Here is a 72,089-nt window from a genome sequence, read left to right on the forward strand (position 1 = left end):
ATTCTTTTCCTTTTTCTGACAAGTTGCAGATTGAAGAGATAAAACAGCTCTGCCCTTAGTCTCTTACATGTGAAAAGAGAGAATTTATTCCAACACTCTTGTTAACATCAGGGGCTGGATTGTATCTCACCTGCTGATGGGTCTGAGGAGTGAGGAGCTTTGTTAAAATCTTTCACACTGCATTTACCAAGTTTGGGCAGCACCCACCTCTCATTAACTGAGAACCTTAAATAGTAAATTAATTCCTTCTTAAGGGCCTGATCCCACAGCTACCAGAATTTACCAAGAGGTTGGAGAGGCCTAACACAGTCTACCTGGGCTGGTAATGGACACGGTTATCCATTCCTGGGCTCACCGGAGGAGCTTCACAAGGTTTTACCTCAGATTGACATTCGGCAAACGGCAAACTCTAGCGCCCCCACCTCCCTTCCTGGGCACTGTCTCTCAGCGGCCAGTGAGGCCTCCAAATCTTGATTTAACACTGCATATCTGTCCTGAAGTACAGGTGTATTATTGACATTTGGTTGGTAGCTCTCTGAGTTTGGACATACTATCCTGATGGGTGGAAACCCTGCCTCCAGTTCATCAGTAATGGCTGTGAGCTTTTAGGTGCTCCCCTTAATTTTCCTTCCCGTCTTTTTAGCTGGGGCATAGCAATTTTGGTGCCTCATATAGTTCAGCCCCATTATATTTCAGGGAACTACATTTATTCATCTATGACAACTGTAGAGATATCAGCTATGAACACTAATAATGGATTAACTGGGGGTGCCTCCTTGAAGCCAGCTCTCACAGAAGAATTTACAGAGATATTAAAAGATATGTAACCGGATAGAGATATGTTAGGCCATGGAGGAGATGAGGGCACATGTTCAACGCTGGGAATGGCAGTTTTTGAACTAATATTTTTCTTCATATAAAGAGTGATTTTCAGGCTCAATGGGCTGAATAGGCTACCACTGCTCGTATATTCTTCTGTCTTTCTCTATGTTCCTAGTAACAATTGTAACTGGTTGGCAGGCCTGGTTTTAGGCTGTTTGAGAAACGGTTGCTTTTATGGAAGAATTTCTTTACCTGCAGTTTTGCACATTCTCTCGGATAGGCCTCAATTACATGAAGGTCCAACTCAATGCAGACAATGTTGTCAGTCCTTCTATTGACCAGCTTCCAATCTACATAACACTCTCCGCAGTAGAACTGCACTAACACACTGCAGTGAATTTACTTTGCTGTCTTCCTTTGTTCCTATAATTATTAGGCAATGACTAGTCACAGCTACATCCCTCGTTATGGGTTTCTCAACTAAAATACAAAGAATTGTTTTATGACATTCTGTTGACAGCCTCCTTAGCAACAATTGTGGGTAAGACTCAGTCTAGGTTACAGTGCTAAAACCATTACTTGGCATATGGTAACCTCTCTCCTTTACCAAGTGGCATCTATAGTGCCATTCAACATTCATGCAAATTCCCAGTTTTTTCCTATTCTGGTTCAAGTACAAATCCAAGCAGAACTGTGGTCTATTCTGAGGGCTGTTTGGATAATTACATTCTTTAATTTTATGGATTTTATCCACAGGTACAATAAATCTGAATTCTGGTTCTAGTGCCTGGTATGAAGCTTTGAAAGCAACAATTAAGGAGCAGCAGACTCAGGCTGTGTGGTTTCCTGAAGAAAAGGTAATTTTTTTTTCTCTTTGAATATTCCAGTCAAGTTATTCCATGCAACAAACTCAAATGTCATCAGCTTACAGTATGTTCCACCTCATGTGGAGGGTATCATTGAAAATGGCTTATCTTTAGCTTCTCAATGAGTCACGTAATAAGTACACTACCCCCGAAGCCGTACTGAGCCAAAAAGATTAGAACGGTCTGAGATTTTGTTCTGAGTAAGTTAACCTGGTGTCCTGGTGAAAATTCCTCTCTCAAACAACATTGTCATATTGGAAATAGTTTGTAGGGATTCTTTTTCAAACAATTTTGTCATAAATCTGTCAAATAAATTTTGTTGTATCATTTTTAATCCATCCCATTTTATGACATAAAGCCTCCAATGCAGTTAGCCTTAGAATGGTTGGGGTTGGTGATTAAATATTGCTTGCAGGAGCAGCATGTAATAAAGGATAATGGAGCTATGGTGAAGAAATGTTGCCGCATTGCTAAAGCAAATCTGAAGATTTATTTAGATTTTAGTATTAAATTAATCATCTCATAGCAATTTATAGCCAATGAAGTATTGTTGTAATGTAAGATACACGGCAACCAATCTGTGCACTGCAAACTCCCACAAACAGCAGTGGAATAAAGATTACATAATCTGTTTTATTTTGTCATGTTAATTGAGGGGTAAATATTGGCTAGGTGAGTGGAAATAAACATCCATCCTGTTCTTTCTCACAGTAATGCCACAGGGTATTTTACATCCATCGGAACAGATAGGTGGGGCCCTAGTTTAATGTTTCATACAAAAGAGAGCTCCTCTGACAATGCAGCAGACCTCCAGTACAGGTACAGCTGTGGAGCATAAACCTAGATTTGTTTCTGAGACTCTGGAGTATAATTTGAACCCAGATACACATGTGAGAGTACTACCAACTGAGCCTTAGCTGACACCATAAGGAGTATAATCAGGATTAAAGAACCAAGCAGCCTTTCCTTATTCTGTACTTTCTTTCAGTCTGAAGAAACAGGGGCTGAGAACCTGGAACTGCTGAACCGATCGACCAGCATGAGCATGGATTACCTGAGCTGTGATGAGAGCAGAGCAAACAGTGATTACGAGGACACAGACGCAGAAGGCGGAGCTTACACAGATAATGAACTGGATGACACACTAGATGAGCCTGCAATCATTAGATCTTCTGAACCAGTTAGGACTGAAGCATCCCACATCTCCATGGAAGCAGCCCATGAAGCACCAATGGCCCACTCACAGGTAAATGAATTGAGGGATGCAGTCTCAAATCATGCTTAAAAAATGCTTGAATCAGAAAAGGGAAATTGTGGGTCCGATGGAACTTCTCACAAATTCTAGATCTGATGGCCTGCATCCAAGGGTTGTAAAAGAAGTGATTGCAGAGATAATGGATGCATTGGTTATAATCTTCCAAAATTCCTTAGGCTCTGTGAAGTTCCCAGTGGATTGAAAAATCGCAATTGTAACTTCTCTATTCAGGAAAGGAGAGAGACGGGAAGCAGGAAACTGTAGGCCAGTCAACCTAACATCTGTTGTGGGAAAATACTGGAATCTATTTATAGAAAATTGTAGCAGAACATTTAGAAGATCATAATACCATCAATTGGAGTCAACATAATTTTGTGAAAGGGAAATCATGTTTCATAAATTTGTTAAAGCAACAAGGAGGGTGGATAAAGGGGAATCAGTAGAAGCTGTGGACTACACAGGTACGACATTGTCATGTCGGGAGTGACATATTAACATGCAGAGAAGACTGGATAATTAACAAGAAACAGACTCAGGATAAATAAAAAATTAACAGCATTGGCAAACTGTAATGAGTGGAGTATCACAGCGATCAGTGCTAAAGATTCAACTATTTACAATTTAATAATAACTTAGACAAAGGGCAGACTGTTGTAATCAAAGGAAGGAAAACAAATTATGAGGAGGAACAATTGCCTGCAGGAATACATGGAAAGGTTATGCAATTGAGGAAAACTTTGGCAGGTGGAGTACAATGTTAGGAAACATAAATTTTTAATCAGTAAGGAAATGAAGGGTTATGGGGAAAAGACAGGAAAGTGGAATTGAGAGTTACTAGATCAGCCACATTCTCATTGAATGGTGGAGAAGACTTGATGGGTTGAGTGGCCTACTTCTGCTCCTAGGTCTTATTGCTTTAAACATGAGGTTATACACTTTGCCAGGAAGAATAGAAAAGCAGAATATTTAAACAGAGAGAGACTACTCAATGCAACAGTACAGAGGGATCTGGAAAGTTGGCAAGCAGGTACAGAGAGAATTACAAAGGCAAATGGAATGTTGGCTTCTTACACAAGGGAGTTAGAGTTGCTACAGCTGCACAGGGCATTGGTGAGACACACTTAGCGTACTGTATACAATTTTCATCTCCTCACTTACAAAAAGATTGCCAATTTAAGACCAAGGTGAGGAGGAATTTTATCTCTGAGAGGGTTGCTAGCCTTCGAAGTTTTCTTCCAAAGGGAGCAGTGAAGGCTGGGTCATTAAATTTTTCAAGGCTGACTTAGACAAACTTTTGATGTACAAGTGAGGCGAGATTTATGGAGGCAGGCAGGAAAGCGGAGTTGAGGCCACTCACTCGATCTTATTGAATGGTGGAGCAGGCTTGATGGGCTGAATGATGGATCCCTGCTACTTTTTGTCTTACGATGGGGTCTGATAGCTTAGTCTGCTGAATGGCTGGTTTGCAATGCAGAGTGATACCAACAGCATGGGTTCAATTCCCACATCAGCTCCTTCTCAACTTTACCCCTCACCTGAGACATGGTGACCCTCAGGGTAAACCATCACCATTTGTCTCTCTTTAATGAGACAGCAGTCCTATGGTCTGATAAGTCTGTGGTGAGTTTACCTTTTTATTTCTTATGACCTTACAACTTAGAACAATAACTGGCTTGATCACCATATGATTCCAATCATTTTTTTTCATTTGAGAAGTCAAATAGAAAATCTTCAACTTACTGTTTTGCTCAACAGATAGGGAATAAAAGCGCAGGATTATAACAACCCTCCCTGGATCTATTAATAGAAGTATTACAGTCTGCAAGTAGCCTCAGTGGGAACAACTTCCTGAATTGTGACATAAAAGTAGTGCCAGAGTAATATTATCCATTAACAGTATTTAGAAAAATCAGACGTGAGTGCAAAGAGACTGGAAGCTATTATAGTGTATCATTGAATTTACAACATTATGACAGTGCACAACCCTGTATTCTAACTGCCATCATTATTGGGCAACTGGTCTTGAGTTTTCATTTTAAAAAAAGTGAAGTACTTATAGCCACAAGCTTAGTTTTAACATTAGACGTGCGAATTTGACTTCAGAATTTCACTTTTCCACTACTCAAACAATAGAAATACTCATTACAAACCTATGTGAAAGTTGCTGTATTGATGCACTTGAATTTATTTGTTTGTTCCACAGATCCAGCCTCAGGGTCAGTACAGGGATCCTCATTTCGCAAGGTGAGTGTTGATTGGGTGTCTCTCCCACAGCCACTTCCTTACAGGAATTTTCCATGCACACATTCCAACAGACTGCACCATTTTTGCATCATGAAACTGAAATTCTCCATTAGGCTAGTATGAAAGCACAACTCTCACCAGATTTCTGAAATGAGAAACATCTGGAATTCAAATCATAACAAATGAGGGAGGAATATTGGAATTTTGATGGAGATGACAGCTCATAAAATTCTTGGAATGTGAAACTTTGAAATGTGGGATTTACTGTTCATTCTGAGTCTACATCTTTGACAATTTGTTAGTGCATGGTTCATGTTAGAGAAATACGATGCCATATCAGGAGTTGAACATTACAGCTGAACTCCTGACTACCCATGAACAAAGCTGCTGAAGATTTCCCAGTTCACATGTTTAAACACAGTTACAGCTTTTAATAACCCGAGTACAACACTTCAGACAAGCCTCTTATTGATTTCTTCAGCCTAACCAACCTGCTTGTTACCCATTGGTCAGTGTTAATGTTTGTGGTGTGTAAGTCCCCAGTTTACAAATGAAGAATTGGCAAGGGACTGGAGAGCAACCCCCTCCCAACTCCAAATCCAGCCATGGTAGGTTTATCGCCTTTGATGAGAAGGAAGTTGGAGGTAGTCATTTGGAGACGGCCTTGAAGATCTGTTCTACAGTTCCAAGTCTGTCAGATTGGAGCTCCATTCATTTGAGGTCAAAAGACTGCATTCAAGTCTCTTACATGCCCACATAATCTCGGCTAACGTCAGGACAACACCGAATGAGTACTGTATCAGCAGAGATGCCATCTCCTTCAGCTAAGGTGCTAAAGTGAGCTCGTCCATCTAGACTCCCATGGTGCCATTTGAAACACAGCAGAGGGTGCGTTTGCTCTCAACCAAGCACTAAAAAGTTCATTAACTAGTTTGGTGATTGTTATGCATTCATGTTTGGCATTAATAGTTTCTTGGTTTCAGGGCCTTCTTCCTAATTGTAACAGTTAGACAACAGGAATATCTTTGGCAGGATCCACTTGTGATCTAGATCAGATTATCTTTGTCTCGAAGTAGACTGGATGAGATGAAGCTTGATAAAACATAAAGAGCAACAGATAGAAACAATAGTTTAGTTCAATTGTTACTACTCAATTCACAGAGTAATGTAAAATATGAAACAGGCAAGTCTACAACAATCTCATTGGGTTGTCCTACTAACTGTAAACTGAATAATCCCTATGCATCCTGTTTTACAGCCTAGATAAGAACTATCTTCCCGCTGTATCCTTCTTTACCTGTCTATAGAGCCTCTTCTCCTTAAAGGGTGTCTCCCTTTGTTCTAGTCTCAAAATTCAAAGAACATGTCCCCTTCATGTGTCAACTGAGCTTTCCACTACAAAGAACTGTTGAATAGCCAAACTAATAAATTGCTAATTTCAGTCTCTGGAAGCAGCAGCTTCAATTTAGCATTAACCGTATTTTATCTGGGTGCTTATTTTTTTAAAAGTGTGCGTGGCTTTTAAAATGCAACATAGAAAGCAATATGTTTTCCAGTTCACTTCTTTGGGTAACTTGCCAAAATCTCCAGAGTGTGGCTGATGGGAAAGAGCAAAAACATTGTCTAATTTTGTTTGTTGGATTTTGCTACTTACAAATTGGCTGCTTGAAGTCACCCATATTTCAAAGTAATTCAGTGGATCTTGTACTATTGTATGTGAATGCAGGTTATTAATTTAGATAAGTAGTGAATATCTCTTTATTAATCTCTTTCAAAGGCTACATAAACAGGATCTCAATGCAATCACATCCAGACGAGATCTAATCTACAGTTCGGATGAAGATGATGATGACGAATGGAATGGACCGGCCACTGAGTTATAAACCAAGGCCCATCAAACAACTCTTCTTGCACTGGAACAATGTTTAAACAATCAAAGGACAGTTCTACTGCTCTAAGCAGTAACTAAATTTGTTTTTAACTCCTTCATAAATGATTTATTTTAAACAAACATGACATTGTTACGATAATTCCCACTTCTCAGTAATTAGAAAAGAGGCAAGTGCTTTGACATATATCATATCTCAGTTTCTGAAACACTAGGTGGATTAATGTATCATTCAGTATGGTACGTGACAGGATGTTTCCATTCAATCCTTGGTCTGTGTATAGTTAACCGAGTACTGTGAAGTGATTTTAGGGTTACACTTGGATTCATGCGCTACCTTTCCCTAAGTCCAGAAGGACAAAGCTGTCAAGGCTTCTGTTCTGGTAGTTATTCAGCAGCTCCTGATGGAAGGTACTTGTGTCAATGTCACTTGCACTCTTTGTTGATTTCACAGACCAAGAATTAAACCTGAGACTCTCTGAATCTTGTGCTTCTTAATAGAATCATCTTCATAAGACTTTCCATCCACATTTTTATTGAAAACAATCAAACTGTGCGATCACAAATAAGAACAAAAACATGGGAAATATCAGCAGTTCAGGAGGCATGGAGTAAAATAGAAGTAGGAAAGTTGACGTTTCAGGTCGGGACCCAACATGTTCTGAAGAAGAGTCCTGACCCGAAACGTTGACTTTCCTGCTCCTCTAATGGTGCCTGACCTGCTGTATTCCTCCAGCTTCACACTGTGTTGACTCTGACTCCAGCATCTGCAGTTCTTACTATCTTGGAGTAAAATAGAATACTCCTTTCAGTTTGATGTCTTTTCATCAAAGGAACTGCTGCCCAAAGTTTTCTTACAGAGGGTTTATGATTGTACTTTCACTGAACGGGAAGTTTCTGGTTTGTTTCGGTGATATGTTTAGAGTAATGCACTGAGTTATTTGCTAGATGATGCAAATAAAAATTATTTTAGGATTTTTTTTATTATGAAACACCCCACCATACCAACAATTGTGAATACCCCACCAGCATAATTGATGGCAGAGACTGATGAATATTTCAGATTCAATCATGGTGCAATGTTTCTTTTGATTCACTCGCAGCCTCAGTGCTGCTGGCAAGGCTAACAATCATCAGCCTTCCCTGACTGTCCTTGGGAAAAGCGATAGTGAGCTACCTTCACCTCAGTCCATCTGGCACAGATACACCTGGGGAAGAAATTCCAAGATATTTTCCCAGTGACAATGAAGAATGGTGATATATTTCCAAGTCAGGATAGTGCATGGCTTGGAGGTGAATTTGCAGGTGTTGGTGTTCCAAAGAAGGATACTCAAATAGTACTCAATTTCTCTATTCTACATAGCCTCTCACTATTCAACAATCTCAGCAGGAAAGGGCACATTAAGCGGCTGCAGTGAAATATAAACAGAAAAATGCTGGAAATAATCAGTGGTTAGGCAGCATTATGTTTGAAAAGCAACAAAGTTAACATGTCAAGTTGATGGTACAGGCTTTAAGCAAGTACAGAAAAGGGAGGTCGCAGGCAGGATGCCTAAAAAGACCAAACAACAAAAGGGATGCTGAAGCAAGACAAGGGCAGGATGATGGAACAGGAAACTAAAATGGATCTAAAGGAGGTTTAAATTTAGCTACTGTGTGAAAATATGAAAAGAGGTTATAAGTTGAAATTGTTGAACTCAATGTTGAGTCCAGAAGGCTGGAAAATGCCTAATCGAAAGATGAAATGCTGTTCCTCATTCATAATCTGAGTGTCATTGAAATATAGAAGGTCAAGGATGTAGGTCTGAGTGAGAATTAGTTGGCAACTGAAGTGACTGCATTCAATAATCATACCTTCACATCAAATATTCACAGAAACCTGAAGGAAAAGAAATCATGAATAAAGATCGAAAGAACTGCAGATGCTGTAAATCAGAGACAAAAACAGAAATGGAAGAGTCACTGGACCTGAAATATTAACTCTAATTTCTCTCCACAGATACTGCCAGATCTGCTGAGCTTTTCTAGCAACTTCTATTTTTGTCTCTGGAAATAAATCATGAGTTAATCCAATGTGAAGAAATGACAAATATATTTCGAAGTCAGGATGGTGTGTGGCTTGGAAGATGACTTGTAGGTGTTGGTTTTCCAATACATCTGCTGTCCTTTTCCTTCTAGATGGTAGAGTTTGGAAGTTTGGAAGGTGATGCTAAAGGAGCTTGAACATGTGCTACAGTGTATAGTACACATAGCTACCACTCTCCTTGATGTAGTGGATAGTGTGTCCTTGATAATTTCAACCTTCTTGCATGTTGTTGGAACTGCACACATCCAGGCAAGTAAACAATATTCCATCACACTCCTGACTTATGTCTTATGGATGGCAGATAGGCTTTCGGAAGACAGAAAGTGAGTTAATCACCACAAAATTCTCAGTTGAGTACACGAGTTGGAACATCTTACTGCTTCCAAGTTTAACATTTTTTTTGTCCAAACTTTCACCTAGTCAATTTAATTTGAATTTTGACATGATAAACAATGCTTGAATAAAGGAATAACAGGTATGCTGAGGCTGTACGCAGCCTGAAACAGTGAACTCGGTTTGTGCTCAGTTCGGCCAATAACAAACAATGCCAACTGCATTGCAACCCTTTATCCTATGGTAAAGAGGGAGAGTGATCCTAAACCGTATGAATATTCAGTCTGTTGGGTTATCTTATTCAGCCATCAGAGTATTCATAGAATCGGAATCATAGCACAGGAGATCTTACAGCCAATCAAGTCTACATCAAGCTACTTCAAGGCCAATCCACTTGGTCTCACAGTTGCCTTTCATTTTGTTAAAAACAGCACTTTGCCAACAGCTTTACAGCTTCAGGGTAACACCAACATTCCTCAACCAGCACTGAAGTATGTTTAGAACAATTGTTCAGCATTTCCCTTCTCTTGCTCCACTTCCAGTTCTTTTTACATTTAGGTAGTGCTGCTCAGACAATTATTTTTGTCAACTATTCCTGCCAGTTCTCTTAACATATTTGACTGTACAAGAGGCATTAATGCCTTTCTGTTAGCAGAAGCATTTTACAGGATTCTCTGATTTAAAATACTGACCCATCCATGAACACTATCCCGGACCACACTAGTGTCCATGGAACTGAATATGAACAGGAGAAAGTTGATTCAGGTAAGGAGCGGTGTGAGTTGGAAGTAATCTAAGTGTCAATTTAATCGAGCATCCAAATAATAAAGCCACTGAACTCCCACTAGGTGGGTAACTAGATTCAACATCTCTGTTCCCAACAATTTTTCTGTTGGGAGGGTTATGTTGGATTAGATTCACTGAAGTTATTTCACAAATGCCACTGTATTGAGAATAAAAGTGGGCAATCTTTAAAAGGTACTCATAGTTCTTCCCGTGATGTTTAGTTTTGCTTATTTGGAATAAGTTTGGCCAGCCTCACTTCCTGATGAGCAAAGGTCCCTAGCACGAAACTGTCCCTAATTTGGCATTCAACGACTATTTTCAGTCTTTCATGATGTGGGAAACAATGAAAAGTGCATGGATATCAAAATGTCACTTCTATTCTCCATCAGCTTCACAGACAAGGGATTGAAGTTGGGACTTTACGGCCTTGCTGCATTTAGTAATATTGACAATTCTTTTAAAGCATAATTTAAAAAAAGAATTCTACAGTCATAAATGAATTATGTCAACTGTAACTGCCACAATATGGACAGGTGATACAATGAGCCTGGGAAATTCCCAGCATTGATCTGGGTTCAGCAGTTGGGAAGTCACAATTGGCCTTCAGTATCTCTGAGGCAATATGGAAAACATTCCTGAGGTTGGACCTTTCTGATCCAGAAGAACCTGGCATTCACACATTTTGGGACTGAACTGGGCGTGTGTTCAGTTACCCTGTATCTTCAGGGTGCAAAAATTACCACTGCGTGTATAGTCTGCTGAGGAGAGTAAGGTATTTTGTCTCAGCAATATCTTGTATGCAATAAATGGACGGCAAGGAACGTAGAGCTCCATTGCAGCTTTGGTTGTGCCATATTGCGTTGGAAGAGGTTTGTATTGGAACACAGGCACGTGCTGCCCCTTTCTGTTGCCTTTGTATAATCAGGAGCTTTTTGTTTTGACAGGTTCTCTTGTAAGCAACTGTTTTTGTAAGATTACATATATATATGTCAATAAAATGTATGTTTTTACTATATATTAACTCGTTTCTTACTGGTATATACCAGTGCTGTGTAACCTTACCAGTGTTCAGAGGCTCTACAGTCTTGTTTATCTTCTGTTCAATATTGTGTTCAAGCACTTCATAAATTGCTCTGGGAGGAATGCAAACAACAAATTAACCTTTTCTCCTCCTCTCCATAAGTGGCAAATGCTTAATGTGAAATGGTTACATTGGAACCAGTAGTTCAACAAGCAAATGTTCATTATGGAGTGTTGTCTGTTTTTTTTAAAAAAATGTAATTTTAGCCCAAACTGCCTCTTATAATTTATCCCTTTACCTTGAAGTCTGTAACTGTGAATTCTCAAATAACTGATCTGTTTGAACTTAGGTAGCTTCAGTTAAAACCCATAGAAAAGTTACTGCACAGAAAGAGGCCATTCAGCCCATTGTGTTCATGCTGGTCAAAAGAGAAAGAAACAACTCGCTGCTTATTTTAGTGCCACCTTCCAGCACCGGGTTCAAAGCCTTGCAGGTTATAGTGCTTCAGATGCAGATGCAGGCATCTTTTAAATTAGATGAAGGTTTCTGCTTCAATCCTCAATCCAAGCAGTGAATTCCAGTCACTCACGTCCTTCTGGGTGAAGAGGTTTTACCTCATGCTCCCTGGTGATCTGACCTCTCCACTTCGAGAAACAAGACTTTCCCATCTATCTTATCTAGGCCCCTCATAATTTATTACACCTCATTTAAGTCACCCCTGAGCCTTCCTGCTCAAAGGGGGAACAAGCCTAGCTTATCCAATCTCTCCTCATATCTGCAATTTTCAAATTAAGAAAAAGAAATTCATCCGTGGGGTGCAGGCATCAATGTTTGGGTCAACAGTCATGATCCATCACTAGCTACCCTTGGGAACGTGGTGGTGAGCTGTCTTCTTGAACCACTGCAGTCTATTTGGGGTGGATACATCCACAATGCTATTAGGGAGACTGCAGTAATTTTGAGATCACTAATTTTGAGGTTCTGTTTTTCAATTTACTTTCTAGCTCCCTAAACTCTGCTGTGAGGAAATCCCCCTTCCCAAGTCTTTGGTACTAACATGGACCACGAGCTCTGGCTGCATCAGCTTTCCCCAGAAAAATGTCAACCAGCCATTCCTGACCTGAGCACCAGAAGTGCAACGGACCATGCTGGAGTCACATCTACAGACGCAGAAATGCTTCTTTGTTCCCCAACTAGTGAATACAATATCTTATCACTGATGTTGTTTCCCTTTACTTCCTCCCCTCCTGCACAGCACAGTCACTTATGATACCACAGGCTTGGCTTGAACTATACTCCTCCATTGCCCCTACATCCTCACCAATATCCAAAAGAGAAAACTGACCTGCAAGCTGGACTCCAGAGGACTCCTGTACTATGGGTAGGCAGTGGCCTAGTGGTATTATCACTAGACTATTAATTCAGGAAACCCAGCTAATGTTCTAGGGATTCCAGGTTTGAATCCCGCCATGGCAGATGGTGGAAGTTGAATTCAATAAGGGGGGAAAAAAAAGTCTGGAATTAAGAATTAATTGTTGGAAAAATTCATTTGGTTCACTAATGCCCTTCAGGGAAGGAAATCTGCCATCCTCACCTCGTCTGGCCTACATGTGACTCCAGACCCACAGCAATGTGGTTGACTCTCAATTGCCCTCTGAAATAGCCTAGCAAGCCATTCAGTTGTACCAATTGCTACAAACACTCAAAGAAATGAAACTGGATGCATCACCTGGCATCGACCCAGGCACCGAAAAAGACAATGACAGAGACAGTTCTGTCGACCCTGCAAAATCCTCCTCACTAACTCCTGAGAGCTAGTGCCAAAATTGGGAGAGATGTCTCACAGACTAGTCAAGCAACAGCCTGACATAGTCATACTCACAGAATCATACCTTACAGACAATGCCCCAAACACCAACATCACCATCAGGTCTGGCAGCATCTGTCAAGAAAAAAAAATCAGAGTTAACGTTTCGGGTCCAGTGACCCTTCCTCAGAGGACCTGAAATGTTAACTCTGATTTTTTTCTTGACAGATACTGCCAGACCTGCTGAACTTTTCCAGCAACTTCTGTTTTTGTTCCTGATTTACAGCATCCGCAGTTCTTTCAGTTTTTATCAACATCACCATCCGTGGATATGTCCTGTCTCACTGGCAGGACAGATTCAGCAGAGGTGGTGGGAGGGAGTTGCTCTGGGAGTCCTCAACATTGACCCTGGACCCCATGAAGTCTCAGGGCTTCAGGTTAAACATGGGCAAGGAAACCTCCTGCTGATTACCACATACCATCCTCCCTCAGCTGATGAAACGGTACTCCTCCATGTTGAACAACACTTAGAGGAAGCACTGAGGATGGCAAGGGCACAAAATGTACTCTGGGTGGGGAATTTCAATGTCCACCACCAAGAGTGGCTCGGCAGCACTAATACTGATCGAGTTAGTCGGCTCCTAAAGGACATAGCTGCTAGACTGGATCTGCAGCAGGTGGTGAGGGAGCCAACAAGAGGGAAAAACATACTTGACCTCATCCTTACCTATCTGCCAGCTGCAGTTGTATCTGTCCATGACAGTATCAGTAAGAGTGACCACTGCACAGTGCTTGTGGAGACGAAGTCCCGCCTTCACATTGCGAATAACTTCCATCGTGTTGTGTGGCATTATCAACGCTCTAAATGGGACAGATTTCGCACAGATCTAGCAACTCAAGGCTGGGCATCCATGAGGCACCGTGGGCCATCAACAGCAGCAGAACTGTACTCCAGCACAATCTGTAACCTCATGGCTCAGCATATCCCCCACTCAAACATTACTATCAAGCCAGGGCATCAACCCTGGTTCAGTGAAGAGTGCAGGAGGGCATGCCAGGAGCAGCACCAGGCATACCTGAAGATGAGGTAGCAACCTGGTGAAGCCACCAAACAGGACTACTTGCACACCAAACAGCATAAGCTGCAAGTCATGGACAGAGCTAAGCGATCCCACAACCAACGGATGAGATCTAAGCTCTGCAGTCCTGCCACATCCAGTGGTGAATGGTGGTGGACAATTAAACAACTCACTGGAGGAAGAGGGTCTATAAATATCCCCATCCTCAATGATGGAAGAGCCCGGCACATCAGTGCAAAAGATAAGGCTGAAGCATTCGCAGTAATCTTCAGTCAGCAGTGTCGAGTGGATGATCCATCTTGGCCTCCTCCAATGGTCCCCAGCATTACAGATACCAGTCTTCAGCCAATTCGATTCACTCCACGTGATATCAAGAAATGGTTGAAGACACTGGAAACTGCAAAGGTTACGGACATTGACAACATTCTGGCAATAGTACTAAAGACTTGTGTCCCATAACTTGTCACTTCTCTAGCCAAGCTGTTCCAGTATAGTTACAACACTGGTATCTACCCAACAATGTGGAAAATTGTCCAAGTACGTCCTGTACATAAAAAGCAGGACAAATCCAACCCGGCCATTACCACCCCACCAGTCTACTCTCGACCATTAGTAAAGTGATGGAAGGTGTCATCAACAGTGCTATCAAGCAGCACCTGCTCAGCAATAACCTGCTCAGCGACGCCCAGTTTGGGTTCTGCCAGGCCCACTCAGCTCCTGACCTCATTACAGCCTTGGTTCAAACATGGACAAAAGAGCTGAATTCCAGAGGTGACCTGAGAGTGACAGCGACAGCCCTTGATATCAAGGCTGCATTTGCCCGAATGTGGCATCAAGGAACCCAAGCAAAACTGGAATCGATGGGTATCAGGGGGCAAACTCTCTGGTGGTTGGAGTCATACATGGCACATAGGAAGATCGTTGTAGTTGTTGGAAGTCAATCATCTCAGCTCCAGGACATCTCTGCAGGAGTTCCTCAGGATAGGGTCCTCAGCACAACCATCTTCAGTTACTTCATTAATGATCTTCACTGCATCATAAGATCAGAAGTGGGAATGTTTGCCGATGATTGCGCAATGTTCAGCACCATTCGCAACTCCTCAGATACTGAAGCCGTCCATGTTCAAATGCAACAAGATCTGGACAATATCCAGGCTTGGGCTGTCTGGTGGCAAGTAACATTCACGCCACACAAATGCCAGGCTAGGACCACCTCTAATAAGAGACAATGTAACCACCGCTCCTTGGCATTCAACGGAGTTACCATCACTGAATCTCCCCTTATCAAAATCCTGGGGGCGATCTTTGACCATAGACTCAACTGGACTCACCACATAAACACGGTGGCGACAAGAGCAGGTCAGAAGCTAGGAATATTGCGGCAAGTAAATCACCTCCTGACTCCTCAAAGCCTGTCCGCGATCCACAAGGCACAAGCCAGGAGTGTGATGGAATACTCCCCACTTGTCTGGATGGATGCAGCCCCAACAAAACTCAAGAAGCTTGACACCATCCAAGACAAAGCAGCCCGCTTGATTGGCACTACATCCACAAGCATCCACTCCATCCCCCACCGATGCTCAGTAGCAGCAGTGTGTACTAACTACAAGATGCATTGCAGAAATTCACCAAAGATCCTCAGGCAGCACCTTCCAAATCCATGACCACTTCCATCTAGAAGGATAAGGGCAGCAGATATACAGGAACACCAGTATCTGCAACTTCCCCTCCAAGCCACTTATCATCCTGACTTCGAAATACATCGCCATTCCTTCACTGTCACAGGGTCAAAATCCTGGAATTCCATCCATAGTGACATTGTGGGTCAAACTACAGCAAGTGGACTGCAGCGGTTCAAGAAGGCAGCTCACCACCAGCTTCTCAAGGGCAACTAGGGTAGGGCAATAAATGCTGGCCAGCCAGCCAAACCCACATCCCACAGATTAATAGAAATGAAACCTGCCTGGCAGTCGACCATTCCCTCCCAACTCTCAAGCTGCACCAGGGGTGACCACCTCTCTGAACATGCTATTCACACAGCTCTCAGCCCTGTGGTCTACCAGTGACTCCAACTATTGCTTGAATTCTGAAACACATAATTCAGGTTTCTGCAGCTGGTGTCACTTCTTGCAAATGCACTGTTAACATCCACAACTTCCCATATAGTACATGATACTCATCCCATACAAGCAAGCTGCCCTGCAACGTCTTAACTTTACTCCCTTACATTAACTTCTGCTGTGGTTGGTTCGTTCACCGAGCTGGTGCGTTAGTTCGCGGATGTATCATTACCCTGCTGGGCAACATCATCAGTGCAGCCTCTGATGAAGTGCTGTTGTATTTTCTCGCTTGTGACGTAAACTCTGGGGTCCGTTGGAGTTGATTACCTCATTTCCGGTTTTTCTTTGCGGTGGTGTGTATATAGGGTCTAATTCCGTGTGTTTATTGATGGCCTTCTTAGTGGAGAACCAGGCCTTTAGAAATTCCCATGCTTGTCTCTGTTTGGCTTGTCCTAGAATCCTGACGTTGTCCCAGTTGAACTGGTGGTTCTCCTTATCTGTGTGTATGGAGACAAGTCAGTATTGCTCATGTCTTTTTGTTGCTAATTGGTGTTCATGTATTCTCATAGCCGGTTTTCTTCCTGTCTGTCCAATGTAATGTTTGTCGTGGTCCTTGCATGGAATCTTGTATATTACATTGGTTCTGTCCATAGTGGGCAAGGGGTCTTTGGTTCTTGTTAGCAGTTAACTTCTGTTTACTTACATAGATTGATTTTACTTGGCTTGCCCTGACTCCTCTATTGTTTGTTTCTTTCTTGAATCCAAGCAGCTACATTTTCTTAAAAATGGGAAAAAAATATCCATTTATCAACTATATGTAGACACCGCCTAATAGAAGTTTCTCACCAACCGATGAACTTATAGTTCTCCTCTGATGTGACACTGACATCAGCCTGTCATGCTGCTTTTCAACTCCTGGGCTAGAGGCTGAAACGATAGAAAGAACACATTTCTCCCACCTCCTCATCGAACTCCCCTATTCACCAGGAACTGCACTCTGTTCAACTTTACTCATTCGCAACTTTAATTTTCTTTCAGAACAATACAACTTGTGTAGACTCAGGGCCTGGAGCTCCAGTCAAAACCTGTTCCACCCTGTCCTCCTTAAAAGGCTCCTTAATATCGCCTGTTTCAATTTTTCCTTATGCCATTCAGTGTCAGTTAGTTTGATAATATCCCTGTGAAATGCATTGGGATGTTTGCTATAAATAGCACTTTAAAAATATGAATCAGCTGTAGAGAATCACCATGTTCTTCCCCATCCTTTTATTCCATGCTGTAGCGGGGAGGGGCCGAAGGATGGGGATTAGGAGCAGGAACTTTGGTTACAGGTACATTCAGTGCTTTAACTGCTGCCTTTTAAGATCCATTTTCTCCAGAGAGAACTAGTATCTTAATTGGGTAAGTGCCTTTACCTATTTGACTATTGTGGAGGTGGTAGGGCTCTTGCATTCTACAGTTAACAAGAGATCAGAAAGTCACAAGCTCATCTGCTGATATAATAAACTTTGCCCCAAACCGAATGAGCGGTGAACAGCTTAACTGACTGAAAAAACGTGTCAGCTATCAATTTTGAATGTTGATGTGAGCATCTGCAAGGGCCTATTCATTTACAGGCTGGTGGTGGGAGAATGCATCATGTTGGATGATAAGAGTTAGTAGTTTTTACTTGAAGTTATAGTGGATGTTGAGATGCCAAAATATGGCATCAGCACAGCAGGCTACTAATCAATAAAACCGTACAAATATATAGGGAGATTGTATTTGTATCTAAGACAATTGCCCCATCAAGAGAGTAAATTTCCATTCAAAAGGAACTGCATTTGATTTCAAAAATTTGCCCAATGTGCTTACTGCCTTTATCTGATCTCTCTCCCTGGCTCAATTCTGACTGTGCAATTGTCACCTGATGTGCAGTTGCTTGTAAATCAAATCACATTCCAAATCCGTTTAAATAAAAGATTTAGATTTTAGCCTTCTATTGTAATTCAGTTAATTTTCCAAATCTATACTATTGTATCTGTATACAATGCTTAGGTTGGACAACTCTCTCTCAATTTTTACTGGTGAACAGCTTAAACTGTGGTACACCAATAACCCAGATTCACATGGAGCCAGTTTTCAGTAAACACCATTGACTGTAGCACCTTGTTCCTAGTTACTATGTGCATTATTGACACTTAAAGGATCTTGTGAGACAGCTGAACAGTTGATGAGAAAATGTCTTGACACTTTCTAACCCCAGTCATTACATAAACACATCATATGACTGACAAAACATTTCATTAACAGGAATGGAAAGATTTATTCAGAGCTGCACAGCATTGAAACACCTTTTGTTCCAACTCATCCATGCCGACCAGATATCCTAAATTAATCTAGTCCCATTGGCCAGCATTTGGCCCATATCTCTCTCAGCCCTTCCCATTCATGTCTCCATCCAGAGGCCTTTTAAATGTTCCTCTGGCAGCTCATTCCATACATGCACCACCCTCCATAAAAAAGTTGCCCCTTCAGTGCCTTTTATATCCTTGCCCTCCTACTTTAAACCTGTGCCCTCTAGTTTTAGACTCCCCTACCCTAGGAAAAAGACTTTGACTATTCACCCAATCCATGCCCCTCATGATTTTATAAGACTCTAAGATCACCCCTCATCCTCTGACGTTCTAGGGAAAATAGCCCCAGTCTACTCAGCCTCTCTTTATAGCTCAACATTGTTGTAAATCTTTTCTGCACCCTTTCAAGTTTAACAACATCTCCTCTATAGCAGGGAGCCCAGAATTGAACACAGTATTCTACAAGTGGCCTAACCAAAGTCTTGTACAGCCACAACATGACCTTCTACCCCTATTCTCAATATACTGACCAATAAAGGCAAGTGTACCAAATGCCTTCTTCATTACTTCTGACTCCATCTTCAAAGAATTATGAACCTGCACCTCAAGGTATGTTTGTTCAGCAACACTCTCCAAGGCCCTACCATTAAGTTTGTTAATCCTGTCCTAGTTTGCGCCACCAAAGTGCAACACCTCACATTTATTTAAACACCATCTGCCACTCCTCGACCCATCAGCCCATCTGATCAAGGTCCCATTGTACTCCTAGATAACCTTCGTCACTGTCCATTACATCTCCAATTTTAGTGTCACCTGCAAACTTACTAGCCGTTCTTCCTGTATTCACATCCAAATCATTTATATAAATGACAAAAAGCAGTGAGCCCTGCACTCATCCTTGTGGCACACCATTGATCACAGGCCTCTGGTCCAAAAAAATAACAAGTTTCCACCACCACTCTGTCTCCTACCTTCCATCCATTTTTGTATCCAAATGGATAGGTCTCCCTGGGTTCCATGTAATCCAACCTTGCTAACCAGAGTACCATGCAGTACCTTGCTGAAGTTCATATAGACAACATCCACCACTCTGCCTTCAATCTACTTTGTCACTTCTTCAACAAATTCAATCAAGTTAGAGAGACACAATTTTCCACACACAAGGTCATGCTAACTTTAATCAGTTCTTGCCTTTCCAAATACAAGTAAATCCCGTGCCTCGGAATCCCCTCCAACAAATTACCTACTATTGATATCAGGATCACCTGTCTATAGTTCCCTGCCTTTTCCTTACCACCTTTCTTAAATAGTGGCACCACAATAGCCTCACTCCAGTCTTCCGGCACCTCACCTGTGGCTCAATGATACAAATATCTCAGCAAAGGGCTCAGCAATCACTTCCCCAGCTTCCCATCAAGTTCTAGGATACACCTGATCAGATCGAGGGGTGTAACCACCTTTACACATTTAAAGATGTCCAGAACTTCCTCCTCTGTAATATGGAGACTTTTCAAGATATCACTGTTTATTTCTCCAAGTTCTCTAGCTTTCATGTACTTCTCAACAGTAAATACTGATGTGAAATATTCATTTAGCTTCTCAGTCTTGTTGATCTTTAAGGGGCCCTATTCTCTCCCTAGTTACTCTTTTGCCCTTAATGTATTTGTAGAATCTTTGAATTCTCCGTAACCCTACTTTCCAAAGCTATCTCATGTCCCCTTTTTGCCCTCTTGATTCCCCTCGAGTATACTCCTACTACCCTTTTACTTAAGGGATTCACTCAATCCCAGCTGTCTGTACCTGACAAGTGCCTCCTCCTTTTTCTCGACCAGGGCCTTAACTTCTCTAGTCATCCAGCATTCCCTGCATCTACCAGCCTTGCCCTTTATACTAATTGGAACATACTGCCTCTGGACTCTCATCTCATTTTCGAAGGCCTCCCACTTTCCAACCACCCCTTTACCTGCGAATAGCCTGTCCCAATCAACTTTTGCACATTCTTGCCTAATACTGTCAAAATTGGCCTTACTCCAATTTAGAACTTCAACTTTTAGATCATGTCTATCCCTTTTCCATCACTATTTTAAAACTAACAGAATTATGGTCACTGGCCCCAAAGTGCTCCCCCACTGACACCTCAATCACCTGCCCTGCCTTATTTTCCAAGAAAAGATTAAGTTTTGCTCCTTCTCTTGTAGATTTATCTGCATACTGAATCAGAAAATTTCTTGTACATATTTAAATACATTTCCATCCAAGCCTTAACGCTATGGCAGTCCCAACCTATGTTTGGAAAGTTAAAATCCTCTACCATTACATTCTTACAGATATCCGAGGTGTCCTTACAAATTTGCTTCTCAATTTCCCGCTGACTATTGTGGGGCCTATGGTACAATCCCAATAAGGTGATCATCCCTTTCTTATTTCTCAGTTCCACCCAAATTACTTCATTGGACATACTCCCAGGAATATCCTCCCTAAGTACAGCAATAATGTTACCCCTAATCAGAAATGCCATTCCTCTCCTTCTTGCCTGCCTTTCTATCCTTCCTATATGATCTATATCCTAGAACATGAAGATGCCAGTCCTGCCCTTCCCTGAGTCACCTTTCTGTATTTTGCTATGATATCCCAGTCCCATGTTCCAACCGTGCCTGGAGTTTATCTGCCTTACCTGTCAAGGCCTCACGCATTGAAGTAAATGCAGTTTAATTATCAGTCTTATTTTGTTCTCCGCTTTGCTTTTGCCTGCCCTGATTATTTAATTTGCTTCTTTTCTCAACAGTAACAGCCTCAGACTTATCTCTTTTCTCATGATCTCTTTGCGTCCCACCTACCCTTTAGCTAGTTTAAAGCTTCCCGAGTAGCACCAGCAAATCTCCCTGTCAGCATATTGGTCCCCTTCCAGTTCAGGTACAAACCATCCTTCTGAGACAGGTCATTTCTACCCCAGAAGAGATTCCACTGATCCAAAAATGCAAATTCCTGCCTCCTGCACCAGGTCCTCAGCCACACATTCACCTGCTCTATCCTCCTATTCCTACCCTCACTAGCTCGTGGCACCAGGAATAATTCACATATTACTACCCTCGAGGACCTACTTTTTAAACGTTCTGCCTAATTTCCCGTTATCTCTCTTCAAAACCTCAACCCTTTCTTTTCCTATGTTGTTGGTACCAACATGTACAACAACCTCCTGCCTGTCACTCTCCCCTTGGAGAATATTCAGCACCTTCTCAGAGACATCATTCAAGTGCTTTCAATTAAATTATGAACAATACTTTCACGTACATGTACATCTTCAGAGCAGAGATGGCTTAAACTAAGACAGATGCCAGAAAATAATTATTTGCATCAAGATTAGCAGACTACCCAGAAGTGTGGCTGAAGCCAGGATACTGGCCCAGTTTAGAAAATAGGTAATGCTTTGGATACAATAGGGTACGGTTAGGGTTCTGGAAGAATGGAGTTATATTATTGAAAGCTCTTTCTGATGAAATGCTTGCCATTTTATAGCAATTGATAGAATTAAACTAAACCGAAAAAATCATACAGAAGCCTTTTAAAGAAAGGAATGCGCTCATACCATAATAATTCTTTATTGCAATGAAAAGTGTAAATAAGTATGAAGGAAGCACTATGATATAATTACTTGAAACTCTCAACAATTTGCTCATTCTCTCATTTTCATTTCAAATACCTTAACGTCACACATTAGTCACACATTCCTTTGGAACAATTCTGGGCAGACCCACAAACAAAAAGGCAGCTTACAGGTGTATGTTAAATACCACATGGATCAACTCTGATTACAGCAGTTTGCTGTTCAACAAGTTCTGATGTAATTAATATAATAGAAGGTTACAGCTCAATAGCTCTGGTGCATTGCCAGTTATAGTATTTCCCAAAACTCAAGTTTCCTCCCTCTTGCTTGAAAACCCTGACTCCTGCCCGACTACAATTCCACAGGTCTATGAATCTCACATAGGGAGTGTCAACAGGCACTATCTCTAACTCTCAATGCATACCAATGAATATTCCAGCAGGGAAATTATATTGACTAGGTGCATGAACCTGGCAAGCTGAGGGGAATTGTGGCATTCCACCAATCCCACTCCCCTGCCAACTGTCGCAGCTGAGATCAGCTAATTCAGCACAGACCAATGTTAAACAGGGGATCTACCAGCTCATTGATCAGTAACAGATGACAAGCCGTTACCAGCTAAGCCACATTACTTAACAAAAAACAGTAAGCTCGTGAATTATGAAACATCACAACACTGCTAGATTCATTCGCATCAAGTCAAATATAGTTCTTAATCAACACCCTATGCATGTCAAATACCAGAACAAGCATCACATTGCTTTTCAAGGCACCAAAGGTAAATATTCCGAACTGAGGTATTCTCAGAATCTTTTCAAAGCATTTAATTCCAAGCCCTCACCAACCAACACTACGTTCCTTCACTCTCCTACTGAATAACTCCAAAGGGTAACCTCCAAAGGCATTAATTCCACACATCCCCCAGCCATTAATCACATGATCATTCTTCATGTGAACCTAGACAGTCAGAGCTGGTAGTGTGGTCTACTATGTAATGCATCACATCCACCCCAACCCTCATGTCCATAAACGTTCCAGTGGGAGGGACTGAACCCTAACTAGATTTATTCATTTTATAAAGTTTCTGAATGACAAATTCCTCCTCAGAATTAGACACAGCTTTGTTTTTGAATTCCGTCACACTTCAAACTCCTGGGTGTATGTGAATAAAATGTGAACTCAAACAGAGCTGTCCTAAATGAATAAATGTAAACTGCACTATATACTGGCGAGGTGTGGTCCCATGGATGCATGGATGATGTTGCTGGGATGCAAGTTTATGGGCACCGAACCTGGTTATGGGTGCAATTCCACAAGTGCAAGCAGCCCTTCAATAACTTCAAAAAAATTATGCATCCATCAACCATGTGTGCAATTTCTGGCAATAAATCCCTCGATAGCAACCAGGGACAGCAGGCTGATATTTTGTTTTCTTGTTTAGAGACGCTAATTTTAGCACCCAGAGTTGTGCCTTGAATTTTTAAATGTCTATACACAGGTTGTAACTGCCATGTGTATACCCAGAGCAAAACTCAAGAATGGAAATTGAATCTGGATCCTTCATCTTAGGAAGTCACACAGTTAGAAAGGCACCATCACACAAGACCAGGTCATATATACCTCCATAGTCTCTGCATGCCAACGTATATTGTCCCGTATGTGTTTAAACAAAAATATGGTACACTGGTTTGTGTATTACAAGCTATCCCTTAACTTATGCATTTTTAAATAAATCTGTTAGTTAAAATAGTTGAGCCCTTATCCTTAGTAATGATAAAATTAATCAACATGTGTTTCCACATAAATAAAACGATAGAGGTGCTTATAGATGCCATGTGATAACTAGTTCGTGCTGGTGATATGACAGAAGCTTTGGTGCAAACTCCTTGTAACACATATTGCTGCACTGCATCTCAGTGACAGAATCATTGGTACGTAGCACACAGACTTCCTGCCCGAGAGGTTAACTTATTTCTTCCTCTTTCACATTGGCTTGTGGTGCTGCTGCAGCTCTCAGCTCTTAGATAGCACTCAATTCAGTGCAGAGTAGAACAGTTGTGTTAAGTCATCTCTTGAGTGTGTAAATTGAGAATGGTGCCTAATACTATCACGGCACAGCAAACCAAGCCTTGTTAATGTAGAAGCGGTACATCCTGAAATGTTTGAGCTAGTTAGGAGTGATGTCCCTTTTGTTATATGTATATCGGTTGCTCCTGTCCTGTTAGCAGACGGTACGTTGCTGCTGGCATCGTCTTTATGTGTATCTAGAAATGGAGAAACAGTTATCACAGTATAAGTATCCATACCATTTCTAAATCTCTTGTCTTCATGCAAACACAAGTCGTTTTCCAGGCAGTATTGAACCTCAGATTAGAGGGCACAGGTTTGATCTCTGCTTTTAGAATTGTTCAATTGTCCTTAATGCCCTTGTTAGGGATGAGGTTGGAAGGGGATGCAAAACCAGTTTAGTGCCCGTAAGTATGATCAGTGACTCATTCAAACATACGAACAAGAGTAGGCCCCTCAGTCCTTTGAGCATGCTCTGCCATTCAAGAGATCAGGACTGATCTGATTTTAATCTCAATTCTACATTTCTGCACATTCCCAATAATCTTTTATTCTGTTCGTAATCAAGAATCTATCTCCCTCTGCCTTAAAAATATTTAAAGATTTGGCATCCACTGCCTTTTGAGGAAGAGAATTCCAAAGTCTCTCAATCCTCAGAAAAAAAGTTTGCCCATCTCCATTTTTAAACAATGATCCCTAGTTCTAGATTCTCCCACAAGAGGAAATATCCTTTCAAAATCCACCTGGTCAAGTACCTTCAGGATCTTATATGTTTCAATTAAGTCACCTCTGACTCTTCTAAATTTCAATAGGATGCTAGATGGGCCTTTCTCAAGGTCCAACATTCCTTTTGATTTCTTTCAGAGAATGCAAATGCATCATCTCATTAGAACTGGATTGGACAATGGCACTTCCCTGGAAATAGCTAATTCCTGACACTCACTGGCCAAGCTCATTAACGCAACACACCACTTTGAGCAAGAAACCAGTTGTCAGGAGGGCAACAGCAGGGAAAATGACTACTTGCCCAAACCATACCCTCTCAGAAGTTTGCTTTTCTAACATATTGGCTTCAGGTATATGCTTTGAAAGGAAGACTACAATGTTTTAAAAATATGGATTGTTAAATGGCAAAATATTACTTACATGGAATCCAAATTAGTGAAGTACAATTATCCACCATATGGGGATTCCTTGAGTGAATGTTGGTGGATAATTGAGAGATCTAAAACAACGGTCATAGAAGCTTGATACAGTAACACTTGACATGGGAACAAATGCAAGGACAGCATAATTTCTTTGACCTGTTGTCCTAGGGAACTGACGCAAGTTAACGATGACTTAACCATTAATTTAGAATTTTGGTTCCACGCCACTCCTCAACTGCAGTTTCTTTCTAAGGCATACTTTCATGGACTTCAGCGTTCCTTCCTAGTGGCAGGTCATTTAACAGTGGAGGGGGAAATCACAGCCTAAATCAGCTCTACCCTAATGCAATAACCACCTAGGTGCATACTGCATTAAGTCCACTGGACAACGATCATAAGCAGGAAAGGCGACTGATTTTTTGACCTTGCCTAACTAGGACAGATTAACAACAACTGTAGCAACCCTAATACTGACTCAACGTCACACTGGGTTGAGCATGGAGTCACATTACTACTCAATAAACAGAGATAAGACAATTCTTTTAATACCTGCACTGTATTTTTGCCACTTACCTCACCAGTGGCATTTGACAGCCTTTGCACAATCTTATCATGTGGGGTTGCAACAACACTTTGTCCATTTATTTCAATAATGCGGTGTCCTACTCGGATTCCACCTCGCTCTGCAATTCCACCTCTCATGAGACTGTAGATCTGAATCAAGAAGCCAACAGAATACGTAGCAACATTAACTTGTTCGATTATTGAACTGCTGCTGATTTCACATCAAGGCCAATCTTATAGCCTTTAAAATAAAAATTCGGCTCACCTTGTTGCCCTTTCCTTTATTTTCTTCTTTCCCCATTTTTAGGATCTTCTGAGTTTTTCTTTTAATTTGTATTATGATCTTACCAGAGAATTGAATCATTATCTAATGAGCAAACATTTGCAGCACTTCAGGGAAAAGGCAGGGGCGTGGTACTAGGTCAAAAACTCTTGCACAGAACTAGCACTGACATGATGGGCCACATGGCCTGTTACTGTTCTGTAAACATTCTATTTTTGAGAAATTAAAATCAGAAACTTAAAAATAATTTGGTAATGTTTCTTCTCCCTCTGGGTCACCTCAGAGGCTTTTAAGAAGTTTTAATTGTCCAATCAAAAAGCCACAAGATAGTCTTGAATCACATTAGTTAATCTCTGAACGTTCTGAAGCAACAGAATGAAAATGGATCCACTCAGCTGCAGCCAGCTTGGGGAAGGAACACTTGGCTCAAATGAACTTAGACAGGGTACATAAAAGGGGTTAATGCAGATTTCTCATGGGTATTTCAAAAAGCACACATAGCACACACCACAGATGAACAACTCAGCAGATTGGAGAAATTTAAAATAAAACAGGATTTTATAAAACAGGTTGCTCAGGAGTAAGTTTGAGACTGAACTGACTGGCAGGTTCAGATGATGTCAGTGCAGATTTCAATTTCTCGATTAGGTTACAGTCCCTGTAACTCACTCCCAACTCTCATTGGATGTCTAAACCAGTAGTATACAATGACAATGGCGCACAATGCTTGACATAATGGTCTAAAATGAAGATAGTTTAGACAGGGTCAAGTAACTCCTAATGGGCATAGATTAACTGCACAAAACTGCTCCTGATTCAAGACCAATTAGCAATCTGTTAGAAAATAACTGACATAAATGAAATCTTCTGGCAGAAGACTACTTTGAATTCTACTTAAATATATCTGATTGTACTCTATAGTGAAACATTAATATGAAAGGCCATCAGCTTTTCAGGCATAGAAGCCTTACAATACAGCAAAGACAATGCGTGGCTTGCAACTTTTTGAAAGTGCGTGGAGAGCTTTTACACCAGACTAATGATGTGCCATCAAATGTGTAACTGCCCATGTGTAGCTGGATTACAGTGATCACTTTAAATGGCAGTGACCTACCTCTTGCATTGGAGACGCATACTCCACTTTAAAACAGGTAACTTGCTAGGATTGACAAAGAGACGTGAACATGCTGCAAGTACAACCTACCACACAATGCCAGGCCTTCATAAGAATTACAATTTACATAGGAGCGAGAGAGAATGAGAGAAAGGAGAGGGGGAGGGGGAAGGGGAAGGGAGAGAGGAGAGGGAAGGAAGGGGGGGAAGGGAGAGAGGAGACTGGGGGGTAGGTGAGGGAGAGAGGAGGGAGGGGGAGGGAGGAGGGGGGATGGAAGGAAGGTTTATCGCCACTTGTATTCTACAATGAACACCACAGTAAAATACAGTGGTAAACATCATTGGATCATGCTGCAAAACAGCCAATTGACTACTTTTGTTACATTCAGTCATTGTTGTAATACAGGAAACATAGGCAAATTTCCATTCAGCAAGGTCCCAGAAAAGTCAGTAAGATGTTATCTTTATCGATGTAACTAAACATTAACAGAGATCCTAACTTAATTAATAATTAGATATCCTTTCTTGTCAGTGCAAGAGACAGAAAGGATAATGCCACTTAACTTCCCTCAGGAATGCAGGTGAATTCTAAGCTCAATATCATGTGGATAAATTAGATTTGACTCAAACTGACTATCGATCTTAATACTTTCTGTACTACATACAAATTATCTCATCTAACCACGATGAAGCTTCCAGCATCACAATGGCCAGTGCATCTGTTTGGTGCCAAGTTATCAGCTGGAGGACACTAGTTGCTGCTCCCTGCTCTATCAACATTGTATCTCTATCAACACTATCAACAGGAAACAACAATTAAAAGCGACAGTGAAAATAAAACAAGGTAAACAAATGTTTAAAAGTTTGCATTACTTTCCTTCCTTGATACCTGGCATGAGGAAAATGCTGAAATTTTTGTGTTCATTTCTCTCAACTGTGCTAATAGCTTTTCCTACAAAATGGCAGAGCCTGAGAAGCTAGAAATTCCTTTGGGCCTGCTCAAGTAATTTGTGTAAAAATGGTTCACAGTATTTACTTACAATGCCATCCTGTACACTAAATCCAAGCTGGTGCTTTTGATCTGGTCGTTTGATAATTGCTGTGGTGACTGGAGGACAACGTACAATGTTCAGTGTCACTTCAGACTGGTATTTCAAGTCCTTTAAAAGCAGTACGTTAAATGTCAAATAAAAACTGGTGTAAAACAAAAAAGTGTCAAACTAGCAGCAAGATCACTACAAAAACCATGCAAAGTATGCTCAGCATCATTCACCATTCCTTATCTTAATACAGTCACATTGAATAAAAAACACTCTACTTTATAAAAGGATGCAAAGATAAACCTAGCAACTGCAGCCCAGTCTTGGTGATACAAAATCTTTTAAATGTGATAAATATCGACACAGAGTAAAAAAGCAAGTTGTGATGAACCTTCACAAAACTCTGCTTCAACCTTAACTATTGTGTTCTGCCTAATGCTAAGCACTGCTTTTGAGGAGGATGTCAGGTTTTAAAAGAGGTAAAACATTGTTTAAAAAGAGGCACAAAGTTGAAGTGTTTCATGTTGCACTCATCAGACTTTTAAAAGTGACCACAAAAGATTCACATGAAATGCTCTAGCAATGAAGAACTTCAGTTATGTGAATAGAATGGAGGAGGTGGGTGTTGTCCATACAGAAGGTTGAGAGGACATTTGTTAATCGTGTTCAAAATTGAGGGACCTAGACAGAGTAATTACTGTTCTTATGACAGGCTGTCAAGAACCAGAGGACATTCTTAAAGGTGACTGACAGATGAGTCAATGGCAAGATATTAGAGAAAAACCTTTTATACACAGAGTGGTCAGGCACAAGTGGGGCTTTGGAAAGGCTATTACCCAAGTACTCAGAGAAAATTAGGACTACATGGAAAGCATAGAAAAGCGAAATTAATAGCTGCCTTTTGTGTTGTAACCACTTTATCAATCTATTGCACTAAACAGCAGTTATTATCCATTCGCTTAATAATTTATACATTTAGTTGTTTTTCATTGCTTGGCTGAGGTGCAACCTCATGGATGCAGCAAACCACTCTCCTTGCGCTGAAAACTGTACAGCAGCTTCTTTTTCACCATTGGGAGGACTACCAGCGAACCATATCTAATCACGAATACAAAAACAGAATACTATAGAGGTTTCAAATTTGAAACAAAAATGGAAAACACTCTGAAGGTCAAACAAGATTTATGGAGAGACAATCTTAAACATTGTTTCTCCTCCCCATATTCTGCATGATCTGAGTATTTCCAGCATTTTGTGTTTTTATTTCCTGTCATTGTCTGAATGCCAGATACACACACTTATCTAGATGCTGTACTGGATGTCTGTTTGATTTTTCTCTCCCAATATCAGAGCACACAGGACTACTGTAGCAGCCCAACTGTATAGGCAGCTAAGCTTAAATATTGGACTTCCCAATCTGTATGGTTTAGTGTCTAAAAGTGCCTTCCAGGTAGCTGAGGAGTAAACAAACCAGTAAAATCGGTGAGCATGTTTCTCAAATAGTTTGGAGATGTCATGTTGCTCCTTGGTAATACTATCTGAAGACATGGAGTTAGCTGCCACAGATACACTGACAATACCCAGTTCCACCTCTCTCCTTTCCATTGTTCAATCGTCTAAACAGTGTCCATTTCTTTGTCCACTCTTCCAGCCTGTCCATGTCATTCTGCAGCCTCCCACTTCCTCAACTCTACCTGTTCCTCCACCTATATTTGTGTCATCTGCAAACTTGGCAACAATACCCTCAAATCCTTCATCCTGATGGTTAGTGTATAATTTGAACAGCTGTGGCCACAACACTGACCTCTCTGGAATGCCAGTAGTCACCGGCTACCATCCTGAAAAAGATCCCTTTATCCCCACTCTCTACCTTCTGCCAGTCAGTCAATCCTCTATCCATGTCAGTACCTTGTCCCTAACACCAAAGCATTTAATAAAAATCTGATACTTTCTCCTCCCTGCTGAGGACATCGATTTTTGCAATGCAATCCCAGCATGTCAATGCACTTCCAGTACCACACACAATTGGGTAGTTTTTATCTGCAAGCCTAGAAAACAGAATGTCATCTGTCTGTTCAAACACAACTGTGTCTTTGCTTGACATACATAGACTTGCATTTCCTGGTAATGATCATTTGATGAGTCCTTGGATCACTACCCATTCATAGTCCAAGAATGTTAAAATCAATTGCAATTCACTATCACCGTATAGCTTAGACTGAATCCAAGACCTACTTGGTCTGAGCGGCTCAATATCAAAGCCAGCAGGAAATCCAACTGATACTGCTAAGAAAGTTGTACTCAAATGCTTGTATCAATGCATAAAGTTATATTGGAGAAACTGACTACAATTTACAACTAAAGTCATTTATGCTTATGAAACTGTACCTTAAGGCAACAAGATAAATAAAGGAAGTGATGCTCAGAAACTGCAGCGCTGCAGGAATACAGTACCTTGATTATTCCCTGACAGGTGGTAAGTGGTAGTCCAACTAAACTAGTGCCATTTACAGAAATGATTTGGTCACCGATATTCAGCTCTCCTGATCGCTCTGTTGGCCCACCATGCATGAGGTTGGCTATCACCACTGTGGGTAGGATGGAGCCCCAGCCTGACTCCACAATTACAAGGCCAAGGATCTCTCCCTTCGCTTTCTCTATACGGACCTATGTTGAAACCAGAACTGCATTAATTCACTCACATTCACAATGGAAATTTGCTCAGTAAAAACATCACACAGTTTAACTGGCATGAATTCTCAAGTGAGAAGAACTGGGTGGGGGGGAAAAAAACATGATGGGAAACAATTTTCAAGCAGCAGTCTCTCCATCTTCCCAAATTTCTCCCCTCATTTCTTGAGGGCATTCAATTGCTGTTCCACAGGCACTAGCAGCTCTCATGACGATTGCACAGTTTGACTGTGGTCTTGTTAGAAATTTTTCTGCTTTTATCTCAAGTTTATTCTAAAATCGACTACCGCTCCACCACTCTTATGGTTCATGAATCCAAAATGATATTGAATTACACTGGAGCACGATTGTGAGGATCCCCGAGTGAAATAACTTTTTAAAGTTAATTTTTGGGCACTATTGTCTAAAATTCATGTGTAATTACTTCTCTTCCTTACTTACTTTGTTGCCTCTCCCTCTATCAGGGCACAAATTAATGAATACAATGTTTGCTTAAAACTAAGCTAAAAACAACATCAATTCAATACCGCCCATACTAAAAGTCAAAGACTAAGTGGTCTTCAGACACAATTCTAGTCTGTGCTAACAGTCAATTTCAGTAGTAAAATCACTATAACTAGCCTAAGCATCCTGGAAATTATAGACTTGGATTGAGGGAAAGAGGTCGACCTACGAATTTATTCCTGATTACTACATAGTGGCCCTTGGTAGTAGGTTAATGCAAGAAAGGAATCGTCAGTTTTGGCTGGAACACACCACTCACTAGAAGACTGTATGCTCACAAACAATGAACAAACATTTCAGCAGGGAGTGGAAGTCACCTACATCGTGGATGAATAAATAATCAAAAGCCAGCGCCTCCAGGACAGACGCAGAGAAAAACTGGTAACCCAAATTTTTAAGATGATTTTGGTAACACATAATAGTAATAAAACATTACCAAGACTCCTTCCACCAGTTATTTTTTACAAACCAAAATTTCCCTCCCCAGGTATTCTCAAACAGCCTCTTAACATTGAAACAGGTATAACCACATTTTTAAAAACTGAAAGAACTGCGGATGCTGTAAATCAGGAACAAAAACAAAGTTGCTGGAAAAGCTCAGCAGGTCTGGCAGCATCTGTGAAGGAAAAAATAGAGTTAACGTTTCGGGTCCGGTAACCCTTCCTCAGAACCACATTTTTATTCACTTCACTTTCACATCAGATGCTCACCTCTTTGGAGTTCTCTGACTTGGAAAAATGCACAAGATCCCCATTGTAAAATTCTGTGTCAAGTAAATCATTGTATTCATTAGGACTCAGATCCGCAGGGTTGATACCATTAGCATTCAGAAACTGCTGGTACGCCACAGTGAAAGCTTGGCCTATCGCTTGTGCGATAAGTGATGCCTGCAAGCAAAGGCAGAAAACTAAGTTTTTGCTCAAGAAGGACACGTTGGATGTTCAGTTAATACTGCAACAGATATAGGTGGATCATTAAATGGGATGTGTTCAAGCATACTTGCATACAGGTGCTTTACAGGAGTTCTGGAACAAATTCACCAGTTTTTTGTGCTAAGTACTTGCAAAATCAACACTTACCTTGTTTTAACCAAATAAAATCAGCACTACTGCTATGGTTAAAAAAAAGCACGAATATAAAGCAATGTAAATTAAACACTGCTAAGCAGTAAATACAAGACTCCCACAAGTCAAACTGCAAGAATGTCCTCTAGTCCTGAGACCATTGTTTAAAGATCTATGCTACTCACATCTTCTGATTCAAAGACATGGCATATCATCTTGTACTCTCGCTTTCCAGCAGGTGAGTTCCTGGTCTCCTGGTCTGGCAATTTACGTGGCATTCGTCGACGAGCCATGAAAACTATTGTAGTTCCAATATCTGCAATGTACGAAATGGTCTGTAGAGGGTGATCCATCAGGGCTTCCTACAGTAACAGGGATTTGATTTGTAATAAACCAATGATACAGGCCTGCAATCAGTTGTCATAGAGAGTAAATATTTTTCAATTAAAGATGGGGCTGTTCAGCTCTACCACTGGGATTTCAGTAAGTCTACAGGCATTTGAAAATTTCATTATCTACTTAAACTTTCTAAAAACAAACCTGTAAAATAACCATTGACTTCTTTCATTGCTTGGGTTGAGGGGGAGCAACGAGAGACATTTTTTGGACTGCACAATGCAACCTACATTTCTGTGCACAATCAGAAGCACAATGTTTCTGATGGGATGCCAATCATAACCTCAACTGTTCTCTCATGAGTAAACACAGTCACAGAGTCATACAGCACAGAAACAGACCCTTCTGTCCAACTCATCCATGCCGAACAGACATCCCAATCTGACTTAGTCCCATTTGCCAGCATTTGGCCCTTAATCCTCTATTTGAAGAACTAATGTAAAGCACTGGAAGACTTGCTTTGTTTTATTTGGTTGGGAGATTTGGATAGCATTGGCTGAGCCAGCATCTATTTATGAAAATTTAGTTGCGGTGAGCTGTCTTCCTGAATCTTGGGGCAAACACACTGTGCTGTCAGGAAGGCAGTGCCACCATTATGACCCACAACAGTGAAGGAATAGTGATATATTTCCAAGCCAAAATCCTGCGTGCCTTATAAAGGAACTTGAAGGTGGTGTTGTTTCCATGCAGTTGCTGACCTCATCCTTCCAGGTGGATGGGGTCACAGGTTTGGAAGGTGCTGTCAAAAGGACCCTAGGTGGGTTGTTGCACCTCTTACATGGTATACACTGCTGACTGTGCACCAGTGGTGGACAGAATGAATACTGAAGGTGGCAGATGGAGTGCAAATCAAACAAGCTGCTTTGTTCTGGATCGTGTCAACCTTCGTGAATGTTGTCCAGGCAGGTTCAGGATTTTCCATCACATTCCTGACATGTGCCTTGCCGACAGTGGACAGGCTTTGGGGAGATATGAAGCAAGCTACTTGCCACAGAAATCAGCTCTGAGCTGTTCCTATAGCCATAGTATGTACATGGCTGGTCCAGTTCAATTTCCGGTCAATGGTAACCCAGACGACATTGATAGTGGAGGATTCTGTGATGCCAGTGCTATTGGATATCAAGAAGGTGATGGTTAGATTCTCTCTTGTTGGAGAAGGTTTTTGCATGGCATGAATTTGGTTTTGCCATTTATCAACATACCTAGATCCTGTTGGCTGTTTCAATAACTGAAGTGTCGAATTATGTTGAATATTGAATGCGCCCACTTCTAACGATAAAGGGCAGCTCACTGTTGAACTAGCTGATGTAGGTTGAACTTAGGACACTACCCTGAGGAACCACTTCAGCATTATCTGGGTATTACGATGATTAACTTGCAATAATCAAAACCGTCATTCTTTGTGCTAGACATTGCTCCAACTAGTGGAGAGTTTTCCCTCAATTCCCATTGACTCTGGTGTTACTTGGGCTGCTTGATACTACACTTGATCAAATGATGCCTTTTTGCAATGACACTCAGACTCCTCTCACCTCACCACTGGAGCAGAAACCAAAGACCCAACTTATGGACCATCAGTTTGAAGCTAGGAAAGAGGGCCAAGGAAAAGGTATATAGATTATGGATGAAGATCTGTAAAAACTATATAGTTTCAAGTATCTGGGCTCAATGGTGGCAGGAAATGGAAGTTTGGAAATGTAAACCAACAACCAATTAGCTCTGGTTGGAGTAATTGGAAGAAGTGCAGTAGAGTGTTTTATAAAGAAATTTATTGTTGAAACCAAAAGGAAGAATTTACAAGAAAGCTGTGAGACTCATTGTTATATAGTGCATTAACATGGGAAACATCAAGTAGAGAGGGATAACAACTGGATACTAGTAAGATGTGAATTCTAAGATCGATAGATTAATGAGAAAACACAAAATCAGGAACCAGCGTATTAAGTAATCATTGAAGATTGTGGAAGTATTAAAGAAAATAGTTAACTGTAGTTAAGTAGCCAGTTAAATGATACAGTCATGTGTGGTGGAGTAAAACAGGAAATGTAGTGAGCTGACTGATTGAGATGGGACTGCCAGAAATAAGGAACTGACCAAGACCAAATGGGAAAGTGCAGCAGTAGGAGTTTCACAAACGATAGAGTTGAATGAGAAATAGACTTGGATAGGATGAAATGGAGTAGAGTGATCAACCAGCATTGTGATGACCAAAAGTAAAATAGCAGAAGCTGAGAAAAGTACATCTTATACCCTAGGTATATTGCTAAATAGTTAATCCTTCTGTTACCTGTGTTTCTGCATTTAGTACTTTAATTCGCTGTGTTGATATGAACAGATCCACTGCGGTCATTGGCTGTGACTCTCCTTCTGGTGCCTGATGAATAAACAAAGATAGCTACTTCATCTGTATGCCCAATATTTCCTCTTACAAATTGCTCTGCTCCATTGGAGTTTTCAGGTAGCAGGAGCTACATTTCATAGTTGATTTTGGCAATGTGTACAACTGAGAGACATTGCAAAACAAAACCAAATGGTTCCTTGATGACCATATCATGTTTTTTATGCAGTGAACAGCAGAAAGAATGTGGGAACCTGATTTCTTTTACATTATCTCCCTAACCAGGGACACAGAGGGCAGCTCTGGTGCAGAGAGTCCTCACTTAATGTTGTGGGTGTATTCCTGAAAATAGAGACTTGTAAGTGAAACACAGGCTCCCAGGAAAACCGCTAAAACTGGCGATAGGATACTTTCAACATTTCTTGCACAGAAAAAAAACGTACAAGTTCAAATATCATACCGTATACATGTAGTACTGTGCATTCCTAATGGAAATAATAGATAAAACACTTAATTTCAAAGAAATACTGCATAATTAGGTCTAATAAGACCTTTCTCACTAGAAAACAACAATAAGTTTAAACATACTAAGCCTAAAACATAGGTTTAAATGCTGTTCATTCCCAATGTCTACACCCATAAGCAAGAGTCTTTACATTAAAATGAATGTCAAATTATAAAATATATGTATATACATAAATCAAGTTTTATTGTACATCTTATGCTTGAATAAATTAACATTACAGTCACCTATAGTGGTTTTAGAATGATAGAGCTCCATCAAGTGGCAGAAGTTGGTTGGTACAGGCAGCTGCTGAATTCTCAGAACTACCTGCAGGGACCAACTTCTCCCCATGGAGCCAGAAGAGAAGTAGCAGCTAAGGAGATGGTGGCAAAGGCAGTGCGAAATTTAAAGGTACGAAAAGAGGGCAGGAACAGGAGTTATTGAGAAGAGAGACTGGCATAAAGGGCAGGAGCAGACCAAGGCCAGGGAACCACACAGAGAGGGACCATAGTCCCCAGTGGACACAATTGGCACTGGGGACTTCAAAAGTGGGAATGGATGGTGGAAATGAGAGTTTGTTCTTTTTGAGGGTGGAGGGGTGAATTGCAGGGAAAATGAGGAATTCCAAGAGTGGGAGTGGGAGTGTTGGTGGTGGGGGGGTTCCATTTGAGTTGGTGGCCCACAGAAGAGGATCTCTGGGCCCAACAAAATTAGAAGTGAGGTAAACAAACAGGAGGCTGGAAGAGCACAGCAAGCCAGGCATCACCTGGAGGAAAGGAGAAGTCAACATTTTGAGTAATATCCTTCTTCAGGACTGGATGTGGGGGTAGGGGGAGCTGCAGATAAAGAGAGAGGCGGAGGGTGGCAGCGGAATGGTGGTGATAAGTGGACACTGGTAGTAGGTACAACCTGGTTGGTCAATGGGAGGTTGGTGGCTGGAAAGGAGGGGAGGAAGTGGGGCTGAAAAGGGAGCCGGGGGATGGGTGGGAAGGTTATTTGAAATTGAAGAACTCAATGTTGAGCCATCCGGGCTGTAGAGTGTCCAGGCAGAAGATAAGGTGTTGATCTTCAAATTTGCATTGAGTCGTTGCGACACTGGAGGGAGGCCGAGGACGGGGGAGTGGGGGGTTGAAATTGGCAGCGACTGCCTGTAACGGGCTAAGAGAAGATATTTGACAAAACTGTCACCTAGCCTACGTTTGGTCTCACCGATGTAGAGAAGATTGCATCAGGTGCTCTTGATGCAATAGACTAGATTGCAGCAGATGCAGGTGAAGCTCTGTCTCACTTGTAAGGGCTGGTTAGGGCCCTGGATGGAGGTGAGGGAGGTGATGTGTGGGCTGGTGTTGCATCTTTTACAGTTACAGGGGAAGGTACCAGACGGGTTGGAGTGGTTGGTGGGGATTGTGGTGCGAACTAAAGAGTGGTGAAGGGAACGGTCCTTGCGGAAAGCAGAGAAGGGTGGGGAGTGGAAGATGTGCCAGGTGGTGGGGTCTAATTGGAGTTGGCAGAAGTGCTTGAGGATGATACATTGGATGAGGAGGTTGATGGGTGGGAAGTGAAACTTGTAACATCAAGATGATGTATTGACACCACTGTATTAATAATATTACAGCAGAACAACATTAAATCAGTCAATGCTAAGGGAGGGCTTATTGTATCACATCCAAGATCAGTTAAAAGTACAGTTTAAGTAGCAAACCACCAGCAACCTCTTGGTCTGCCTGACCGATATCACAAAGAACACAGCAGAAGAATGCTGCTCTAACTTCAAGTGAATAGTTTACCACATTGCAAACTGCTGACATTAAAAAATATGCTCAAAAGAAATATTAATTGGAATACTTTTCACAAGTACCTTTATCCTCCCCACTGCTTCCTGTGCTTGTGACATTCGAACATTAGTTGATGGATTTTTGTCAGAGAACAGCTGTGTTGATCCAAGGTAACTTGCTGCAAATATGATTCCATCAAGAAGATCCTCAGAATCACAGGGCCCTGACACTTCACGGGGATAAAGAACAAAAGCACTATTACATGTTATTACATTTCAAAACATTCATCTCACCCTCTTGAATATACAAGGTATGGATTCTGTAGATACTGGTTGTCCTCCAGTACCTGCCCTTACGAATATGCTTAATGTGTTAGTGCAATAAATGGCACCAGAGTCTCTGACCTTAAAGCCCATTACACCCAAACCTGAAAGGTCTTCAACTGAAATCAACACAAACATACTTTCCACCAGGAATTGGTGGGTAATGATTAGAAGCAGGAAGTCTAACTTCCATCTCCTCCCTCTCAAACCCAGAAGATGCTAAGGCAAATTGCGGAAGCCTGTGGAAATCACCCAAATTATCATTGACCAAGAACTTGACATCTTGTCTGATTAAATTTGCTACTTTTTTGGATAAACAATTTATGGTCGATCCAGTGAACAGCACGAGATGAAATGTTAAGCTGAGAGTACGTATGCTCCCTTGTTTCAGCACCCATAAGATGTAGCACCAGAATGAGCCGTTTGACCCATCAGACCTGCTCTGACATTCAATGAGATCACAGCTGATCTGATAATCTCAAACTCCATTTTTTGTCTCATCCTTATAACCGTTGAATCCCTTATTGAATTAATTAACTAACAAACTAGAATTAACCTAGTGAACTTCCTCTTGACTGCTTCCAATACCAGTAAATCTTTCCCTAGGTAGGGGACTAAAACCGTTCGCCTATGGCATTAAGTGAACAACAGTAGTTGAGTTCTCCCAGTGCCATGGGTATGAACTAACCTTTGAGTAACAACACTAAAACAGATTCTCTGGTCATTATTATATTGCAGTACTGCATCTAGGGTCTTGCTCTGCACAAAGTTAGTGTTGTGTTTGGTATATTACAACAGTGTCAGTTTTGAGATGTTCTGAAGTTGTAACAGGTTCCATATCAATGTATTTCTGTCCTTTTTCTTGTTGAACCTGACTCACTGTACAGTACATTTAGGCAGATATTTGAAGATTACCTTCTTTAAATGCAGGATAAGAAAATTTCTTCCTCGGCTGTAATTTAAAAAAATGAAGACTTTTAATAACAAAGTAAATGTAAACATATTCTTTCAAAATATTTGAGGTGGTTTAACTGGTTCTTTTTGAACACAGACATAAAAACAATTCTGTCTGAATCCTTGGTTCAACGGTAAATAAACTGCTTCTATGTTGCTGAGTCATGTGAAAGATGCTTCCTAAGCAGAATCTGCTGGAATCAGTTAGGACACCAAATAGGTGCAAGGTTCAGTCACTATTTCACTCCCTTTCACTTCCTGCTCGAATGCAGGAACACCACCCCACTTCTCAGAACATCTTCAAATATGATATAAACTGGCTTTGCAAGCAATTTAAAGCAATAACCATCTACATCTCCTGTGTGGTACTCTTTACAAGGTATATCACGAATCCTCAAAATGCCTACATTTACTTTGACTCCAATCCCACGAGGAATATGTAGCTGGGGCAAACATCATGTATATGTTGAAGAGACGGCTGGATATATAGATGAGGGAATAGAAGGTTATAGTGATAAGGGAAAATAAAGGGAGGTGAGATGCACCTGCATAAACCTGTGTGGCTGAATGCCTGTTTATGTGCTGTAAATACTGTTAACGTTATTCTAGTTGATCTTCTCTGCACCTTCTTTGTAGTTGTAACATTATATTCTACATTCTATTACCCTGAGGTACTTATGTAAGATATGATTTGTCTGGATAGCATGCAAAACAATACTTTTTTTAAAACTGTATCTTGATACGTGACAATAATAAATCAAATCAAACTCATACGTTTCCTCCCACAGTCCAAAAGTGTGCAGGGTAGGTGGATTGGCTATGCTAAATTGCCCATAGTGCCCAGGAATGTTTAGGTTAGGTGGGTTAGATATGGAAAATACAGAGGTAGGGGAATGGGTCTGGGTGGGATGCTCTTCAGAGGGGCAGTGTGGACTTGTTGGGCTGAATGGCCTGTTTCCATACTGTAGGGATTCTATGATTGAATGGCGTAGTTCTGTTCCTATTTCTTAAACTTGCATGTCATTGTGTAATATTCTTTTGAGATTGATTTTCCTTACCTGACTATCATGCTCACGGATACTGCTTTCTGTGTGGCAAGCAGCTCGACTTGGCGTATCAGCATGCTCAACAACATCTTCAGGAAGAAAGGATTTGCTAATATTCTCAACTTCTTCTTTTAACTCTTTAATGGCTAAAGACAAAGCCTCTCCCTCTCTCCTCCAGTCTTTCTTCAGCCTATATAATGATTCACAATCTAAAGAGCTCGAGTCATCATTTGCCCCAAAACTACCTGCACATAAATCAGCAGTCTGTTGGTGCTGGAGCTTTCTATCAGTGTTTTCCACAGATTGACCAAACACGTTCCCAGATGAAACTTCTCTTAAGGTTGTGTTGTTTTTAACAGTTCCTTCGGGAGCATGACTCAATACCTTCACAGCCTGGTCACCACATTCAACATGGTTAAGGACACCAGACTTTGAACCTGGATAGCTTACTTCGTTTAGTTCGCTGCCATGATGAAGCCGATCTTTCATTTCATTTCTTCTAGGTCTCTCAGTCGACATTAAAGGCTCATGACTCATCTCAGTCAAAACATCCTGATGGTTAATTGTGTCAAATAATTGCCTGTCATCATTGGTCAATGAATCACTTTCAGCACATGTTGTTAGTTTGCCACCGCTTTCTAAACTATAACCATCCAACAGTTTTGCTTTGCTTCCCAAGGTCACCGTACCCTGCTCATAGAGGCGTAACTGACTCAAAAGCAATTTGATCTGACAGTGATCATCATCTTGAAGATCTGAAGTCTTTTCTATGTTGTCAGTTTCTGAACTTAAATCTATCACACCATTTCGAATCAAATTGTTTTCTGAATCTGTCATTAGGTCTGACAAGTACACAGAAGCACTACCTCCTTCACTCAATGTGTTTTCGAGTTCCACAATGTCCACAAAGTTGTCTTTCTCGGTAACATCTTTGCTCAAAAGCGCACAGCGCTCATCACCATTAAAATCTTCCTCCAGGGTCTCTCCATTAGCATCCCAGCTGCAATGGTTTTCCAGAGAAACATCTTTATCAACCTCGGCTTGAATACTTTCCACATTGACTTCATCGTTTTCCAGTTCTTGATCACCCATCCTAACGCCGTTCATACGTTGGCTTGAAGTCAGTGGGGGGTTATCAATCTCAGTGATACCTTCCTGCCTGTTCATGTTAACCTCCTATTACCATTATTTGTCCGGGATAAGTAAAACATCTAAATTAAGCATGTCCTGTTACGGGTGGGGGAAGAGTGAATCTAATAAAGGTATAAATTTACAAGGAAACCCGCTCACTCGGCTCAGGGGTGTGGGCTCCTCTATTACAGTGAATGCCAGTCACTTGTCTGGATGCAGACAGCCCAGTCCCGCTACGAAGTCAACCCCGGCCCTGCCTGACAGGGCTACCCTGCAGGGGGAGCGACTCGAGCAGCCGAATCACCATCCAATTCCGGGGCTGCCGTTACTGGAAAGTCCGAGGCCGCGGTCTGAACAAGTTCGCGGCTGCTCCCGTTCGGCGCTGAGCGTCAATCCAGCGGGTCGGACACGGACCCCGAGTTCCCCCTGAGCTGCGGGCCGGACCCCCAAGTCTGAAAGCCCAGAAAAGCCTGAAACACTAGGCCCAATTCCGGCGTCGAAGCTTACATCCGACGTCAGCCGCAGTTTGCGTGACGACATCACCCCGCGGTCCGGCGTCAGTCACGTGTCCTCTTTCCCTTCTTCCCTCCACTGAGGCAGAATCTTCATATATCAGCTTCTGAGAAATAAACGCTGCTCCACACTTTAAATAATTAAAATTACAGGGAATGCTGGAGATCTGATAGTAAATGAAAATAGAAGGCTTATCAGCAGGTAAGGATTGGAGAGCTGAGGGGAAGTTGCCAACACTCCAGGATTGACCTGAAGTCCCCAGGAATTTGGGGTCAAACTCAATAAGACAAATTAAGTATTGTCCAGTTGAACACTTTCACTTACTACTTTGGAGATGGAAGAAAAGTGTTCAGTCAAGAACTATTCATGTAATGAAAAGTCTAGAGTTACAGAGGTCTACGTGGGGAAAGACCCTTGGCACATTGAGTCAGCACGTCAAAAAAAAACCACTGAACTGTTCTAATGTCATTGTCCAGCACTTAGGCCTTGTATGCCTTGGCATAGCAAGTGCACGTCTAAATACTTCTTAAAGGTTATGAGGGTTTTTGCTGTTATCACTTACAGGCTGTGAGTACCAGATTCCTGCCATGCTCTGGTGAAAAAGGTTTTCCTCACATCTCCTCCAAACTTCTTGCCCATTACCTTGAGTCTACACCGCACCCCCATCATTGATATCTCCGTCAAAGGGAAATGTTTCTTCCTATGCATTCTGCCTGTACTCCTTATAATCTTATACATCTCAATCATGTTGCCTTACCCCCTCCAACACCACCAAGACTCTTCCGCTCCAGGGAAAACAACCCCAGTCTATCCAAGATAACAAGGTGCAGAGCTGGATGAACACAGCAGGCCAAGCAGCATCAGAGGAGCGGGAAGGCTGATGGTTCAGGCCTAGACCCTTCTTCATTTCTTGGCCTGCTGTACATCCAGCTCTACACCGCTCTACACCTTGTTACCTCCGATTCTCCAGCATCTGCAGTTCCTACTACCCCAGTCTATCCAATCTCTTTTGATAACTAAAAGTCTCCATCCCAGGCCACATCCTGGTAAGTCAACATGCACCCTCTCCAGAGTGGTCACACCTTCCTATAATGTGGATTCCAGAACTGCACACAATACTTCAGGCAATGCACCCGGAATGGTAGATGCATCAGTGGTGCACTTACGGAAATGTGGAGATTGGAGGAATGAGGGCTGTGGCCTAACCAACATTTTATACAGTTCCAGCATAAGCTCCTGGCTCTTAAATGTTTTGCCTTGGCTAATAAAGGCAGGTATAACATTTGCTTTCTTAAACCCTTAATTTATCTGTTCAACGTTAAGGCACCAGTGGACATGCACAACAAGGCTCTCCTGATCCATGATGTGCCCTTGTTTCTCTAGTCCAACAGCATCGCCTCAAACTTATCTGGATTGAATTCCATTTGCCACTAATCAACCCTTCCGCCCAGCTGGTACAAATGCTCCTGTAATCTAAGGCTATCCTCCTCTCTATTTACCACTGCAGCAATTTTCACATCAGGATGTTTGGCAATGCACCCGGAATGGTAGATGCATCAGTGGTGCACTTATGGAAATGTGGAGATTGGAGGAAGGAGGGCATGTGATGAAAACTCCTGGAATACAGGAGCAATCAGAGTTGGCAACCCTGGAGAAAGCAAACAGGGAAGCAGATCTCCCTCTTTCCCTTAGTGTTTGGTTCCATAGCATCAGAAAAGAATTTGACACTTCCACTAAAAATCCTTCCTCAGACTGGTCATTGAAGAGTCATTGAATGGTCTGCATCCAAAATTGTAACCTGTATCTTATTTTCCCATTACTTTGGCAGAGAGGCATGGGATATGAAGCAGAGGTACAGTAAGGGGTGATGCACAGACAAGTATAGAGGAAAAACCAAGTCAGTCTGGAACGCAGAGCATAAACTGTCAAGTTATGGCACAAGTGAGCATGGGAAAGCTGGATTGCATTTATGCAAGGAGCCTCGCAAGTGAGGCAGAGCATTTTGATTTACACATTGTCGTGATAGGATTAAAAAGGTATCTTCAAATCGAATCGTTGAGGGTTCATTGAACATGACAACGAGCAATTGAAATGAAGTGGAAAAGTACACGGAAAAGAGGCTTAATGCAAAAGCACCCTGCTTTGACTGAGAGGTGATCAAGTGATACTAAACTGTCTGTGAACACTGTCCTTTTGGGCTGTCAGACGGAGCCACCTGGAGATGTTTTGCTGTATAATGGAATGTCTGGAAACATGCTGAATGTACCATGAAATAGTGATACAGCATGTCATCTTAGATTCAGAATAGTATTAATAGGGACTTTGCCCAATTCAGTGGACTTCACCTCGGGCTGAGATTTGTGACTGTAACAAGGCAGTGAGATTTGTTGCCAACCTAACGTGTTACGTGCTGTTGGACCTCAACTTGGACTGGGATCGCGAATGGTGCCAGGAAACCCGAGTTGTCCAGACTGGTTATCATAAAGCAGGGTCCCCAACAGGTGGAAGGGTGTGAGACCTGTCAATATACATTTAGTGCCTTATATATTTACTGCAATATATGTTCTACTGCGGATATATATATATTTACTGCTTAATATATTTACCACCAGTTTTTATATACACATACACATTACTGCTAATAAATATGTTAATTTGGATAACTTAACCCACAGAGTTTTTTTATTCCATCCCACTGAACCCCACTTTCGAACCTTAACACACAAGAATGTGATATTATTGCTATCACCAGAGACATGGCGGAGGGGCAGGATTAGCAGCTCAATATTTCACTTTTTTCTTAATCTTTAGGTGAGACTGGGAGGGGTGTAAAAGGGGTACTCAAATTAGTCCACGTGATAGAACATGAAAACAAAAAGGAGTCAATCACATTGCTAGGAGTGTACTATATACCTCCAAACAGTCAGAGAGAGAGGAGAAGTGTAAAAATAATATTACGAGATTTCAACTTCGTCAAGATTAATTGGGATAGACAATGTGTGAAAGGCTTAGAGGAGTGAAATTCTTAAAAGTGTATTCAGGAGAGCTTTTCAGGCCTGCACGTGGAAATTCCAAGAAGAGAGTGGAGGAGGGGTGCGTTGGACCTAATTTTTGGCAACAAAGCCAGGGAAGTGGTAGAAGTGTCTGTGAGGGATCATTTTGGTGACAGTGACCACAACGGAGCAAGATTTGGACAGTGATGGAAAAGGACAAAGATAGACTAGAAGTTAAGGTTATGAATTGGGTAAGGCCATTTTAATATGATAAGACATGATCTGGTCAAAATGGTCTGCAAGTAGCTACTTAGAAAACCTACATCAGAATCACTCAAAAGGGTAATAGTGAGAGTGCAGGGTCAATATGTTACCATAGATGTGACAAGTGGGCTAACAATTTCAGGGAGCACAGGATGTCAGAGTTGTACAGGATTGAATAAAGAGATGTTGGGAAGCTTACGGAGGATACTGAAGGATCAGAACACTGGAGGAGTATAGAAAGTTTAGGGGTTTAATTAAATATGAAGTTAGAAGAGAGAAGAAGAGGCATGAAAAAACTAGCGAGTAAAATGAAAGAAACCTGAAGGCTTTTCATAAGTATGTTGCAGCAATAGGGTAACCAGGGAGAGAGTAGAACCCATTAGGAACCAAGTCGATATATGTGTGGAGACATTAGTATGTAGAGGATGTTTAAAATGAGAATTTTGCATTTGTACTCACTGTAGAGAATGCCTATATAGGTATAGAAATCAGGGAGGGAAACTGATATACTTGAACAAATTAGCATTGAGAGAGAGAATGTATTATTTGATTTGGCAGGCTTAAAATTGGATAAATCACCAGGCAGCGATGTAGGAGGCAGGGAAGGAGATTGCAAAAACTCTGGTATTCGTTTTGAAATTCTTTTTAGTCACAGGAGTGGGCCAAAGGATGAGAGGGTAGCAAATGAGGTACCATTATTTTAGAATGGTGGTAAGAATAAGCTACAAGCCAATGAGCTTAATATTACTGGAAGGTAAACTATTGGAAAAAATTCTGACAAACAAATTCATGTCCACGTGGAGCAGCACTTTCCATGGTCTAAAACTTTATAACTCAAAAGCTGACGCACCTGTATTGTATTTCGAACATATTTCAGATCAGTGCTTCTTAAAAAGTTGTTTTAAATTATTTTTCTTGCCAGCACAAATTATAGCACCATCATTTTTAAAATTCCACTACTTACAATCAACAGTGACAACTTATCCACTTGTCAGGCTGCGTCTTACTTTGAGTTACAATGTTGTAATGAAGAGGCAGAACAACAGTGGGGAAGCAAGGAGATCCTACACTCAGATTTCAATAGCTCGTGGGACATCCTGCTCCATGTGCCTAAAGTTCTGCAGATCAGGAATCAACCTGTTCAGTCATTTTAAGACCCAAGGCAGAAACTCGCGACCCTGAGTAGATGTCAACGTGGAATCAAGGAACAGCCAACCTACAATGGAGGCATTTAATTACATGTCAATTCCAGTGCTATAATGAATGTAATGAATGTAAAATAAGATTGTTGACTTGCTCGCTGAGCTGGCTTGTTTTTGTCCAGACGTTTCATCACCGTGCCAGGTGACAACATCAGTGGAGCCTCCAATGAAGCAATGTTATTCTACTCCGCTTGGAATTTATACTGTCCGGTCCGTTATGGTGAGAACTGTCATTTCTGCTTTTGATCTGTATGGGTTTGTATATGGGGTCCAATTCTGTATGTTTGTTGATTGAAGTTTGGGTGGAGAACCAGGCCTGTAGGAATTTCCGGGCGTGTCTATGTTTGGCTTGGGCCACTATGGTTACCTTGTCCCAGTTAAATTGATGGCCTTATATGAATTCTGAATTTGTTCTGTGAATTAGCACTATTATTAATGAACCAATTAAATACTTAGGAGGTCAGGTAGCATTTATGAGGAGAGAAACAAAAATTAATGTTTCAGGTTGAAGATCTTTCAATTCTGTGTTCTGGATTAATTATTCTGCAATTTGTTGTCTATTTACCTCAGCACAGGGGAGTAATTTGTGAATAAAACTGAAGCAAAAGATAACACGACAGAGGACAATTGCAACCTTTTGCTCTCCACCTTAAACCTTTTCTTGTAGTTCTCCATTTTGTTGGTGCTACCACAGTCAGTGTTCCCTTTCTTTCTCCTGTTCCTAAATTTTCTGTTTTTATACCATATCTATTAAATCATCTCCTACTGATTGCCTAATTTTTCTCCTCTGTAAAATAATTTGTAATATTTTCTGTGAACTAAGTGCTACATAAATGTAAGTAGTTGTTGTTATTGTTTTACTGCACTGTAATCCTCCATTGTATTGACAGAGGTATGAAGTCCTATGTCTGGATGTTATAACTACGGAGCTCGTTTCCTCTTCCATCTATAATCTATAACCTTTCAATACTTGAGACAGTGAAGGTCTTTTAAACAACATGAAGTCAACACAAACACTGATGGATTTTAATACTTACTTTTGGTCTCCACCATCGGCAGCTGTGGCAGTTTCTGTTTCCATAATCCTTGGATTGAGAAATTGCTGCATTAACACAGATCTGATGGTGTGCAAGCTTAATCCATGCTCCCTAATTCACCCTGTCTTCTGTCAGCATCTGTTCAAATTTTCAAAACAAACTTTCAAGGTGAAAACAAAGCAAAATATCTTATTTACACAATGAGACATTTCAATACATGCATACACACAGAAATACACAACTCACATAAATACACATGCATTTACTCAGAGCCTGAGACCTGCAACAACTTGTCACAAACCCAATGCTACATACATCATTAAGAAACACTCATTCTAATCTTAATAGTGATGCATATCTCTGTGTTTTGCACAATGCGTTTAAATATTGATGTTTCAAGCCTCCATCAGGACTTTTTGTCAATGAGTGTAAATTTGCTTTCTAAGAGTTAGACCTATCATTAATACTTAGAACACATTATTCATCAAATTACATAAAATTTAATGGAATAATTTTCCCACCAGTTGCTTGAAGTGTGAAACAGATGGCCCACTATGTTGCTTTGTCATACGCATCAGGTCTGGTCTCAAGTGGATGGTAATGGAGAATACGATTTCCATGGTTTCTGTCTGACCACCCAGAACTCTTTCTGGACAGTTATTGTGTGTGGCTGTTCAAGGAAGATGGGGATTAGCCTCAGTTTTGATCCTGGCGTGAAATGGAACTGTTACCTGGATGAGGAATCAAATAGCACCTGAAAGGAGGACAGAAAGCGGGGGACATGGCATTGACATTCACAGTGGCTGAGCATTACCAGGCAACCACCAGAGGGCATTGGAACTCCTATCAGTGACCCTGATCAAAGGCTTCTTCAGTGGTGGTAGAATTTATGTTTATTCGGTGTCTTTCAGCTTCTGTCACCCAGTACAGCACAGGCAATAAATTACTTCTGTCGTCACCTCATAATGCAGGCAATTGAGGTACCCCATGTTCCTCACAACAATAACCAATTCATCTGTTTTGCTGGTGTTAAGGGATAAATATTGGACCAATTTCTTACTCTTCTTTTATGAATGCAATCTCTTACAGTTCTCACACAAAAGATGATTCTACTGATAATGCAGCATTCCCTCAGTACTGCATTGAATTTCAGTCTAAATGATATGCAGAAGTCTTGGAGTTTGTCTTTAATCCACAAGTCCGCAACGAGAAGGGAAGATCCTGACAACTGATACAGTATATTATGTTCCCGGCAATGAGTTCACATAGTTAGCACCAAATCTGTTGTCACAAGTTAGAAACCAATGACAGTACAGGGTAATTAGACACAAGATTTACGACTGACTAATGACTTCAATTCCCATTGGTAATTCTGTGATTTGTCATCTTGCAGCTTACTTATCTGTGTGTTTCCTCCACAGAGACCAACTAATTGATCAGGGCTTTCCAACCATGTTTCTGGTGTGAGATGCTAAAGCTGTCACCCTACGGCCCTGAGTAACACACATTGAAGGACAGCAGGTATTTATATCCCCTCAGTGCATTGTCACTATGGTTGGAGGTGCTTTCCAATTGTACCCCCATTCCAACAACAATTTGACTTAGGCTGTAAAAGACTCAAATTTATTTGGCACCTTTCACAAACTCAGGACATTTCCAAAATGCTTTACAGCTAATTCGGTACTACAGAAATGTACCCACTGTTATTATGTAGGATAATGCGATGGCCAATTTCTGCACAGCAAGCTCCCACAAGCAGCAATGAAATAAATGAGTTAATCTGTTTTCGGATGTGGATTATGTGATGAATGTGTCATGACAAATCCCGTGCTTGCTTCTGAATAGTTCCATTGGATGTATTACATCCATTTTAGAGAACAATGTGAATAGGCAACAGGTGAAAGATTACAGACTTGAAATATTAACACTGTTTGTTTGTGCAAAGCTGTTGTCTAACCAGCTGAGTGTTCCCCATTTTAATTTCAGCTTTCCAACATCTGCAGTGTTTTACTGTTTTGTCAGCTTTGAGCATCTATCCTGATATCACCAGCTGTGACTTGGATATTCAATTATGCTTCAAGATACATTAGCACTTGTTTTTTGTTAAAGGTGCAAGTTGTTACAGTCCAGGAATTTTAGCCAAGTGTATGGCCTGAAATCCTGGATTGAGCCTTTAACCAGGGCTTTCTGTCTCAGAGATGAGAGTGCTACGAGTCAGCCAATGCTGACACACTGGTTTAGCAAAAATAAATCATTCAGTTATCTCTTTTAAAATTTAATGACATTCTCGATTTGTCAACGTCTCCCTCCCCCACCAAACACATTCACCCCTTCAGACTCTCACTATTCTTGAGACACCGATGCTAATTGAGACACAGTTCCGTGCTCACTGCAAGGGCCCATGTGTTCAGCAGATATTCTGCTGTCACTTGTACCTAGAACAGGTCTTTCTACCTATGTGTACCTAAAGCATATTTGACCCTGTGGTGAAAGAGCTTGAACACAGCTGAGCCTAGCTCTTGGCTGATGCCAGAGAAGGCCTCTGGAAAAGAATCAGGAGTCCAATGATTTCTTTTCCTCTCAACCCAAAGGCTTGGGGCCAACTGCAGAGCCCAAACCTCCTCCCTTGATGAAAGCAACTAACTGCACAATTTGGGATGGGACCTGGTACCACATGGTTCATAACCACAAAGGGAAAGGCATTCAGCGAAAATATTTTGGATCATGTCCCCAATTTACAACTTGAAGCTGGTGAAGACCAATTTTTGCAAATCTGACAGTGAATGTTAAGTAAAGGAAACTGAAACAGCCAGGCCAGCAATAAAACAGGTCAGACCAGCTTTTAAAGTAAACGATTATCTCCTTTATTGCTTTGGAGACATTTCCCTTAAAGACTTAAGGAAGCAAAAGTTAACTGATATACGGTGGATATACTTGTGATATTTGGGATGTATACTTTATATTTTGTTGCAATGTGTGAATTGGGAATTAAATGGATGGAATATTAATAAATAGTTAACTCCAACAAGACCTATGCTGGAGCCTTCCAGCAGCTGGACTATTATTGAGAAGCTGAGTCAAAAATGTGAAAACTGGACAAACAGCAAGAATGAAAGAAATAAAAGGAGAATCAATCAAGGAAAATGCTGAGACTGGATTTTTTAGAGGAACCTATGATTGACGCAACCTATATCTATCGAGGGGATCAATGTAATTTATGGCAATCGAGTAGCTTCATTCTTAGAGGCACACTGTGTCAACTTGGCAAACCTACATCTGACAAAGGAAGAAGCAGGAGCCAGTCAGCCTTCCACATTTGTTTGTTCACAGTATCCAGTATAGCGTTAGCACAAACTACTTTTCCGTTCCAAGGACCAGCCCCACCCAGGTGGAAATTGTTCCTTACGTTCTTAAACATTCCCCAGCAGTCAGCTACTGTAAATCAAAAATAGAGCAAGCACATCTATGTATTCAATTGACACATTAGCAACATTAGCACACTGGGATCCCCTCTAAATACAATGATGGGATAGGCAGATAATGGAAATTTCCAGCTATCACCCTCACATTTAACACACCAATAATTACAGTACAGGAGTGTTGAGAAGCACGGTATACATCAAATAATAAAAGAGCTGGCTGAATGTTACATTTACTTTTGTCTAGATGTGAGTTGCATTGACATTTTAGGAGAGATTCTCACCACATGACCTAACAAACTAACCTTATTATGTACCTACTCCCAACCCTTTGCCATCCGTCACATTCGATTCTATCCCCATCTTAGCACACACCATTCCTGGAATAACTGTCCGCTCAGTGGATACCTGCTGAAAAACCAGCAACCCTTGCGCCCACACCATCTTTGAAAGGCTGCTGTGCACCTGGACAAGCCTTGGCAATCTGGCACTGCTCCTCATCAGCAATGTAATGGCACAGCAGCCACTGTACTGCCCATAGCAGGTAACTGGCATGGTTAACACTGCCTCACATATAAAATGCCATTTTCTCACTTTAGTCGCTGTTAAACCACCACACCACACAGGTTACCTGTCCTCAGAAATTGGAATTGAAATTTCCCACATCCCCCCTAAACAGCCTTTCTGAGTCGCTGATACTCTTTCCCCATTGCCCAGTGGTTATCCAAGTATTGTCCTGTTTCAGTAGGGGAATATCACATACAGGCAGACACTTGGCTAAGTCAAAAATGAGCTTTTATCGACAGCCGGCAAGAGAGATCACAAAAGAAACAAATGCAGCTCACAGTTTGCACCCACACTGAAGCAAATGCTGGCATCTTGATCTTGACAGTCTGCGGTGGTGTCAACACTCAGCTCGTATCTGGATGGCACTGAGGTTCTATCTGCTTCATAACACCTGATGAAGATGAGCTTTGTCATTCATGAGGAGAGCTCCCTCCAGCTTAATATCGTCATCCTTCTCCTCAGACAACTGCTCCTGTTCCCTAACTCCTCAGCATCTATCACATTATCTTGTTGCCTGCTCCAATTGTGTGCAACACAGCACTCCAGGTAATGCGGCACACTGTCTGGACTATACCAATGGTATGGTATTCCCAGTCCCATGTTCTCAACCACACCCTGAGTTCATCTGGTTTACCTGGCAGGCCTCTTGCATTGAAATAAATGCAGTTTAATATATCAGTCTTACCTCATTCTCTGCCTTACTTTGCCTGCTTTGATTATTTGATTTGTTCCTCTTCTCAACTGTATGAGTCTCAGACATCTCTATTCTTACTATTATTTTGGGTCCCACCCAAAGAGATAGCAAGAAAAGAAATAAGTCTGAGGCTGGTACAGTTGAGAAGAGGAACAAATCAAATAGTCAAGGCAGGCAAGAGTAAGGCAGAGAATGAGGTAAGACTGACAAATTAAACTGCACTTATTTCAATGCAAGAGGCCTGCCAGGTCAGGCAGATGACCTCAGGGAATGGTTGGTTACATGGGACTGGGATATCACAAGCTATTAGAAAAACGTTGCTCAGGGAAGGCCGGGCCTGGCATCTTAATATTCCAGTGTATAGCTGCTATTAGAAAGAATGAAGTTGGGGGTGGGGAGGGGGGGTTGGTGGTGCGTGCAGGCGAGAGAGGAGGACAAGTGGTATTTCTGGTTAGGGATAATGTTAAGGCTGTACTTGGGGAGGATATTCCTGGGGAGAACATCCAGTGAAGTTATTTGGGTGGAATTGAGAAATAAGAAAGGGATGATCACCTTTTTGGGATCGTACCATAGGCCCCCCAATAGTCAGCGAGAAATTGAGATGCCAATTTGTTAGGAGATCTGATATCTGTTGGAAAGCTGGAAATGGTAAGGGATTTTAACTTTCCAAACATAGACTAGGACTGCCATAGTGTTAAGTGATTGGATGGAGAGGAATATTTTAAGTGGGTACAAGAAAATTTTCTTATTCAGTATGCAGATGAATCTACAACGGAAGGACAAAAATTGATCTTTTCTTGGGAAATAAGGCAGGGCAAGTGACTGACGTGTCATTGAGGAGCACTTTGGGGCCAGTGATCATAATTCTATTATTTTTAAGGGTTGACCTGATCTAAAAGTTACAGTTTTAAATTGGAGTAAAGCCAATTTTGGTGGTATTAGGCAAGAACTTTCAAAAGTTGATTGGGACAGGCAATTTGAAGGTAAAGGAACAGTTCGTAAAGTGGGAGGCCTTCAAAAATGAGAGAATGAGAGTCCAGAGGCAGTATGTAAGGAATGCTGGATGACAAGAGAAATTGACGCCCTGTTCAAGATAAAGAAGGAGGCATGTGGCAGCTATAGACAGCAGGGATTGAGTGAATCCTTTGAGGAGTATGAGGGCAGTAGGAGTATACTCGAAGGAAATCAAGAGGGCAAAAAGGGGACATGAGATGCCGTTGGCAATTAGGGCTAAAAAGAATTCAAAGAGATTCTACAAATACATTAAGTGCAAAAGAGTAAATATTAGGGCTCCTTAAAGATCGTTTATGTGTGGAACCTCAGGAGATGAGTGAGATATTAAACAAGTATTTCACATCAGTATTTACTGTCAAGAAGGATATGAAAACTAGAGAATTTGGAGAAATAAACAACGATATGTTGAAAATTGTCCATTCAGCAGGGGAGGAGGTGCTGGGTGTCTTAAAATGCATAAAGGTGGATGAATTCCTGGAACTGATCAAGTGTATCCCAGAACTTTGTGGGAAGCTAGGGGAGTGATTGCTGGGCCCCATGCTGAGATACTTGTGTCATTAATAGCCATGGATGAGGTGTTGGAAGACTGGAGGGTGGCTGATGTGCCACTATTTAAAAAAGGTGGTAGGGAACAGCCATGAAACTATAAACCGGTGAGCCTGACGTCATTGGTGGGTAGGTTGTTGGAAAGGATTCTGGAGGATAGGATCTACGTGTATTAGGAAAGACGAGGACTGATTAGGGATAGTCAACATGGCTTTGTGCGTGGGAAATAGTGTCTTACTAACTTGATTGAGTTTTTCGAAAAGTAACAAAGAACATTGAAGAAGGCAGAGTGGTGGACATTGTCTATTTGCATTTCAACAAGGTGTTCAACAAGGTTCCACATGGTAGACTGTTTAGCAAGGTTAGATCACATGGAATCCCGGGAGAGCTAGCCATTTGGATAGAAAATTGGCTTGAACGTAGGAGACAGAGGGTGGTGGTGGAGGGTTGTTTTTTGGACTGGTGGCCTGTGGCTAGCAGTGTGCCACAAGGATTGGTGCTGGGTCCACAGTTTTTGGTCATTTACATAAATGATTTGGATGGTAATATAGGAGGAATGGTTAATAAATTTGCAAATGACACCGAAATTGGAGAAGTAATAGACAGTGACAAAAGTTATCTGAGAGTACAATGGGACCATAGTCTGATGGGCCAAGGAGTGGCAGATGCAGTTTAATTCAGATAAATGTGAGGTGTTGCATTCTGGATAGGCACATCAGGCAAGACTTATAGACTTAGTGGTAGGGTCTTGGGGAGTGTTGCCAGACAGAGACCTTGGAGTGCAGGTTTATAGTTCCTTGAATGTGGAGTTACAGGTAGATAGAGTAGTGAAGAAGACATTTGGTTCACTTGCCTTTTTGGTTAGTGTATTGATACAGGAGTTGGGATGTCATTTGCGGCTGTGCAGGAAGTTGATTGGGCCACTTTTGGAATACTGAGTTCAATTCTGGTCTCCCTTCCAAAGGAATGATGTTGTGAAACTTGAAAGTGTTCAGAAAATATTTACAAGGATGTTGCCAGGATTGGAGAGTTTGAGCTATAGGGCGAGGCTGAATAAGCTGGAGCTATCTTACCTGGAATATCGGAGGCTGAGGGGTGACCTTACAGAGGTTTATAAAATCATGAGGGGCATGGATAGGTAAACAGGCAAGTTTTTTTTCCCTGGGTAAGGGGGTCCAAAACTAGAGGGCATAGGTTTAAGGTGAGAGGGGAAAGATATAAAAGGGACCTAAGGGGCAGTTTTTTCACACAGAGGCTGGTGCATATATGGAATCAGTTGCCAGTGGAAAGGCATCTGGATGGGTAAATGAATAAGAAAGACTTAGAGGGATATGGGCCAAATGCTGGCAAATAGGATCTGATTTTAGGATAACAAGGTGTAGAGCTGGATAAACACAGCAGGCCAAGCAGCATCAGAGGAGCAGGAAGGCTGACGTTTCGGGCCTAGACCCTTCTTCAGAAATTCATTTGATTTTAGGATATTTGGTTGGTATGGTTGAGTTGGACTGTTTGAACAAATGAACAAATGAGAAAGTACAGCACAGGAACAGGCCCTTCGGCCCTCCAAGCCTGATGCCGACCATCATGCCCTAATTAATCTAAAAACAAACCTGCCATTTTTCGATCTGTATCCCTCTGTTCCCTCCCCATTCATGTACCCATCTAGGTGCCTCTTAAATGTCTTCAATGTGTCCGCTTCCATCACCTCTTCTGGCAGTGCATTCCAGGCTGTTACCACTCTCTGCGTGAAAAACTTCCCTCACACATCTCCCTTAAACTTTTCCCCTCTGACCTTGAACCTGTGCCCCCTAGTAAGTGAAATTTCAACCCTGGTAAAAAGCCTCTGTCTATCCACACTATCTATGCCTCTCATAATTTTGGAGACCTCTATCAGGTCTCCTCTCAGCTGCCGTCTTTCCAGTGAAAGCAATCCTAGTCTTTTTAACCTTTCCTCATAGTCAATGCCCTGGAGACCAGGCAACATCCTGGTGAACCTTCTCTGTACTCTCTCCAAAGCTTCCACATCTTTCTGGTAGTGTGCTGACCAAAACTGCACACAATACTCCAAATTCAGCCTAACAAGGGTTTTATATAGCTGCAACATGTTTTGCCAACTCTTGTACTCCACACTCTGGGCGATGAAGGCAAGCATGCCATATGCCTTCTTAATTACCTTGGCTACCTGTGCTGCCACTTTCAGGGAACTATGGACCTGCACATCCAGATCCGTCTGAGTGTTAGTGTTCCTAAGGGTTCTGCCATTTACAATATAATTCATACCTAAATTTAATCCTCCAAAATGCATCACCTCGCATTTGCCTGGATTAACCTCCATCTGCCATTTCTGTGCCCAAGTTGCTGATCTATCTATATCCCATTGTATACTTGCACAATTGTTGGCACTATCAGCAACTCCACCAATCTTCATGTCATCAGCAAACCTGCTTAGCAGACCACCCACATTTTCCTCCAGATCATTTATATATGCTACAAACAACAAAGGGCCTAAGACTTATCCCTGTGGAACACCACTAGTTACCGGTCTCCATTCTGAAAAACATCCTTCCAACACTATCCTCTGTCTTCTATGACCAAGCCAGTTTTCTATCCATCTAGCCAGGCCACCCTGAATCCCTTGTAATTTTAGTTTTTGTACGAACCTGCCATGTGGGACTTTATCAAATGCCTTACTAAACTCCATATAAACTACATCCACAGCCCTTCCCTCATCAAATTATCCTTGTTACCTCTTCAGCATGTTTCCATGCTGTACATCTCTTTGACTGTCAACACTCTGGCTAAATCAATGAGCAGCCCTATACATGACTGACCAGAACCCTGATCACTGTCTTCGCTGCTCCTTTTACAAAGTGTCCCTGCTGCAGCCTTTCGGTGTTGGTAGCCAGTGCACCCTGCACTGTAAGTCTGTGTTTCCCAAACTGCCTGCAAGTGTACCAGAGAGGTGTCACGAAGGTCATGAGGCGTTTGCAAGTGTCAGATGCCAATGTCTGTAGAGGAGGGATGTGTGTGGCTGATGGTCATGGATCATGTCCTGAAGTACTGTTTGGTCCCATGCAGCATGGGCGGTCCTTTGGAGCAAGCAATGAGCTGAAGTTGCCAGGTAACCACTTAGGTTTCTTTGTCAAGATTTCTCAACATGTAGCTTTTTCAACGTGTTTGGTAAGATATCAAGCTAAATACTAATGAGGCAAATTGTGGTGTTAATAAGGTGTTTAACCAGCAAAAATCCCCCTTCACTGACAATTTGGGCCGCCTAGCAAGAAACCCACCTCACTGCTCAACAAATGCATAAAAGGTGGAGCTGGTTGGTACCAACATCAAGATAGACTTCTTGTTCAACTCTACGACAAATTAAGCCATAGCCCACATCACTCAAATCCCTATAGGATTCCGCTGATTGTATTTGAAAATGTCATATAAAAGTTTATCACATAAAAATTCTTGTGGTTAACTTGAGGACGCACTGTCAGCGATGTATAGAGATCATGGGCAATGAAATGAGGCCCCTCAGCAATGGCTCGTGGAATATTTTATACATGTATATAAACGTAGAAAATCTCTACATGGTATTAGAACAGCATCTAGGCTGCTCTATCTTCATCAGTGGAGCTGAGGTGGAGGTGGTCGTGGTCGAGAGCGCGAAGTTCCTAGGAGTGATGGTCACTAACAACCTGTCCTGGACCGCCCATATTGATGTGACGGTCAAGAAGGTACAACAACGCCTCTTCTTCCTCGGAAGCTCAGGAAATTTGCTATGTCCACAAGGACTCTCACCACCTTTTATAAATGCACCATAGAAAGCATTCTACCTGGATGCATCACTGCTTGGTACGGCAACTGCTTTGCCCAGGACGATAAGAAACTACAAAGAGCTGTGAACACAGCCCAGACCAGCACATAAGTCAACTTTCTATCCATTGATTCCATTTACACTTCTTGATGCCTCAGAAAGGCAGCCAACATCATCAAAGACCCTCCCACCCCAGTTATAATCTCTTCCAACCTCTTCCATCAGGCAGAAGATACAAAAGCTTAAACACACATACCAACAGGTTCAAGAACAGCTTCTTCCCCATTTTATTAGACTTCTGAATGAACCTCTCAAATTTCAAATCAAATGCTGATCTTGCTTTATGTGTACCTTCTTTGCAGCCGTAACTTTGTATTCCTTGCTGTGTTCAATCACCCTATGATCTTTGTATGGTACGATCTGCCTGTACTGCATGCAAAATAAAACTTTTCACTGTACCTAGGTACATGTGACAATAATAAATCAAATCAAATCAAATCAGTGCCTTTTCTCAATCATCAGCATTTTGCTAGTTATACATCAGTTCCTAATGCTCTCCCTGCTCCCATTATCACAGTTATGCCTCGTCTCACACCTTCAATTCTCTACCTATTCCTCGTCCCCAACAGCTCCCTGACCCACTCCCATACTGTGTCCAAGGGAAAGTGACTCTGAGTGACTCCCTCCCTTGCCTTGTTTGGGACATGTCTGCCCTATACTCTTCATTCAGCCAACTGGCTAAACTATTGAGATAAGAGGTACATTGAGTCGGGATTCACAAGTGCAACCCTGCAGTCTATCACCCTGAACTTCAACTCATTGGATTTCCCATAAGAAATTTCTGTTCAGAAGAACCTCATTGTGCAGTGGGGACAGGCTGCATCATGATTTGACGGCTGCTCAAGTGATCCAGACTCTCTGACCTACATTGATCCCCAGCTGTCACATCACACTGCGACCATAATATTACATAAGACCAGTCTGGTATTTATCACAAATGTTTCAGAACCCTTTTTAAGGTCAAAGGTCTGAAAGTTTGCTGGGAACAAATCCAAAGCCTTGAGCTGCTCAATGCAGTGAATAACTGGGAGAACAATAATGCTACTCATCTGTGTGTTCTATTATTCATTCAATTCTGTTCACTGAGAAACTAAGTAGAGGTTCAGGAAGGCTGCAAGGAGGATATTTCAAATGTATTTGTGTATGGATAATAAATTGTCACAAAGTTCTGAGAATTGTGGTTTCACTCAATCAGAATGATAGCTCTGGTTATTGTTTAATCATGATGCAGCCTGTCCCCACTGCACAATGAGGTTCTTCTAAACAGAAATTTCTTATGGGAAATCCAATGAGTTGAAGTTCAGGGTGACAGACTGCAGGGTTGCACTTGTGAATCCCGACTCAATGTACCTTCTATCTCAATAGTTCAGCCAGTTGGCTGAGTGAAGAGTGTAGGGCAGATATCTGAACTGAATTTACTTTTGATTTCCTTCCTTTGTTGTTGAAGGCGTTGCCTATCATCGGAGTGCAGATACCACTAGCACCAGGCACCCCCCTGTTAAGCTACAGTTCTGCAGCAGGTGTTGTTAGACAGGGATTTCAGATTCTCATACCTGCTCCAATACAAAGCTGACAGGAGTTACCATCTCTACTGATCTTCTTAGCATCAGGGTCTTTTAAACAAACGGTACTATCCTTTTTGGTATACCAGCTGAATAAGAAATTCAATGCACATTGAACTTGGGGTCTCCCTACCCAGTCAAAACTCTGAAAAAGTGTTTGGGCAATGGGCTTCATTTATCCACTGAGCACCAGGGAGCAGGTCTATTTCAGGGCAAATTATGAGGTGGGACATAATGGCTGTGAAATTTTAACCGATGACTTATGTTCAGAACGCAAATGGTTAATTTCATTTTGTGCTGTGGTGTAGAGGTTGCTTTCTCCCATTAGCTATGGTGTAATCAAATGGCTCATTGTTAACCCTCAACAACAAGCCCCTTTACCTCCTGTGGAGACATCCCTTTCACCAGGCCTCTGCTTCCTGAGGTACAAAGTCCATCAGTCCTTGCTGTTTGCTTCCCACCCATCCCCCCCATCCCCCGCTTCAGTCCTTACCCCTTGTCTCCTTCACCCCTCATTCATAATCCTTGCAACTTATCCCTGCTTCTCACCCCTGGCATTTTCTTCAATTTTTACTGTTATTACTCACCCCGTAGCCCACATTTCTGATTACCTTTAGTCTGTGAACCAGGTTGGCATGAGAAATTTACAACTAGAATGCGAAACTACGGCAGCAGCTGATAACTAACAAGGCACACCATTCAGTTTATTATTTTTCAATTTGCTCCTCTTCCTTCCTATGGACACACTTTCATTGTTTCAGTACTAAGGAGAACACAACACTGGCACCATTGAAAGGTTCAGGAAGGTCGAAAGCCCTCAAGGAGGTCGAGCGATTATTTAAACTGAAAATGATGAATTCCCACGAAGTTGGAAAAAATGCAAGTGGCAACCTATACAAGCAGTATTATTGGATATATATCTATGCCCCCAAATACAACAACCTGAGAAAAGCTATGCTGCATAGAGAGGATAGGAGTTCACAAGGTGGGAGGATATCCAATGTGATGGAAAAAAGTGACCTCCTGTTAGTACCTGATTCAAGTGAATTGACTTTATTTGTGTGCGTGACTCTGATTCATTAAATATCTACAATTTAAATCACCATTGATGACCTTATGTTCAGCTGCCTGTGTTCCAAGTCCCTTCCTACACCTTGATTTCTCTAATCACTTCCTCCTTTAAGGTGCTTCTTTAAATCTACGATTTAACAAAGATTTTGGTTATCAGCACTAATTACGCCTCCTGTGACTCAGTGTCTAATTTTGCCTCCTGTGCTGTATGTTGTGACATTGACTTCTGTCAAAGCCACAAAATGTTATTGTTGAGTTTTGTAATTACTGAGCACAATCCTATCCTGAGCATGTAGATACATATTGACCGGTAATAATGACAGTAAACTGGAGCAGGAACCTCAGCCATTTTCCTCTCTCTATTCCAGGACCGCTGATCTGAGCTGTTTTTATAAATAGTGTTATATTTAGTCCCTGGGCGAATGTCACCTGTTAGTTTCAGTTCCGAATGGATACTCCCAAATGGTTATACTCCTGGGTGAGATGGTATGAACTGGCTCAGCTTCTTAATTCAATCCCTCTCTCTGTTGGTCAAACAGAGGTTAATAGATATATGAATGGGAAGGGTTTAGAGGGATTTGGGCCAAATATTGGTAAATGGAAGTAGATCAGATTGGGATGTCTGGTCAGTGTGGACGAGTTGGACTGAAGGATCTGTTTCTGTGCTGTATGATTCTATGACTCTATGAATACACCTATATTTAAAAGGAGCCTTTCTTGTGTTAAAGAAAGGATGAGTTTATTAGTTAATGTACTCCAGCACAATCTGCAGCCTCATCTCCCAGCATATACCCCACTCAACTATTACCATTAAGCCAAGGTTCAATGGAGAATGCAGGAGGGCATGCCAAGAGCAGCACCAAGCCTATCTAAAAGTGAGGTGCCAACCTGGTGAAGCCACCAAACCGGACTACTTGTATGCCAGACAGCATACGCAGCAAGTGATAGAGCTAAGCAATCACACAAACAACAAATCAGATTTAAGTTTGGAGTCCTGCTACGTCCAGTCACAAATGGTGGTGGACAGATAAACAACTCACTGGAGGAGGAGGCTCCACAAATATCCCCATCCTCAATGATAGCAGAGCCCAGCACATCAGTGCAAAAGATAAGGCTGAAGCATTCGCAGCAATCTTCTGTCAGAAGAGGCAAGTGGAAATTCCATCTTGGCCTCCTCTCATGGTTCCCAGCATTACAGATACTAGTCTTCAACCAATTTGATTCACTCCACACAAGGAGGCATTGGATACTGCAAAGGCTATGAGCCCTGACAACATTTCAGCAACAGTAGTGAAGAACTTGTGCTTACCACTCCCCTAGTTATAACACTGGCATCTACCCGACAATGTAGAAAATTGCCCAGATTTGCCCTGTACACAAAAGTCAGGACAAGTCCAACCCAGCAAATAATGTCCCATCAGTCTACTCTCGATCATCAGTAAAGTGATAGAAGGTGTCATCAACAGTGCTATCAAGCAGCACCTGCTCAGCAATAACCTGCTCAGAGAAGCCCAGTTTGGGTTCTGCCAGGGCCACTCAGCTCCTGACCTCATTACAGCCTTGGTTCAAACATGGACAAAAGAATTGAATTCCAGAGGTGAGGTGAGAGTGATAGCCCTTGACATCAAGGAGCCCTAGCAAAAATAGAATCAATGTGAACCCAGGTGGCAAACACTTTGGTGGTTGGAGTCGTAGTTGGCACTTAGTAAGATGGTTGTGGTTGTTGGAGATCAATCATCTCAGCTCCAGGACAGGAGTAAACTCTGCAGGAGTTCATCAGAGTAGTGTTCTGAACCTAACCACCTTCAGCTACTTCATCAATGACCTTCCCTCCATCAGAAGGTCAGAAGTGGGGATGTTCGCCGATGATTGCACAATGTTCAGCACCATTTGCGACTCCTCAGATACTGAAGCAGCCCACGTTCAAATGCAATATGGAGGTTTGGGCTGACAATTGGTAAGTAGTATTCATACCACAAAAATGCCAGGTAATGATCATTTCCAATAACAGACAATCTAATCAACACCCCTTGTCATTCAGTGGTGTTGCCATCACTGAATCCACCACTATCAACATCCTGGGGGTTACTATTGACCAGAAACTCAACTGGACTTGTCAGAGAAACACAGTGGCTACAAGAACAGTTCAGTGGCTAGAAATACTACAGCGAGTAACTCACCTGGTGACTCCCCAAAGCCTGTCCACTATCTACAAGACACAAGCCAGGATTGTGATAGAATATTCCCCACTTGCCTAGATGAATGCAGCTCCAACTCACAGAAGTTTGACACCATCCAGGACAAAGCAGCCTGCTTGATTGGAACCACATGGACAAACATCCACTCCCTTTACCAGTGACACTCAGTAGCAGCAATATGTACTATCTACAAGATGCACTGCAGAAATTCACCAAAGATCCTTAGACAGCACCTTCCAAATCTATAACCACTTTTATCTAGAAAGGCAAGGGCAGCTGCAAGTACCCTTCCAAGTCATTCAGATCCTGACATGGAAATAAATCACTGATCCTTCACTCTCACTGGGTCAAAATCCTGGAATTGCCTCCTTAATGACATCATGAGTCAACCCACAGCGCATGGACTGCAGTAATTCAATAAGTCTGCTCACCACCATCTTCTCAACGACAACTAGGGACAGGCAATAAATGCTGGTCATTCAGCAATGCCCACATCACTCAAATGAATAAAAAGAAACTGTCCCAGTTTTCAGACCAAGTGATTTGCAGTTTTCTACTGTTTTTAGAGTGAAAAAAATAGTGATTTCAATCCCAAATGTGCGGCCAAAGTGTAGAAATCCTACTCTTTTGTTTCCCCATGTCATTCAGGGAACCACATGGCTTTCCTATAACCTTGAAAGGTCGCCACCAAGCCGTGCGGGTTTGTCAGTGGCTTCCAAGGGTTGGAGGGAGGTCCTTTATGGTTAGGGAGCTAGATTGTGGGGGCAAGTGCGCTGCAAGCTGCCTCACTGCTCTTGCCTCTGATCCCTTTGCCTTCATCTTTCATGACATCCATCCCACCACATTTGGTCTGTGGTCCCACAAAGTTCCTGGAACCCTGGTGAATTTAATCAGGAGACCCCACTCCCATTGGCAGAGGTATCAATGATTACCTGCTAGTCTCGGGTTGGCTGGCAGCTCTTGTTAGGCTGTGGTTTCACCAGCAGGAATCTCAATCGTGGGAGAGATCTAATAATGACCACTTAACTGCTAAAAGGACACTTCACTCTTCACCTCTAGACCCATCCCATAAATTTGCACTGATTCTCTGACCATGGGGTGAGTATCTGTTGGTTCCCCAATATTAAGCTCCTGGCCTCAAAAATTGGCCCTTTAAGTTCTAGCATAATTTTGATATATCTATACGTACCCCTTTCTTGCTGTCCAGTGGTCAAAATGGAACTGGGTATTCCGGTCGGGTCTTGCCAAACCTCTGTATAAATTAAGCATCATTTCCTTAATTTTGAATTAGAATTCTCTTAAGATATTATCACTGCTGCAGTTGTCTGTTTGATTACTTCTTGTATCTGTGCACCAACCTGTAATAATCTGTAATAATCTAAATCCCATGGTTACTCCACAGTTCATCATTGTTTCACTTTGTTTCTTCTGGATCTAAATGGTTGGCCTCCCCCTTTGACACACTTAACTCCATGAGCTGAAGTTTTGCTTCAGGAATGGGAAGTAGGAATGGGAGCTGTTTCTGATTCCCAAACCCAACCCCACTGGAAAATAGTTATTGACCTCAGCTTTCACAGATGAACCCTTTAACTGAGTTACAATTCTGCTGTTGTCTTACAGCACCCAAATCCCAGTCTTGTCCTTTTTTTGCTAACCATTTCTCGTGTATTACCTCATCAAATACCTTCCAAAGTTCCAATAGACAACCCCAGGCACTGCCTTATGCTACAACCTAGCAATTTCTTCAAAGGAAATCAACTGGAAGAGTCAGATGTGCCCTGCCCTTCGCAAATCCATTCTGACTTGTTTGACCAGTTCATGTCTGCTTCAAAAATTAGTTTGATTTAGTGTTGATTAGCAGATGGGGCCCTCTTTCACCAAGTAACAAAGAGTTGTTGATGGGATTTTATTGATAATTCAATCAGCTAATCTTATCTATTCCTGATTTATAAGATTTCCTCAATAATACCTCCTTAATAATGGGATAATTTTATGAAAAGTGAAGAGTCACTCTAGCATGAATTTTATCTTGTGGAACTATGTGGCTTTGAAAGTGGGTGGGGATTAAAGGTACAGAAATTGACCTGGTACCAGGAAACCAGCTCAACCCATCAACTCCCACATTTACTGTGCTGTGTAAAAGCTAGATACGAATAGACACCCTCAAGGGAGGTGGGATGCCAATTTCACTTTGTTAATCACTCAATCCCAGTGATATTTGTGCAGATTCAGGAATTTAATATGTGTTTCTCTGGTTTTCATGAACTTTCCAATGAAAACATAGCACGAACACAGCAGAAATTGAGGAGGCTGAAGACATGACAGGGAAAGATGCCAATATCTGGCAGCATCTGTGAAGAGAGATCAGAGTAAATGTTTTGGATCCAGATGCTGCAGATCTGCTGAGCTTTTCCAGCAACTTCTGTTTTTGCTTCTGATTTACAGCATCCGCAGTTCTTCAGGCTTTTTTGGAAGTCAGGAAATCAGTCACTCACTGCAGAATTCCCAGCATCTAATCTATTGTTGTAGCCACAATGTTAATGTGGCTGGTCCAGTTAAGGATCTGGTAAGCAGTGACACCCAGGATGTTGTTGATGATGATTACGCTGATGAATGTAAAGGTGAGATAGTTAGACTGTCTCTTGTTGAAAATGGCTATCTTTAGCCACTTGCTTAGTGGAAATGTAAGTTGCTCCATCAACCTAAGCCTGAATGTTTTCAGGTCTTGCAGCTGAACTTTTTCCATTGAGGCAGTGCCCCTGCCTACTAGCTGGAGAGTTGGGAGCAATTCAGTGTCTGTTAGCCCAGGAAGCTATGACTGGATTTTATGATTGTCAGGCAGTTAGCCTAAGGTTGAGTTTTCTGTGCTCATGTTGTGGGTAGGCGATGGCCTAGTGGTATTTTTGCTAGATATTAATTCAGTGACCCAAGTAATGTTCTGGGAACCTGGGTTTGAATCCTGCTATGACAGGTGGTAGAATTTGGATTCACTTAATAATCTGGAATTAAGAGTCTAATGATGACCATGAAATCATTGCCAATTGTCAGGAAAATCCCACCTGGTTCACTAATGTACTTTAGGGAAGGAAATCTGCCACTGTTACCTGATCTGGCCTACATGTGACTCCAGACCCACAGTAATGTGGTTGACTCTTAGCTGCCCACTGGGCAATAAATGCTAGTCTAGCCAGCAATGCCCACATCCCATGAATGAATAAAAAACAAGCCCCATTTTAAAAATTGCCTGCCCCACAAAGATTATATGGGATCACTCCTACCAATGCTGACAGAAGCATCTTTGAATGGTAGATTGGTGAGGATAAAGTTTTTCCCTCATGTGGTGAGAGAATCAACAGATTGTCCTTCAGGATGTTGTCAGTTTAAGTCAGTAGAGGTGCTACCAAGCTGCTTTTGATGATGAATATTGGAATCCTCCACCCAGAGTTCATTCTGTGTCCTTTCTTCCCTCAATGTTACTTCCAAGTGATGTTACACATGGAGTAATATTGAGTCATCAGCTCTTGATGGTAATCAGGAAGATTCCTTACCCATGTTTGATATGATGCCAAGAGACTTCATAGGGTACTGAGACAATTCTGAGGACTCCTGAGATAACTCCCTCCTGCCTGTATAACCCAGTACCATCAACTTTAATGGGTCTGACCCATGGTGGAACATCACCCAGGCACGCTGATGTAACATTCTAGGGTATTATATCTACGGTTTTGTGAGTACGAATATGTCAAGCTGTTACTTCCCTAGTCCCTGAGACAACTCATTCAACGCTGACAAAATTCCTTACATATCAATAAGGAAAACTATTGGGTCAGCTGGGCTGGGTGTGTCTGATGTATTTGAATTCAGACCCTACATTGAGGTCAATTTCATTCTTAATATGATTTCTTTTAGCAGTTTGGTGGAGCTGAATAGTCATTTTAGAGGGCATTTAAGAGTCAACCACATTGCTGAGGATCTGGAATCATGCAAAGACTAGACCAAGTAATGGTGGCAGATATTAGTGAACCAGTTGGGTTTCTAAAGATTACTGCAATTAGTTTTTCAGGCTGTATTCATGGCAACATGTTCCCTGTCCAATTAGGTGTAACAGGCGGGCTGTTGAAGGTCAATCAGAGGCTTCCAGTTTTAAAAGAGAAGCAGGCTGCAACAAAGGGTAAGTATCTGCGAGTGCACATTCAATATGGAGGCAACCAGGCGAGCACTGTGTGTTGGGAACAGAACAGAGGAATAATTCCTCTACAGGTCATCTTTTAGCTGCACTCCCACCTCCAGGCAGTTAGACTGACCCTGGGTGGAAAATCTGAGTCGGCCTCCTGTCAGTGCACAAAAATGAGAATCATAGTGAGCCTAATGGGCAGCCTGATGAGATCAAACCAGGCCCTAAAATAGCCAGAGCTGAAAATGATGTTGGAAATTGACAGTACAACTGGTATCAGGCCCCATCTGCTTTCTCTGCTGACAAGTTGGGACCCAAACATTCTGCCATGTATCTCAGCACAGCATGTGAGTATGCAACCTCAGGACATTGTTGATTCTTATACCCTTCCATTAGTTTTGTACATCACGTGCATACATAGGTTAACCACTGTATCAGTGATGTTATTAAACGATGCACGTGAAAGTTTGCAGAAGGGAAGTTAGCAGTCGTATGGAAACTAACCAATAAGAAATAGATGTACTCCAATCTCTTTAACTCAGAGAATGGTTAGAATGTGGAAGTCACTACCACATAAACCGATTGAGACAAATAATATATATATATTTGAGGGAAACTAGTTTGGTCTATGTTGATGAAAGGAACAGAAGAATATGTTGATAGCATTGGATGAAATAGCAACATAGGAAATAGAGCAGGTACAGACAGTCTCTGGGTTGCAAACGGGTCCTATTCCTTCGTCTGTTTGCAAGTTGACTCGTATGCAAGTTGGAATACAATGAAGGACAATATAAAGTGGCCTTTCATAAGTACGGGAAATGTTTGTATGTCAGATATTTAAAATTACAGCCCTGTATGGGAATCAGTTTGTTAAGTATGAGCATTCTTAAGTTGGACATACGTAAATCGGGGTCCCATTGTATAAACCATTTGGCCTCTCATGCCTGCACTGCCACTTAACAATATCATGGATGATCTTCTATCTCAATGCAGTTTTGCTGCACAGATCCCTTGATGTTTTTAATAACTAGTTATTAGTAGTAACTAATGGCAGGTAATATCTAATAGAATGAGCAGAGGCCTATGAGGAATATAAGCAGTCCAGTTGGGCTGAATGGACTGCTTCTTTGCTATAAATTCTACGCAATTCGACATAAAATATTGCACTAAACCCCAAGTCTCCATGTTCCCTTCAAGAACTTTGGTAAAAATTTCTAAAGTTTTAACACAAACAGGGAATCCCTTCAAAAAGTTGTTACCAGAAATATCCCCCTTGGAATCCCACCACATGAGGTAATTCCGTTATGAATTGATCTATGAAATGATCATTCTGAATTGTAAAAGAATTACACATATTCAGTTATATTTAGTGTTTATCATGTGAACAGTACATTTTTCTAACCACTGAGGCCACTACACATTTCTTTTAACTTTGGAATCTCTGGAATTTGGGACCTAAACTGTACCCTTGGACACATTCCTTTGTATTTTAATGTGGACCTTTGTGTTCACAGAGACGTCATGGCAACTAGCTGTATTCATTTTAAATTATCCACATTTAAATAATAAATTCAGGTCACTATAATTGTGAAGTGTTAGCCTGACCTGCTTTACATCATTGGAAGCATTTTTTGCATAACATTTGTTCAAAATGTTGTTAAATTCCTAATCTGATGTTACAGAGAAACTACACAGATTTTACTTAACCTTTGCTTTCCAAAGTATGAATATAAAAAGACAGATTAAGATTAATCAGGTTGTTTCTACAAAAAAAAATAAGTGAAATGGTCTGTTAAGGAAGGAAACGTATTCACATTCCAAAGGCATATGGATGTATGTATTTGTACAGAAAGATGCTATATATGGTGATGGTAAGTGGTCAAGCGAAGAGTGCATTGTAAGGTATGTAAACTTTGGTGATAGGGACAGAGCTAGGCTAGCTTAAGTAAACAGTTATTATGTGCTTCAAGTTATTGACTAGAAACAGATTGTGCATGTAGCAACACATCCATGTCCAATACGGGATGAAAGAGCTTCACCAAGAAACTACCTCCACATTGGAGAAAGAATAACAACACAATAGGCCTCCTTATGATAACATGACAGCAATACACAGGAGATAAAAAAGGACTGCCAAAGCAGCCTGCTTCACATCCCAGAATTACAAGGCATGTAATATCTGTCGCAAGGTATTAACCATCGCATTGTTTGTTAAGCATATATTATTTATATTTAATGGATTTTCCCATGTTGTTACGAATTAATCTGCCCCTCCTGTTGACCTCTTTTGCAACCATAGAATTCACATTGGATTCTCACACAATCCTGCCTTTCAGTTTACTCCCCTCCATCGACCACATCAATTGCTTTTCATGTATTCCCGTAGGGTTACCACAATATCTAGTTCTTCACACACAGACCTGGACAGCGCGTCTGGGCAGAAATTAAACCATAGAAGTCAAAACATTATACTTTTGCTTAACCATGAGGACATCCTTATTCAATCTGTACCACTCCATCTAGCAGGACCTCCAGGTTTGGGCATGCAAAGCAAGGTGTCAGTTTCCCCTTGCTTGCCATGTCTAGTGCAAATGTCAGGAACCATGCAGGGCTGCTCCAGGCTGACTGACGGTGTTTAGGTACACAGTAGGATTTTAAAGATAGAGAACAAGGGATGCCAGTCTTTCAGGGGATATCCACTGAATGGCAAAGTTGTTCCAGGAAGAATGCGTGGTAAGTTGCGGATAGAATCAGACATGGAGACGCTATAGGGGCTGTAAAGATAGTTAATGAAGTGAGTTTGGTGAGTTTTGTCAAGAAATCTCATTAAGCCTTGTGGAGGAAATTGCTCCAAAAAACTCAATATACCTCGCACTTAACCTCAAAAATATAGGATTAAGCCCATTGATGATTTGGATGAAGAAAATAGTGTTCATGGAATGCAATAGGATCACAGGATTCCATGAGCTGTCATAGAGTCATTCAGCATGGAAACAGACCCTTTGATCCAACCATAACATGCTGAACATCATCCCAAACTAAACCAGTTCCACCTGCCTGCTCCTGGCTCTCCAAACCTTTACAATTCATGTACTTATCTAAGTGTCTTTTAAACGTTCTAACTGTGTCTGCATCCACCACTTCTTCAGGGATTTCGTTCCACACACAAATGACCCGCTGTGTAAAAAATTTGCCTCTCGTGTTTTTTTTAGATCTCTCTCCTCTCACCTTAAGAATATGCCCCCTAATCTTGAAATCTGTCATCCTAGGGAAAAGACACCTACCATTAACCCTTTCCATATCCCTCAGCATTTTATAACCTTCAATAAAGTCACCTCTCAACTTCCAGTAAAACAAGTCCTTAGCTTCTCCCATGTTCTTCTTGTCTGATGTTCATCTTTCCAAGTGCTTTCAGTTTTTTTAGTGAGGAGACAGAGCAGTTGGAACACAGCAGATTAGAGGCATGAGATAAGAAGGTGTAGAGCTGGATGAACACAACAGGCCAGGCAGCATCAGAGGAGCAGGAAAGCTGACGTTTCGGGTCTGGACCCTTCTTCAGAAATGAGGGAGGGGAAGGGGTCTCTGAAATAAATAGAGAGAGGGGCGGAGGCGATGATGGAAGGTGGATAAAGGAGCAGATAGGTGGAGAGAAGACAGACAGGTCAAGGAGGCGGGGTTGGAACCAGTTAAGGTGAGTGTAGGTGGGGAGTTGGGAGAGGGGTTGGTCAGTTGAGGGAAGACAGACATGTCAAGGAGGCAGGGATGAGGCTGGTAGGTAGGAGGTGGGCGTGGGGGTTGGTCAGTGAGGTGGGAGGAGCGGATAGGTGGGAAAAAAGACGGACAGGTCAGGGAGATGGGGACAAGCTGGGCTGGTTTTAGGATGAGGTTGGGGATAGGGAGATTTTGAAGCCTGTGAAGTTCACATTGAGACTATTGGGCTGCAGGGTTCCCAAGCGAAATATGAGGTGCTGTTCCTGCAGCCTTCGGGTGGCATCATTGTAGCACTGGAGGAGGCCCAGGATGGACATGTCATCCAAGGAGTGGGAGGGGGAGTTGAAGTGGTTTGCGACTGGGAGGTGCAGTCGTTTGTCACGAACCGAGCGTAGGTGTTCCACAAAGCGGTCTCCAAGCCTCCGCTTGGTTTCCCCAATGTAGAGGAGGCCACATCAGGAACAGCGGATACAATATACCACATTAGCAGATGTGCAGGTGAACATCTGTTTAATGTGGAAGGTTTTCTTGGGGTCTGGGATGGGAGTGAGGGGGGAGGTGTAGGGGTAGGTGTAGCACTTCCTGCAGTTGCAGGGAAAAGTACCAGGGGTGGTGGGGCTGGTGGGGAGTGTGGAGCGGACAAGGGAGTCACAGAGAGAGCGGTCCCTCCGGAAGGCAGATAAGGGTGGGGAGGGACAAAATGTCCTTGGTAGTGGGGTCAGATTACAGGTGGCAAAAATTGCGGAGGATGATGCGTTGAATCTGGAGGTTGGTGGGGTGGTAAGTGAGGACGAGGGGGATTCTGTTTTTGTTGTTATTGCGGGGAGGGGGTGTGAGGTATGAGTTGCGGGAAACGCGAGAGATGCGGTCGAGGGTGTTTTCGACCACTGTGGAGGAGAAATGTGGTTCTTGAAAAACGAGGACATCTGGGAAGACCGGCCTCTGTCGCATCTGCTCCCGAGATGAGGCATTCCACTCCTGAACATCCCAGATGTCCTCAGTTTCAAGGACCACATTTCTCCTCCACAGTGGTCCAAAACACCCTCAACCGCATCTCTCGCGTTTCCCGCAACTCATCCCTCACACCTCCTCCCCGCAATAACAACAAAGACAGAATCCCCCTCGTCCTCACTTACCATCCCACCAACCTCTAGATTCAACGCATCATCCTCCGCCATTTCTGCCACCTGCAATCTGGCCCCACTACCAAGGACATTTTTCCCTTTCCACCGTTATCTGCCTTCTGGAGGAACTGCTCTCTCTGTGACTCCCTTGTCCGCTCCACACTCCCCACCAGCCCCACCACCCCTGGTACTTTTCCCTGCAACTGCAGGAAGTGCTACACCTGCCCCTACACCTCCCCCCTCACCCCATCCCAGGCCCCAAGAAAACCTTCCACATTAAACAGATGTTCACCTGCACATCTGCTAATGTGGTATATTGTATCCGCTGTTCCCGATGTGGCCTTCTCTACATTGGGGAAGCTAAGCGGAGGCTTGGAGACTGCTTTGTGGAACACCTACGCTCGGTTCATGACAAACGACTGCACCTCCCAGTCACGAACCACTTCAACTCCCCCTCCCACTCCTTGGATGACATGTCCATCCTGGGCCTCCTCCAATGCCACAATGATGCCACCCGAAGGCTGCAGGAGCAGCACCTCACATTTCGCTTGGGAACCCTGCAGCCCAATGGTCTCAATGTGAACTTCACAGGCTTCAAAATCTACCCCCCACCCCCCCCCCAACCTCATCCCAAAACCAGCCCAGCTCGTCCCCGCCTCCTTGACCTGTCTGTCTTTTCTCCCACCTATCCGCTCCTCCCACCTCACTGACCAACCCCAAACCCCACCTCCTACCTACCAGCCTCATCCCTGCCTCCTTGACCTGACTGTCTTCCCTCAACTGACCAACCCCCATCCCAACTCCCTACCTATACTCACCTTTACTGGCTCCATCCCTGCCTCCTTGACCTGTCCGTCTTCTCTCCACCTATCTGCTCCTTTACCCACCTTCCATCATCGCCTCCGCCCCTCCCTCTATTGATTTCAGAGTCCCCTTCCCCTCCCTCATTTCTGAAGAAGGGTCCAGACCCGAAATGTCAGCCTTCCTGCTCCTCTGATGC

General features: G+C 42.0%; 2 protein-coding genes across 3 annotated transcripts in view; one reads left to right on the forward strand and one right to left on the reverse strand.

Moving 5' to 3' along the window:
• LOC109924099 (tight junction protein ZO-3-like) overlaps positions 1-11,297 on the forward strand; it is a 75,710-nt gene extending 64,413 nt beyond the window's left edge. Inside the window, exons 18-21 of the mRNA XM_048614262.1 lie at positions 1,579-1,679; positions 2,677-2,934; positions 5,147-5,187; positions 6,965-11,297. Coding sequence (XP_048470219.1) covers positions 1,579-1,679; positions 2,677-2,934; positions 5,147-5,187; positions 6,965-7,070 — 506 coding nt within the window. The 3' untranslated portion in view covers positions 7,071-11,297. The remainder of the gene's footprint in view (positions 1-1,578; positions 1,680-2,676; positions 2,935-5,146; positions 5,188-6,964) is intronic.
• Positions 11,298-22,166: 10,869 nt separating this feature from the next.
• si:ch73-40i7.5 (amyloid-beta A4 precursor protein-binding family A member 1) lies at positions 22,167-41,689 on the reverse strand. Of its 2 annotated transcripts, XM_020529913.2 has the most exons (10): positions 40,011-41,688; positions 38,914-38,950; positions 37,759-37,904; positions 35,345-35,431; positions 32,847-33,023; positions 32,308-32,484; positions 30,857-31,069; positions 28,403-28,522; positions 25,976-26,116; positions 22,167-24,451 (listed from the first exon to the last, which is right to left on the reverse strand). In XM_020529913.2, exons 1-10 carry the CDS (start codon positions 41,163-41,165, stop codon positions 24,380-24,382), a joined length of 2,325 nt encoding a protein of 774 aa, XP_020385502.1. In that variant the 5' UTR covers positions 41,166-41,688; the 3' UTR covers positions 22,167-24,379. The 2 variants fall into 2 exon arrangements, with proteins under 2 accessions (XP_020385502.1, XP_048470066.1); XM_048614109.1 differs by lacking the exon at positions 30,857-31,069 and having other exon boundaries at positions 40,011-41,689.
• Positions 41,690-72,089: the final 30,400 nt, after the last annotated feature.

This window comes from Rhincodon typus, chromosome 29 (genome assembly GCF_021869965.1).
Source record: "Rhincodon typus isolate 14 chromosome 29, sRhiTyp1.1, whole genome shotgun sequence".
Lineage (NCBI taxonomy): Eukaryota > Metazoa > Chordata > Chondrichthyes > Orectolobiformes > Rhincodontidae > Rhincodon > Rhincodon typus.

Excerpts from the sequence above, each read along its gene's own strand:
- si:ch73-40i7.5 (XM_020529913.2), bottom strand. The coding sequence starts at position 41,165 with ATGAACAGGCAGGAAGGTATCACTGAGATTGATAACCCCCCACTGACT. Across the intron at positions 33,024-35,344 it reads TACTAAATGCAGAAACACAG|GAAGCCCTGATGGATCACCC; the intron begins GTAACAGAAGGA and ends CTGTTACTGTAG. Across the intron at positions 32,485-32,846 it reads ATGTCTTTGAATCAGAAGAT|GCATCACTTATCGCACAAGC; the intron begins GTGAGTAGCATA and ends CTTTGCTTGCAG.